The sequence below is a fragment of the Zingiber officinale genome, chromosome 2B (genome assembly GCF_018446385.1).
Source record: "Zingiber officinale cultivar Zhangliang chromosome 2B, Zo_v1.1, whole genome shotgun sequence".
Lineage (NCBI taxonomy): Eukaryota > Viridiplantae > Streptophyta > Magnoliopsida > Zingiberales > Zingiberaceae > Zingiber > Zingiber officinale.
The window spans coordinates 69,108,515-69,180,603 of record NC_055989.1 but is presented as its reverse complement, the minus strand read 5'-3'; the positions used below and the strand labels follow the sequence as shown (position 1 = coordinate 69,180,603).

Genomic DNA, 72,089 nt, shown 5'->3' with positions numbered 1-72,089 from the left:
TCGATGAAACCACCATTCAAGCATTTCTTTTTTGTGGTAATTTTTAATTTTCAGAGTTGATTAAAATCGATAAAATTGCCGCCTTCCGATCTGTTTTATCGCAATCAAAATTTTCTCTCGAAGCTGGTGCAACACCACTCGAGTTCGCATATTTAATTTTTTTTCTCGCACTACTAATCCAAGACCAAGTCTTTGAACAAGTTTTCTTGTTTTTGTGTGTGCTAGATCCTTAATGGCCCATCAAGAAGGCTACAACACAACCCACCTGCCTCTTTTCTCTGGCAAGGACTTTGGCTACCGGAAGAGCCGGATGGAATACCACCTCAAGATGCAAGTCGAGATGTGGATAATTATCCAAACTGGTCTCGAGCTTCCACTCGACGGTGTTGGAAAACTAGTGTCATGCTAGAACTGGGACTCCAACTTGATGAAGAAAATCGAGGCTGATGCCAAAACAACTTGCACCCTTCAATGCGGCCTAACCAAAGAAGAACTTAACCGAGTCGGTCCGTTTTCAAGTGAGAAAGGGTTGTGGGAAAAACTGATCGAGCTGCACGAGGGCACTTCCGATACTAAGGCAAGCAAGCATGATTTGATCTTAAATAAACTATATAACATAAAAATACAGGAAGGTGAGACGGCTAGCCAACTTTACGCGCGAATTTAGGATCTGCTGAATGATATCCATGGAATTGATCAAAAGGTAGAAAACTACGACATAATCAGATATACACTCAATGCTTTTCTGAGGAATACTTTGTGGGTATCCATGGTAGATGCTTACAAAGTATATAAGGATCTTTCATCAATTAAGTTAGATGAATTATTTTCCGAATTTGAATTGCACGAGCAGATAAATGCACATCTAGCCGAGAAAGGTATTGCTTTGATTGTAGATACGAGCAGAACCCGGGAACCAAAAGCAAAGTGCAGAACCGAACCTGAGTCCAAAGATGAATCAGACTCAGAAGATGACGACGATGATATCACAGCCGAGATTGTTAACCTAGTATGCAAACTCTACAAAAAGAAGAAAAGATTCACCAAGAAAGACATCAAAAAGGTGATTCAGTCTAAGAAGGTATAATAAAGTCCAAAAGTGAAGTTCGATGTAAGCTGCTATGGCTGCAACCAAAAGAGGCACATCAAAGCCAACTGTCCAAACCAAAAGGAAGCAAAGAAGCAAAGGAAGAAGAAAGCACTGCAAGCAACATGGGATGAGTCTTCTTCAGAAGACTCCAACGAAGAGCTCGAATAGATGAGCTTCCTCGCGCTTACGACCCGGGAACAACTCAAAGAATCAGAAACTGAGAGTGAATCGAAAATCGAGTTCGAGCGAAGCCACAGATCCGTATCTGTTTCTGAAGGGCCTAACCCCATTGTAAGAAATTCTTAATTAACTAAACTACATAATTTAGTCAATTATCTTATCCGTAAGTTAGCTAAATCTAACCTCTGAGTCAAGTCACTCCAAAAGAAAGTAACAATCCTTAAGGAGGAGACTAGATTGAATCCTTTGACTGAGCTAGTTCAATTTGGAAGTTCAACTCAAGTCCAACAACTTGAGGAAGAAAATTTTAATTTGAAAACTCAACTCAAAGAACTTAAAAACACGTTGAAACAATTCACTTTGGGTTCCAGCAACCTGGACCTAATTCTTGGAAAACAAAAAGTCGTTTACAACCAATCCGGACTTAGGTTTAAGGCTAAACAAAAGTATAGATCTTATTTATCACTTGTAAATAGAGCTAATAGAAACATAGTCCAAGCATGTGTCCCCAAGTCGAACTTGGTTAATCAAGTTGGATTTGGTCAATATTGGATCCCCAAGGATCATATCCATTACCTTGGTAGATCCTATCGAGGCTATGATCCAGGGGAAACCAATAGAAAGACTATCTTTATCGATAAATAAATTTGTTTGATGCTTGTTTTTACTACTTTATTATACATGCTTAGACTAGGCTAGATATAGACCTAGGCTTGATTTACACTTGTCCAGTTAGACCTAGGATTACTGTAAAGAAATTAAATATTCAATTTCTTTGAAAGACTTTGTCTAGAAGTGGTGAATAATCTCATACCTAAGAAGGCTCAGTGTCTCGCCACAGTTTGGAAGCCAATCTTTGAAATGAATATTTAATTGACTGATTATAAAACCTGAATCTAAGTCAAATGTAAATTAATCCTTAGATGATAATCTAAATTGAAGATTAAATTAGCCATCTTACAAAAACTATTAAGCATCCCTGATTGATAATTTAGAAAAGGGTGAGATGGACTTTGGTAAAATTTAAAATTAATTAACAAATCAATAAAATCTTAATTAATCATTTAATAAATCTTAATTAATACATCTATAAATCTTAATTAATTATTTAATAAATCTTAATTAATAAATCTATAAATCTTAATTAATAAATCTATAAATTTTAATTAATCTTTATTAATAAATTTTATTCAGTCTAATCAATTCATAACTTAATTAATTTCAAAATCTTAATTAATCTTAATTATAATTTCTAATAAATTTCAAAATGTTAATTACTTTCAAATCATAATTAAATTATAATTAATTTCAAAATTATAATTAATTTTAAAATCATAATTAATTCAAAAATTATAATTAATTTCAAAATCATAAGTAATTTTAAAATCATAATTAAATCCAAAATTATAATGAATTTTAAAATCATTAGTTACAAAATTATAATTTCAAGATCAAAATTAATTTTAATAAATTTCAAAAATCTTAATTATTTGATTATTAATTTTTAAATCATAATTAATATTTAAGTTTATAATTTCAAACTTAATTAATTTTCAATATATTTTCAAATCTTCAAAATTTTAGTTATTGTCAAATGTTTAAATCTAATTAAACTTATATTTTAAAATTTGAAATTCAAACTCATTGAAAATTTAAACTTATATTTTAAAATCTCAATTTCAATAGTTTTAAAATATTGATAAAATTAAAATAAACTTAACTTCGTCTCACACACACTCATAAGCTGAACATGATTGATAACCTAGAATGAGTGAGATGAAAAATCAGGAAAGTAAATAATGAATGAGTAAGACTCTAAAAAAATTTTGGCATTAATTAAGGGGGAGTGCAAAGAAGTTTAAGATATTATTTTTTATTTTGTTAAAGCAATGTTTTTCAAAGTTAAACTTTCCAAAAAGAGGAATTTCAATTTTTTTACTATTATTGAAAAGAAAAATAATTTTTTTAAAAAAAAAAAGACAGAAACTAAGTATTTGATAAAGTATATTTAAGTATTTAAAAAAAATCATTTACATAGCTAAGTATTTTTACAAGAAATTATTTTTAAAAGCTAAGTGTTTAAGCAAAATTATTTTTAAAAGCTAAGTGATTAAGAAAAATTATTTTTAAGCTAAGTGTTTAAGCAAAATTATTTTTAAAAGCTAAATGTTTAAGCAAAATTTTTTTTAAGCTATGTACTTAACTAAGCTTTTATCATATTTTTTTTTTGCTAAGTACTTAACTTAATTTTTATCAAATTTTTTTAAACTAAGTCTTTTTCAAAACCTTTATAAAGCTAAGTATTAAAGCTAAGTTCTTATCAACTTCTTTTGAAAGCTAAGTATTTGACAAAACAATTATTCTCAAAGCTAAAAATTAGCTAAGTTTTTTTTCGAAAAAGCTAAGTATTTTCAAAGTATTTCTAAATTAGCTAAATCTATTTCAAAGCACTTATTTTCAAAAGCTAATTTTAGCTAAGTTTTTTTAAAAAGGTTGACTCACTTTCAAATGCTTAAAAATTAGCTAAGTTTTTAAGTGCTACCTTTCAGGGGGAGCTTAAAGTTAAAAGAATAAATATTTTTTCTATCTTTGACATGTAAAATAAACTTCTCTCTACTAAGTATTATTTTTGATTTATATCAAGGGAGAGAGAAAAGTCAAAGTTAAGAATTTAAACATAATTTTTATGAAAGGGGTAGCATAAGGGAGTTTTTTTTCAAATCATTGTATTTACGCTCATGCTTAAATTCATTTATTATTTTGTTATGTTTTACTTAACTTTGAACCGTATTGTCATAATAAAAAAGGAGGAGATTGTTGACGCGAGAAACATCCAACGATCAAACATATGTTTTGATTATGTCAAAGGGTCCAAAGTTAAGTTGTCTTGTTTTCTAACAAGGTTCATTGAGCTTGCAGGAAAGTCCTAAGTTGTCTTAGGCAAAAGTCCTAGTAGATTCTAGGCAGGTGGAAAACCCTAGGGGGTGGTAAACCTAGGTCCTAGGGGCGGTAACCCTAGGTGATGGAAAGTCCTAACTGCGGTTAGGCAGGTGGAAAACCCTAGGGAGTGGTAACCCTAGGTCCTAGGGGGTGGTAACCCTAGGCTGAAGAAAACCCTAGGGGTGGTAACCTTAGGTTCTAGGGGGTGTCAACTGTAAAATACCTAAAAATGGAGAACAACGATAGGGGAATTTTTTGAAATTTTTAGGAATTTTCTGGGAATTTTTCGGAGCTCGTATGAACGAGTTAACAGGGACAAAAATGGGGTCCGGAAAAGCCTGTTTAGGCGACCCTGTTTTAATGAGGAAAAGTTTTAATTTATATTTCCTTTTCCCATTTTCTTTTCTTTTTCCCATTTTCTTTTCCTTCCGCGAGCCGACCCTTGCCCCAAAATCTTGCGGCGACTTCTCCTGAGCCCTAACCGGCGCCGAGCTCCTTCTCCCTCTCACTCTCATGGCGAGGAGCGCCTCTCCCCTCTACTGATCTCCTCTCCCCCTCATCCATGCCGAGCCGTGCGCCGATCACCGGCCACAGGAAGCCAGCACATCGCCTGTGCCCTAGCGCCTCCTGACGCCCTCTTTCTCTCCTCTGGCTGACGCGACGCCACGAGCTTCCGCCGGCCGAACCCTTCTTCCCTTCTGATTTCTTCTTCCGGCCACCGAGTAGAGCTGTCTTCTTTTTGCCCTAGCGCCGATGCCCTTGCCAAACAGTGTGCCCTAGATCTGTCCCTCACAGCCGCACCTCTGCACAGTGCTGCTGTCGAACGACCCAGCGACACCGATGCCTAATCGCTGTTGAGCACTATCTGTGGGACACCTCGAAGACACCACTGCTGATCCAGCCGGTCTACAGACGACACTACCCTCCCTGTCGTGAGCAGCCAACATTGAGGTAAGCCTCGTTGTGGATCACTGATGCAGTTTAGGGATACAATGGCTAATTGATGATGTTGGCATTAAAAGGGATTCATCTATAAAGAAGAAGGAAGAGGTTGAATTGGAGAACTGGATTTGGAAATCAAATTTTCGGCAGCGGGCTGATATAAAAGCAAACGGATTTAGGGTGCTGTGGGATTTCTTGGATCTGGCAGCTACTTCGATCCAGCAAGCTTTTTGGCTGTGAAGTGAGGACCTTGACGTGAGACGACATCTCGACGTCAGATTTGGACCAGATACGATCCTTCCTATTGAAGGCGGGTACCTCTTGACTTATCTTTTATGATATTGTCTTTGGATATGCATAGTATTTTATAACTACAAGCAATGAACATGTTTGTCTTTGGTATGTCACTGTTTGATATTCATAGCATGTTAGGTTTATCGCCTGTGATGTATCCGTGCTTATATCATGAGATTTATTGCCTTGAGTACTGTATTACCATGAGTATCTTAGTTTCTAGAATAAGTGACATACCATGTTTTACTGAGGTTAGTACTAGGTTCTGGACTTTTGGTTTCAGTCATGTGTATCGAGATTGTCTGATACTTAGGTTTTATGCCATGACTGGCTTGGGTACCTCTATTTGTATATCGTATATGGTTCGTGTACCTAGACCTTGGTTCTTGATATGTGCATATTGTTGGTACATATGTTATGGAAGGAGATATGTTTAGGATCTAGGTTGCTATACCATAGAGGACCTGTAAGCCCTAGATCCGTGGATTGACCTACTGATACTGTAGTACCCATATTATGTATATATGGATTTTTCTATGCTGATCAGGATATTCCATACTTATTATGTTCAGGACATAGGCTTTTGATATTCTATCTGACCTGTGTACTATAGATTTTGGTATGTGACCATCGCTTTTACAGTACCCATTTTGTATATATGGATATGGTTATGTTGATCAGTTATTGTTATGCATAGTGACATGCATCATGATTGCATGCTGTACGATTCTCGGCTCCACTATGGTTGAGCCCATCGCCAGTTGCATGTACTGCACACACCCCTACTCATGGTTTAGTGGTATATCAGGCAGGTGTGTGGCGGTTCTGCTGTTTGGCTCCGTTGGTCATATGACCCAGCGTGGTAGCCGGCAGTCAGTTCCACTCTGTTTGGCTCCGCTGGCATTTAGTGTAGCAGTTTGGCTCTGTTGGTCAGGTGACTCAGCGTGGTAGCCGGCAGAGATACCTCCCCGTCATCGTGTACCGGGAGTTGAGAGCATTGAGCTCCCCCATTTATGATTTGGGGTCACAGGACAGGAGTACTCCGACAGCATCCCGTCCACTCGGTCACTCATCAGGAGCAGTGACGACAGAGTGCACGGTTGTCATAGCCCTACCCACTCGGTCTCGTCATTTGTGTGTGAGAGGACTGACTGGCATCAGGGGTGACCAGGATGCATCATTAGCATCATATGCATTGATGTATTTATATTATTGTGATTGTGTTTGCTGCATTTGGTTGCTGCATTTTGGTTGGATGCATACCTTTGACCTGCATACAGGATTATTGACACTTTCGGTTTGACGACCCTTTTGTCTGGATAGGAGTTCCTGGTGAGTACAGCTTCCTCAGTTACCTTTCAGTTTTACATATTCCCTATATATATGATTAGGAAGCTGTATTCCATGTTTGATGCTGTTAGATATATCTTACTACTCATGTCCATTGGTATTCGCTGAGTTATTGAACTCACCCCCGTTGACACTATCTTTTTCAGGTACCAGGTTATTTATGGTGTCGCTTGGAGCATCCTGTCTGCTGGTCCCCACGTCACATCAGAAGACTTATCGGTTTCACGTATGTTTTGTTTGTTTTATGTATCAGTTTGTTTAGCTCTGTACTCCGGTTTTATTTTTGGAGTGTTGATGTTGTTATGTGGTATTTTGTATTTGTTGTTGGTTGTGTAAGCCTAGCCGGCTAGCAGTTTTTGTGCTTTGGTTAGTATTGGGTTTCTGTCATTTTCGTTGTGTTGGTTTTGTTCCAGCCGTGTGAGCTGATGATATATATATAACTGCGTAGTTGTGTGTATGTTCCAGCCGCCTGTGGCTGATGTATATTATGTCTGTAGAAATGATTCAGATTGTCACCGGTACAGGGGAGGTGCTGTCGAAATTTCTTCGGGCAGAGACTCCTCTGGGGTGTGACAATTTAGTGGTATCAGAGCAGGTATACGATACTTGCTACGTGTTCTGGATTTTTGAGATTTATCTGATATCAATTTATTTGGTATCAGAGATCGACTTACGAGTCTTATTTTCCTGTGTTTCGGATTTCGTGTTTTGGTCTTCTCGATGTGACTTTTCGGGTTTTGGGACCTTGCAGCAGCAGGACATCTCCAAGCTATAGGAGGTATGTTGGTATATACTGTTGTCCTACCTCTCTGTTAGTATATGCCTATATTACAGTTTATCATCTGTATTAGCATTCTTTATTAGTATCTGTCTGGTTGATGTAGCACATATTATATGTGATGGGATAGCCACTAATCTTGATCGACCTTAATAGAGATTGAGGGATTATAATTTCTGGCGATTTTTCATATCATACACCAGTAGTTTTAGTTTCTGTTATTACTAGTTGGTTAGCAGATTGAGGCACATACCAGGCTCTGCTATTATTAGCTAGGTAGTGACTAGTAATTATATATTCTAGATGACCCAGCCAGTAGAATACAGATATACTTTAATTAGTTTTCGTCGGTATATGATTAATGTACTCTGGTTAGATCGGTCAATAGAAAACTGATTTACACATGTTGATTTAGTGGTCGTGAATGTATTTACCTTAAATGCTTATGGAGGATTAATGTAATCTTGATCAGTTGATAGGTGACCGATTTAGTTTTGTTGGACCGATCAGTAGAGGGCAATCATACCCTATTTTATGGAGATGCTGATCTTTGGGTTGTTTGTTCTTAGTTTGGTATCTAGAGCACATTTGAGTACATGTTTTATACTGATGTGGGAAAGGATTGAATTAGCCATATACTAATGACGACTTGGTCAGTCGATAGAGGATCGATGTATCCTATTCCATGAGTACTTTAATTTTGGACTGTATGTACCTAATTGGATAACTTAGAAGGTGGCGTAGGGTTTGTGTGGTAGATTGGATTTAAAATATGTTGATTATGCATATTTTTGTGGTGTGTAGATATGATTGTTATGAGTTGAAGGAGTTCTATGATGGATAGTTCATTTGCAGGTAGTGTGAGTATTCCTATCTAGATATGGTTATGGTAGGTTCCTTGTAGATTATAGCTATTTAGTTAGCTGTACGTGTCTGATTGACATATTGGAAGTATCTTGTCGTCTACATCGGTGTTGTGATATGTACATATGTGTTTTGTGTGGTATCTGAGGTATCTTGTTGATTATGTGTGATTTATGAGTGCATCTGGGTTTAGTATGCCTTATTGGAAGTTGATGTTGATTATATTCTTGGCATATGTATATATTTGTCATGTGAGTGTTGTTTGAGGGTATTGTTGATTTTACCTACGATAATATGTGCACACGGGTTTGGTATACATTGTTGGAGGTATCACGGTGATTTATACTTATGATGTGAGTATATTTGGTGTGTACTAATTGGAGGATGATAGAGTTGACTATGGATTTGATTTGCTTAACTGGGTGGTTATACCCTAAGCTACCCACAGTGATCTGTGGTAGAGAGATTTCGTGCAATCTCTAGCTAGATAGTTAGGTGCTTGGGGCACTTATGTATTGTTGTGGTAGAGCGTAGCTCCCACATGTTATGGATCGTTTGTGGTAGAGCGTAGCTCCCACATATTCTGGATTGTTGTGGTAGAGCGTAGCTCCCACATATTTAGGGATTGTTCTGTGGTGGAGCGTTGCTCCCACATATTGCGGATTGCTTGTAGCGGAGCATTGTTCCCATATTTATTGTAGATACATGTTACGGATTATTTATAGTGGAGTGTTACTTCCACATATGGAGGATTTCTTGTGGTAGAGCGTTGCTCCCACATATGTGGTATTTCGTGTGATAGAGCATTGCTCTCACACTGGAGGTTCTATTCTTTGGTGATTATATATCGTTGGTGATTAGATCTGTTTATTGTTGAGGATCTTATGGTTAGGAATGTCTGTGATACGGATATTATGTGTCTTGGTTTTACCATTAGTGCTTGCGGTGCCCTAGATATTATCATGGACTCGATGATTTGGGTATCCCTAGGATGTTTGGATTGGTTTCCATTGTCTTTGTTGACGATGTTGTGATCTATTTCGGATCCGCGGTGAGTCACGTACACCACCTTTGCTTAGATCTAGAGATGTTTCGACGAGAACATCTATATGTGATGATCAGTAGTGCTTATTTGGATTGTCTTATGTGATGATGATTGGGACACGCGGTCACCAGTAAGAGTATACCGTGGTTCCACAGGAGATCGAGGTTGTTACCGTTGGGAGTAGACGGAGTCGATATAAGAGGCTCGCAACTTCCTTTGTTTGGCTCGATATTTCCGGAGATACGTTGAGGGTTTCTCACGGATTGCTATGCTACTTACACGCCTGATCAGGAAAGGCGTGAAGTTCACTTGGACTGAGGTTTGCAAGACCAGCTTATAGGAGCTGAAGTGGAGTTTAGTGTCGGCTCCGATTTTTGGTTGTACCTTCTGGAGAGAACGAATTCGTGCTCTATACCGATGCATCTCTACTGGGTTTGGACGCTGTTTTGATGCAGCACGATAGAGTAGTCTCCTATGCTTCTCGTCGGTTGAAGAAGCATGAGAAGAACTACCCTGTACATGATCTGAAGCTTGTCGCCATTATTTTTGCCATGAAGATTTGGCGACATTATTTATATGACGTTACATTTGAGATTCTCACTGACCATAAGAGTCTCAAATATCTGTTTTACTTAGAAGGAACCTAATCTCAGACAGAGGAGGTGGATGAAGTTCCTGAAGGATTTTGATTGTACCATTAGCTATCACACATGGGGAAAAGCTAATGTGGTTGTCGATGCACTTAGCAGGAAGTCCAGAGGGACTTTAGCTTGCCACCGAGTTGTGGTCACAGACTTGATTCAAGGTTTCTCCAAGTTGGGCCTTGAGGGGTAAGGGACAGACAGAGCAGGGTATTATTGTTACCAGGGTTGCTCAGTCGTCGATCAGGACGAGGATCCGAGAGCCCTAGGCTGCTGATCAGTATTTATAGTTATTTGCAGCCGGATAGTTTCCGGGCAGCAGACCGAGTTCACACGAGACGAGGAGGGTGTTATACACTTCCGAGGCAGATTATGCGTACTTCAGTCTCATCCGGTCTTATAAGAGTTACTTCCGGAGGCTCATCGCTCATGATTTGCTGTCCACCCAATCGGTACCTGTGTGTACCAAGATTTGAGGTGTTTCTATTGGTGGAACGACATGAAGGAAGACATCGCGGATTTTGTAGCTAGATGTCTCGTCTGTCAGCAAGTGAAAGCCGAGCATTAGAGATCTGTCGGCTTACTTCAGCAGATTTCTATTCCTGAGTGGAAATGAGAACATATTACTAAGGACTTTGTGGTGAGTTTGTCGAGGACATGACGAGACCAAGACGTGATTTGGGTAATCGTTGATCAATTAACCAAATCCGCGCACTTTTTAGCGATCCGGAAGACTGATTTCCTGGATCGATTGGTAGATCTATTTTGCCGGGAGATCATCAGATCACATGGTGTCCCGTTGACTATTATTTCGGATAGAGGCACCTGTTTCACGTCTCGTTTCTGGCAGAGTCTGCGACATGCCTTGGGCACTCAGGTCTGATTTAGTACAGTTTCCATCCGCAAACAGATGGACAGTCAGAGCGGACCTTTCAGACTCTAGAGGACTTGCTGAGATTGTGTGTATTGGATTTTGGAGGTAGTTGGGAGGACCATCTGCCATTGGTAGAGTTTGCCTACAACAACAGCTTATATTCGCCTGTCAGATGACACCGCTTGAAGCGTTGTATGGTAGGTTTTATCGTACACCCACCCTTTGAGATGAGGTTGGGGAGGCCCAGTTGTTGGGACATCATAGAGCTCAGCAGAACGAAGAGTTGATCCGTATTATCAGACGGAGAATGTTAGAGGCGCAGGATCGCGAGAAGTGTTATGTTGGTCGGAGACGCAGACCCCTAGCGTTCTCTATTGGCGATCATGTATTTCTGCGAGATTCCTCCACGAAAGGAGTAAAGAGATTTGGCCCCGAGATAAGCTAGCTCCGCGATACATTGGACCTTTCCAGATCTTGGAGAGGATTGGAGCGGTAGCTTATCGTTTGATACTACCATCGTTCCTGTCAGGTGTTCACGATGTATTCCATGTGTGGTATATATCCGACTCGACAGATTTGTTGGCAGATATCTCAGTTCCTATTTAGCCTGACGTCACCTATGAGGAGGTTCCGGTACGGATTCTAGACCTGGAAGAGCGTCAGTTGCGGAACAAGACTATCCGACTGGTTAAAGTCGGATGACAGTATCATTTGGACGAGGAGGTTTCTTGGGAGCTCGAGGATACTATCCGAGCTCGATACCCCATTTTTCATTTGGGATATGTGATTTTATTTACCGTTCAGCATTTATACTCGTTACTTGTTGTTAGTATTTGCTGATGGTAGATAACGAAATTTGGGGACCAAATTTTTATTAGTGGGGGAGAATGTAAAATACCTAAAAATGGCGAACAACGATAGGGGAATTTTTCGAAATTTTTAGGAATTTTCTGGGAATTTTTCGGAGCTCGTATGAACGAGTTAACATGGACAAAACTGGGGTCCGGAAAAGCCTGTTTAGGCGACCCTGTTTTAATGAGGAAAAGTTTTAATTTATATTTCCTTTTCCCATTTTCTTTTCTTTTTCCCATTTTCTTTTCCTTCCGCGAGCCGACCCTTGCCCCAAAATCTTGCGGCGACTTCTCCCGAGCCCTAACCGGCGCCGAGCTCCTTCTCCCTCTCACTCTCATGGCGAGGAGCGCCTCTCCCCTCTACTGATCTCCTCTCCTCCTCATCCATGCCGAGCCTTGCGCCGATCACCGGCCACAGGAAGCTAGCACATCACCTGTGCCCTAGCGCCTCCTGACGCCCTCTTTCTCTCCTCTGGCTGACGCGACGCCACGAGCTTCCGCCGGCCGAACCCTTCTTCCCTTCTGATTTCTTCTTCCGGCCACCGAGTAGAGCTGTCTTCTTTTTGCCCTAGCGTCGATGCCCTTGCCAAACAGTGTGCCCTAGATCTGTCCCTCACAGCCGCACCTCTGCACAGTGCTGCTGTCGAACGACCCAGCGACACCGATGCCTAATCGCTGTTGAGCACTATCTGAGGGACACCTCGAAGACACCACTGCTGATCCAGCCGGTCTACAGACGACACTACCCTCCCTGTCGTGAGCAGCCAACATTGAGGTAAGCCTCGTTGTGGATCACTGATGCAGTTTAGGGATACATTGGCTAATTGATGATGTTGGCATTAAAAGGGATTCATCTATAAAGAAGAAGGAAGAGGTTGAATTGGAGAACTGGATTTGGAAATCAAATTTTCGGCAGCGGGCTGATATAAAAGCAAACGGATTTAGGGTGCTGTGGGATTTCTTGGATCTGGCAGCTACTTCCATTCAGCAAGCTTTTTGGCTGTGAAGTGAGGACCTTGACGTGAGACGACATCTCGACGTCAGATTTGGACCAGATACGATCCTTCCTATTGAAGGCGGGTACCTCTTGACTTATCTTTTATGATATTGTCTTTGGATATGCATAGTATTTTATAACTACAAGCAATGAACATGTTTGTCTTTGGTATGTCACTGTTTGATATCCATAGCATGTTAGGTTTATCGCCTGTGACGTATCCGTGCTTATATCATGTGATTTATTGCCATGAGTACTGTATTACCATGAGTATCTTAGTTTCTAGAATAAGTGACATACCATGTTTTACTGAGGTTAGTACTAGGTTCTGGACTTTTTGGTTTCAGTCATGTGTATCGAGATTGTCTGATACTTAGGTTTTATGCCATGACTGGCTTGGGTACCTCTATTTGTATATCGTATATGGTTCGTGTACCTAGACCTTGGTTCTTGATATGTGCATATTGTTGGTACATATGTTATGGAAGGAGATATGTTTAGGATCTAGGTTGCTATACCATAGAGGACCTGTAAGCCCTAGATCCGTGGATTGACCTACTGATACTGTAGTACCCATATTATGTATATATGGATTTTTCTATGCTGATCAGGATATTCCATACTTATTATGTTCAGGACATAGGTTTTTGATATTCTATCTGACCTGTGTACTATAGATTTTGGTATGTGACCATCGCTTTTACAGTACCCATTTTGTATATATGGATATGGTTATGTTGATCAGTTATTGTTATGCATAGTGACATGCATAATGATTGCATCTTTGCGATTCTCGGCTCCACTATGGTTGAGCCCATCGCCATGTCTGCACACACCCCACTCATGGTTTAGTGGTATATCGGGCGTGTGTGGCTCTGTTTGGCTCCGTTGGTCATATGACCCAGCGTGGTAGCCGGCAGGCTGTTTCCGCTGGCATTTAGTGTAGCAGAGTAGTAGCCGGCAGACGGTGGACTCTGTTTGGCTCCGTTGGTCGTTGACTGGTAGCCGGCAGAGATACCTCCCGTCATCGTGTCGGGAGTTGAGAGCATTAAGCTCCCCATTTATGATTTGGGGTCACAGGGCAGGAGTACTCCGACAGCATCCCGTCCACTCGGTCACTCATCAGACGGCAGAGTGCACGGTTGTCATAGCCCTACCCACTTGGTCTCGCCATTTGTGTGTGAGAGGACTGACTAACGTCAGGGGTGACCAGGACGCATCATTAGCATCATATGCATTGATGTATTTATATTATTGTGATTGTGTTTGTTGCATTTGGTTGCTGCATTTTGGTTGGATGCATACCTTTGACCTGCATACAGGATTATTGACACTTTCGGTTTGACGACCCTTTTGTCTGGATAGGAGTTCCTGGTGAGTACAGCTTCCTCAGTTACCTTTCAGTTTTGCATATTCCCTATATATGATTAGGAAGCTGTATTCCATGTTTGTTGCTGTTAGATATATCTTACTACTCATGTCCATTGGTATTCGCTGAGTTGTTGAACTCACCCCCGTTGACACTATCTTTTTCAGGTACCAGGTTATTTATGGTGTCGCTTGGAGCATCCTGTCTGCTGGTCCCCACGTCACATCAGAAGACTTATCGGTTTCACGTATGTTTTGTTTGTTTTATGTATCAGTTTGTTTAGCTCTGTACTCCGGTTTTATTTTTGGAGTGTTGATGTTGTTATGTGGTATTTTGTATTTGTTGTTGGTTGTGTAAGCCTAGCCGGCTAGCAGTTTTTGTGCTTTGGTTAGTATTGGGTTTCTGTCATTTTCGTTGTGTTGGTTTTGTTCCAACCGTGTGAGCTGATGATATATATATAACTGCGTAGTTGTGTGTATGTTCCAGCCGCCTGTGGCTGATGTATATTATGTCTGTAGAAATGATTCAGATTGTCACCGGTACAGGGGAGGTGCTGTCAAAATTTCTTCGGACAGAGACTCCTCTGGGGCGTGACATCAACCCTAGGCTGAGGAAAACCCTAGGGGGTGGTAACCCTAGGTCCTAGGGAGTGGTAACCCTAGGCTGAGGAAAACTCTAGGTGGTGGTAACCCTAGGCTGAGGAAAATCCTAGGGGTTGGTAACCCTAGGTCCTAGGGGGCGGTAACCCTAACCAAAAAGTCCAGTCGGTCCGGAGGATCGATTTGACAACAGGTAAACTCTCCTGAGAGGAGTAGGTGAGGATGAGTTTCCCGGTGAGGGAACAGTAGACGTCGGTTTGGCCTAGGATTTCCGGAGATGAAATCCGAAGTCAAAATCGGGCAGTCTAGAGATTGTCAAAATAACTTTCTATTTATCTTATTTTATTGTGGTAACTTGTTTTGTAGGGTATACTTTGTTTGTAGACTAACATGCTTTGCATGATGGAAATTGCACAAGAAAAGCCTCAGATGAACAATCTCGAGGCTCCCTCCATGAAGCTTGGAGGCGCCTCAGGTGACTTGATCTATAGCCCCGCAGCAAGGCGCGAGGGTGCCCTCCATGGAGCTTGGAGGCGCCCTCAGGCGGATAAGCAGCGAGCGTTACGGAGCTTATCCAGGCGGCTGACTCGGCGGGTTTGGAGGCTCCCTCTATGCGGTTGGAGGCGCCCTCAACGGACTATTTAAGCCTGGTTCGAGCAGCAGCTAAGCAACAACTTGAAATTGCAACTCTTCTTTCGTGTGCTGCTCAAAGAACGATCCGACAAAGCTGTAACTCGACTCCGACGACAAGAAGCATTAAAATTCCCTATTTTTCGTTGTCGGTATAATTGTCATTATTGCTTTATATTGTACTTCAAAGTTGTAATTTTCTGAATTGATAGTGATTGTTCAAAGTAAACACTCAACGAGTGTGGGCCTTGGAGTAGGAGTCGCCACAGGCTCCGAACCAAGTAAAAACCTTGGTGTTAGTATTGTTTTTATCTTTTCACTACGTATTACTCGATTGTTTTAAAACGAACGTGAAAGCCACGAGTGTGATTCACCCCCACCCCCCTCTAGCACTTTCCATCGTACATATTGGGCTTGGACCAAATATGATCAAATGACTAGATTTATTCTATTGGGTTAGATTTGATCAAAAACAAAAATTAAATTTGTTCTAATGGGTCAGATTAATCCAAAGGACATTGGGTTGATCAAATGGACCTTAGTTTGATCAATAAGTCAGAGGTGAGCTTAAATGGCTTAGATCAAATAATAATAGAACATAGGTAAGAAATCTCTATCCAATTAGATTAGTTCTAATGAGTATAATGGACTAAGTTCAGGATCTTGTTTCCTAATTGACCGGTCTAATGTGTCAATTGACTTAGACTCCTGAAAATTGAGAAAATTTATTTTTATTAATTAATAATGTTGGTTCTATGTCTATATAAATCAAATTAAGCCAGTTTTGTACTAGTAAGTTGGTTTTGTACTGACTTATTTAATTTATAGATGTCACAGACTATTACGACCTTGACTCGTCGTGAAGTGCAACGGGACCGGCTGAGGGGGGGAATTCAGGAGATTGAATATAACCCAGTTTATGGAGCCAACAGGCACATTGAGAGGCTTGATTGATTGTTTTGGAAACTCGAGCGAGAAGAGTTTCTAGTCTTGGACAATTATAGTATCTAGGCTTTGATGTGTTCATTGCCAGAGTATCCCAAGGTGGAAGCAGACTATGTATGGGGCGAATCTCATATTCACAGTTATGCGTGGAGCTACTTCATCATGTGGATCAAGAGGGTCCCGAAGAATTTGAGGAGAATCCATAAGAGGATCCGAATGTATATCCAATAGAGAATTCTGAAGTTGGTCTACCAGAGATTGCCTCAAATGAGTCCAGGTTCAAGGGGATTGAGTTGACCACTGCATTGACATTTGTCCTAGTGGGAGTGGTATTGACCTATCTAGTTTATTAGAGTTCTTTTATTACTACTGTCATTATGTAGGGATAGTATTAGTCCATTTAGTTTTTGAGTCATCTAATAATTTCTGTCGTTATATACGAACAAAGTTATTCTATAAAAAGTTATGTTATGTGTTAACAAATTTAATCATGATTAGTTCATGTTCAATTCAATGATTAGTTCATTTCATGATTAGTTCATGTTTACTTTAATGATTTGTTCATTCGATAATTAGTTCATTTGGTAGGATGTATGTAATAGTATTGATCAATGTTGATTTGATTGGACTATACAAATGATGAGTGGAAACATAATTATTACTTGATTTTGTAAACCAACTCAAATTAACATTAAGTCAATCATAAAGTGCATGCATATGAATTACACTGAATACTAAATAATATGTTTATTTATGTCAGATCATGACAAATAAGAACATCATAGCTAGACTCAATAACAGAGAGAAATTATATAAGGATAGCTACAAAATCTGGCAGCTCAAGATACAATATGTTCTTGAGGAAAAAGAAGTTCTTGAGGCTATAAAATATATTATGGAAGAACCTGTAGATAGTCCCACTACACAAAATAGACGAGATCTTGATGCCTATAAGGCATGGAAGAAGAATGACTCCACTGCTAAGGGAATATTGATTAGTTCAATAGTGGATAACCTAGTTTTTGAATATGAGTAGTATTTTACGGCTCATGTAGTCTAGGCAACCCTTAAGGAGAAATACAGTAGAGTAAGTCTGAGTAAGCTTCGATAGCTAACGATTAAGTTTGACAACTACAAGAAGTGTCCGAATCTTTCAATGGTTCAACACCTCAGTGAGATGTCAAAAATGATTCGGGAGCTTAAAACTGCTGGTCATGAGTTAACCAATGAACAACAGGTTCAAGTATTTATTCGTTCTCTTTCAGATTCTTAGGAAATCATGAAGCAGATCCTAACTCACAGTGAAAGGATTAAGTTTTTCATTGACATCTCACGTCATATAAAATTGGAGGTGGAGAGAGTTGGATTCGTAAGGATTTCTAGACTAGCCTATGTCGCGATTGGTTATGTTGGATCATCTGGATCCAAAAAAAGAGAAATGGTTCAAGAAGGGGAAGGGAAAGAAGAAAGAAGTTGCTACTGTGGGATAAGGCCCAATTAAGAAGAAAGGAAAGAAGACCAGATTGAAATAATGCAAGTGTGTCTTCTTTTCTTGAGCATTTGATTGCGAGTTCAGTATTGTTAGCTAATTCTTATCCTTTATAGATTATAGATTTGAGAGCAACCAACCATGTATCTTGGGAGTGAGTTATATTTGTAGAGTATCGACAGTACCAACTGGTAATAAATGGATCTATGTAGGAAACAATGCAAGAGTTGAAGTCAAAGGAGTCGGCACTTGCAAACTCAACCTCCGTGGTGGTAGTGTTTTGTTTCTACATGATGTCTTGTATGCTCCTGAAATTTGACATAATCTATTTCTGTTACAAGTCTTCTTGATTTAAAGTATTGTATTAATTTTGATAGCTGAAGTGTTGAACTTAAGATTGACTCAGTATCAATCAGATATGATTTTTTATCAAATGGTTTTATGGTTCTTGAGGTAGAACCAGATGTCAATTGTGCTATTGAGAGTTATTTTTCAAATATTGCTCTAACTAGTGATGTAGATATAACTAATGAGGTTTGACATGCTAGATAAGGACACATAGGACAAGAACGTATGAATCAGTTGGCTAAAGAGGATTTATTGGGCACTTGGGCTAAGATTCACTTGTCTATATATGAGCATTGTCTTGCTAGAAAAACAACTAGGAAACCATTTGGTAAGGCTATAAGAGTTGAATCATCATTACAATTAATTCATTGGGATATTTGTGGTCCAATGAATATGAAGGCTAGACATGAAGCTTCTTATTTCATTACATTTATTGATGATTTCTCTCGTTTTGGTTATGTGTATTTGATTTCTCATAAATCAGAAGTATTAGATTGCTTTAATCGTTATTTGAATGAAGTTGAGAATCAAACAAAATATAAAGTTAAGACTTTATGCACTTACCATGGAAGAAAATATTTGTCTGATATGTTTAAGATAATATATAATTATAGAGGGATTATTAGACAATTAACAATCCCAGGAACTTCACAGTTAAATAAGGCTGCTGAAAGAAGAAATATAACTCTTCTAAATATGGTTAGGTCTATGATGGCGGAGGGTAATTTGGCAATCTTCTATTAGGGAGATGCAGTGTTAGTTGTGGTCTATATACTTACAAAGTACATTCAAAGTCAATTCCATCTACCCCATATGAATGTTGGACAAGTTTGAAAATCATATTAAGTAATCTGAGACCCTGGGGGTCACTTGCTTATGTTCATAATAGTTCTCACAAGTATGAAAAATTGAACCTAGGGGTAAGAAATGTATCTTTATTAGAAATCATGAGACATCTAAAAGTTATGTTTTCATAGATGAGCAACTAGATGGAACCATCTTCAAAATAAATTCGAGAGATGTGACTTTTCTCGAAATAGAGTTCTCAACTAGAGGTGATGTAGATAAAAGTGTGCCTTTTTTTTTTTTGAGGATGGGATATTATCAACAAGAGAGGTGTCAAAAGAGATGTCTGAGTTTAGTCAACCTAGTGGAAGTGATTTGCCAAGTCATAAGTTGATTTCTCAACAACCCAACTTACGAAGAAGTGTTCATAAGATTAAACCTCAAAAATGGCTTAATATTGAGAATAATGCATCAATAACACTCTCAGTTGACGCAATGAACCTCAAAACATTGAGGAAGTATTAAGATGCTCAGTTAAAGAAAAAAAAAGGTAAGTTGCAATGGATGAGGAAATGGAGTCAATGATAAAGTATCAAGTTTAGTATTTAGTCGATCTTCCTCTGTGCCAAAGGGCTATTAGGAATAAGTTGATTCTCAAAATCAAGAGAAAATAGATGGATTGATTAATCGATACAAAGCTTAATTAGTTGCAAAAGGATATATCCAAATGAAGGATATTATTTTAGAAGAGAAGTTGAGTTCATCTTAGGAGTGAAGATCATGAAAGATTGATCAAAAAGACTTTTGGGTTTGTCTCAACAGGCTTATATCACTAAGATGTCACAATACTTCAATATGTAAGATTGTAACATTGAAAATGTAGGGATCGTGGGCTGGCTAGAAGGGGGGGGGGTTGAATAGCCCTTCACAAAATCAAAATAAACCCTTCTCAGATTTAAAAGAACACTTGCATAAAATAATTAAATAAACTAAAAAAGCAGAGGCTCAGAGGATTTACTTGGTTACAACCTGGGAGGTTGTTAATCCAAGGAATGGAGTAGCACTAAATTCTCCTTCAAGTGAAGAAGCCTCTTTATAGAAGTGTAAGCACTGAAAATGAGAAGCTAAATGAAAACTAAGATGCGTACAAGTGTTGATGCAAGAATGCTTGTTGTTATTTAGCTTCTGGACCAAGGTTGTATTTATACCCTTGGTCAGGGCACTGGAAGAGTTCCAGGTGCCTGGAGTTGGATAAAATTATATCGTCGACGCGTCGATCAAAGTCCATGTCGATCATGATAAATTTTGGGTTCCTAGTGTCTGAAAGGGTCCCGGGCCCTCTGCTCCGGCTCTGCTCGCCTCGGTCCGGATCTTTCACTTCGGCTCCGCCTGCTTGGGTGATTTCGGCCATCCAGAATAGAACTCACCCGAACCCAACTTTCGGCCTTTTAGTAAACTTTCGCTCTAGCTTCTCGTCCCTCAGAGACGTCGTGTGCCTCCTTCTTGTCCACCCACGTACTCTTCCAAGCACCTCATCCCTCAAATGCACCGAGCCCGTCGGCCCTCTCCCATGTCGTCCTTCTCGCTAGCTGCGTCTTTTGCTCGACTTCTTGTGCTCCTAAGCTCCTGCACACTTAGACACAAGGTTAAACACAACAGGACTTGATTTAACTTGTTTGATCACATCAAAACAACCTTAAGGTACCAACAATCTCTCCTTTTTTTATGTGAGCAACCTAGGTTAAGTTAGGATAAACAAATATAAAATAAAAGTAATAAATTTGCAATTCAAGTGCAAAAATCTAAAAATCCACTTCCCCCTAGACTTAATTTTCCCTTCTCCCCTTTTGATCACATGAAAAATGAGGTACCAAAAAAAAATCTAAGGGTAACTTTTATAAAACTCCGATTTTCAAATAATTTTGACAAATTTATCAAGATTTTGAAAATATTGAAAATAATTTTGATAGCAGTAACAATGTAATAATTTTAGAAAAAATTTCTAAGTAAAAAATTTGAGAAACAATCAATAATTTCTGCAGTTAAACAAATTTTTAAAAAAAAATTTGTAGAAATTTTGGTAAAGTAAATCTGATACTAAAAAAAACTTTAAGTCTTTAAAAATTTCTAAGTAAGAAAATTTTAAGCAGAATTTTTTTTCTAAGTTTAAAGATAAAAAAAATTGTGTAACTTATAAAATAAATTTTGGTAAAGCAAAGTTTATAAAATAACTTAAAAACTTTAAGCTAAACAAAAAAATGAGAAATTTTTCTAAGTTAAACAAATTTGTAGCGAAAATTTGAGAATTTTCCAAGTAAAAAAAAAAATTGAGAAACTATTTAAAGCATTATCTAATTTCAATTTTAATGCTCTATCAGTTAGTCAATTAAACATTTTATTTCAATATTTGACTTTCAGGATGTGGTGAGACACTATGCCTTCTTGGTTATTGGATCATCAACCACTTTCTAGACAAAGCCTCATAAGGAAATTAAACGTCTAATTTTCTCACTGAAAGCGCTAAGTCTAATTAAAGTTCAAGTTAAACAAGACTTTGGAGCCCAATATAGGTTCCAGCTAACTGGATTAATTAAGAATTTTTTAGGAACATATTTCTTTGAAAATTTTCTAAGTTGTCCTTTATGATATTTAAAGTACCAGTTCAAATTATATCTTTTAATACTTGTAAAAGAAATAAAAAACTTGAAAAATCATACATGTTTTGCCACATGTATGATTTTTCAAGTTTTTTTTATTTATTTTTGTAAATTGTCATTTTCTAGCTTTAATTTATCAAAATCTTCTAATGGACAAGATTTTGCTAGAATTAATTTTAATTCTTTAATTTCTTTTTCTAATTTACAACAATCTTTTGATAATAATTTAACGTTCTTAAACATTTTATCGAGAGGAAGAGATCATATCTGACATACCTTGTCGATCTCGTTGTCCGTGGCTCCCCCTGAACTGCTGCTTTCTTCCGATGTTGCTCCCCCTTTATCCATGCTCTCGATACTTATTTCGGAAGAGCTTTCTTCGTGTTCATCTTGATGACTTGCCATCAACACAAGCCCGGAGAAAGCCTCAACTTCCAATTCATACGACGTTTCATCCCATGTCACCTTTAAAATCTTGTACTTGTTCGTTTGGATAGGCTTCTAATTCCTTTGTGCTTATTCTTGTTCCTTAACTTAGGCCAGTTGTCCTTAACATTCCCTTCTTCATTGTAGTGGTAGCATCTGATTGTCCTTTTCTTTCTACCCTGCGGATGGTTAGTTTTTTTTATTTAAATAATTTTTTAAAACACCTTACCATCATTACCATTTCATCGTTGTCAAGAGAGGATTCTGACTCATGTTCATCTCTCGTTGCCTTGAAGGCGATGTTGTGCTTTGGCTCCTTCGTACCTGCACATCTTGATTCATGTACTTCAAAAGTTGAAAAAATTCTTCTAAGGTAATAGATTCTAAGTCCTTAGAGATATAGAAGGAATCTACTAGTGACGCCAATTTTGTATTTTTAGGGAATGCATTAAGAGCGTACCTTAGCGAATTTCAGTTGCTTACCTTTTCTTCGAAATTCAAAAGTTTGGTGATGAGCTCCTTAATCCTTGAGTGAAGTTGTGCAATTGTTTCATCTTCTTCAAATCGTAGGTTGGTGAGCTGGTTGCGAAGTAAATCCCTTCTCGCGAGCTTGGCTTCGGACGTCCCTTCGTGTAGCTCAAGGAATTTCTCCCAAAGCTCCTTTGCTAAGTCATAGGTGCTAATCCGGTTGACTTCTTGTGGAAGAAGGACGCTGAGCAGATGGAACTCTACTTTGTCGTTTACCATGTAGTCGGCCTGCTCCTTCTTCGTCCACTGGTATTCTTCCTTACCCTCGGGTGTTACAAAATCGAACTTTATTATTAATAGTAATTCAAAGTCGGGTTTAAAGAATACCTGCATTCGCTTTTTCCATCTAGTGAACTCCCCATCGAACTTCGGTGGGTATATGCTCAGTCCGACCATTGATTCGGTGCTTCGATCGACGGTTAGTCCTCCTGAAGTGTCCTGGCTCTGATACCACTTGTAGAGACTGTTGGCCGACTAGAAGGGGGGTTAAATAGCCGTGCACAAAGTCAAAACAAACCCTTCTCGGACTTAAAAGAACACTTGCATAAAACAATTAAATAAACTGAAAAAGTATATGCTCAGAGGATTTACTTGGTTACAACCGGGAAGGTTGTTAATCTAAGGAATGGAGTAGCACTAAATTCTCCTTCAGGCGGAGAAGTATCTTTACAGTAGTGTAAGCACAGAAAATGAGAAGCTAAATGAAAACTAAGATGCGTACAAGTGTTGATGCAAGAATGTTTGTTGTTATTTAGCTTCTGGATCAAGGATGTATTTATAGCCTTGGTCGGGGTGCCTGGAGTGGAATAAAATTCTATCCCCGATGTGTCGGTCAAAATCCACGTCGATCATGATAAATTTTGGGTTCCAGGCGCCCGGAAGGGTTCTGGGTGCCCAGACTCCGGGCGCCCGAACCCTAAAAGTCAACATGGATGACTTTTTCGATCCGGGCCCTTTTCTCTGGTTCTGCTCACCTCGATCCGGGTCTTTCACTCCGGCTCCTCTCGCTTGAGTGATTTCAGCCATCCGGAATAGGGCTCACCCGAATCTAACTTTCGGCCTTCGAGTAAACTTCTGCTCCGGCCTCTCGTCCCTCGGAAATGTCACATGCCTCCTTCTCATCTGCCCACACACTCTTCCACAGCACCTCGTCCCTCAAACGCACTGAGCCCGTCAGCTCTCTCCCGTGTCGTCCTTCTCGCTAGCTGCGTCTTTTGCTCGACTTTTTGTGCTCCTAAGCTCTTGCACACTTAGACACAAGGTTAAACACAACATGACCTAACTTAACTTGTTTGATTACATCAAAACACATTGGGGTACCAACAGAAAAGACACTTATAGTGAGAGGTACTATTTTGAGCAAAAGTAGGTATCCCTAGACCCCTGAATAAATAGTTGAAATGAAGGAAAAATCATATGTTAGTGTTATTGGTAGTTTAATGTACACTATATTATGTACTCGTCTTGAAATAAGTTATGTTGTTGGCTTATTTAGTCATTTCCAGTTAAACACAGGATCGAAATACTAGAAAACAGTGAAAAGGATATTAAAATACTTCAAAAAGGACAACAGATTATTGTATTTGTTTCTAAGGATCTATGATGAGCCTGAAGGGCTGTACAGATGTAGATTGGGCATGAGACCTTGATGACAGAAAATTCACATCTGGATATACCTTCTTGCTAAATGGTGGCGTCATCTTATGGAATAGTAAGAAGTAGGTTTATGTAGCATTGTCGACAATGGAAGTTGCAAGTGGTTTGACTTGTGTAGCCTTGTCGATAATAGAAGCTATATGGCTAGGCTTGTGTAGCCTTGTCGATAATGGAAGCTATGTGGCTTGTGCATTAGTTGTGCAACAATTTGTCTGGTTGAAAATGTTCCTAAAGCATTTGAAGATTGTTGAGGATAGTGAGAGTCTTATTATAGTGTACTGTAACAGTCAAGCTGAGGATCCCAAATATCATAGCAAAGGCAAGCATATAAAAATTAAGTATAATTTTGTAAGGAATATTGTGGGAAAGAAAATAATAATTCTTGAGTATATCCATACCCATACTATGTTTGCAGATCCTTTTACTAAGCCATTGACTAAAGAGTCATTTCAAGGATATGAGAAGTCTTTGTGACTTGGAAAAATGTAATATATTGTAAAATGTCATGATCTATTCAGTGTATATATTGTTACATTTTGGATTAAAGTCTCAATGAGCATGTTAGTAGGTTGAGATTGGTCCACTCACATGGACAATCATCTCTATTTGTTAAGTATAAATAGAGGTAAGATCATTACTTATAAGACAACTTATGTAGTTGTGAATAGAGACATAACTATAAGTTAAGCTCGTCTTGATAATTATGTCGAGATGAGATTATTTATGTAATGATCGAAGTAAATGCACCCACCATTTACTGGATCTGTTTAAGACTATATTAGAATTCATATGTTAAATTCAGGATTATACATTAGGTATGTCTAGATCAAAATCTATATGATGTTAAAATTTGAGAAAACTATGCGCTCTTTTTAGTAAAGAGAATAACATCATAGCATGTGATTCATATCACATGTGCTATGGCGATAAGAAGGGTAGTAGGAGAAATGGAGAATGGATCCCTATTTCTCTACTATGTGAGACCCTTGACATTATAAGTTAATCTTAATTTTACCTTAAGCGACTATTTAGCTATCTACTTGAAGTTATAATCAGTGTCTGCTACTTTAGCATATTTCCTATTGGCTATGGATGATTCGGTCAATGGAGTATAACTAGGAAAGTGACTGATTAGAATAAATAGATTCTAGCTAAAAAGGAAGATTAAATAGATTTGCATCTTTTGATGTTATTCACTGCTCGACCCATTTCTGTTATGTATAGAAATTATTGTGAATATTGAATATGAAACATGCTCTTGACATAATAGTTATTATAAGGGATTAGAGATGTTCATATTGATGTAAATGAAGATTATTTAATCTAGGTAAATAGCAAGACATGGATATCTACAAGATAATGGTTGTGTGCCACTGGGAGATTAGATGTTTCCTAGATAACAGATATGTACCGCCAGGAGAGAGGCTATGTGCCATTATGAAAATGTCTCTGATTCGTTCTATAGAGCAACTATGTAAGGTGCAACAATCTTCTTAGCAATAATTGCTCAGTGTGTTTGTTGTCGCACAAACCATTTTCCCTAAAGTATGATTGGATGTTCTTATTTAGTCTTTGTGACTAATTAGTATTTTGCTCTAGTTTTTGTGGCTTGATTACAATATAGTCTATGTGACTTACATGACCTTTGTGACTAGATGAGGAGTGAGAGATGTTAGAGTTAAGAAGATGAAAGGACACCCCTTCCCCTTCATCTTCTAGCCCATTCAATTCCTCCATTAATAGAAGGAGAGGAAGAGTCATCTTCCTCTAATATATATACGTCCAAGCCAAAGAAGAAAAGGGGGGTTTGTTATGTGCGAGGTTTGTGCAAAGTCAGAGAGAAAGGGTTCATCCCATACATGAAAGGTTTTTGTGCAAGGTTCGTCCGTGTGCACAAGATTATAAGAGGAGAACATCCATTAGAGTGGGATTTGGCTCGTCGAATCTTGAAGAGCTTTCCGATTTGTTCATGATCATTCTTCCGACGATAAATTATTCTTCGATATATTCTCTGATCTTCTTCTCCGAGCATCACTATGAGTTTTTTTTTTGTTTTGTACAAAAAGTGAAGATCAAGATCTACTACGGGAGATCACTGTGAGTTTTATAGTTTTTGTATTTATATATTTTTCATGTTTTAGAACTATCAATAAAAACTATATGGATGGCGAAACACACATGAGTTAGATTCAACATTACTATCAGACAACACAAGATTAATTGCTAATTTAGTAAAAGATTTTTTTAGACAAACTGCTATTGTTTAACTAAATTTTATCAAATTTTACTTTTTTTGAGTATTAGGTTGCCATTGAATAACATCGTTAAGTAACAACAGCATTGACCATACCAAATTTGAAATTGTACGATGCAAGGACTATGAATTAAGAGTATTGGTACTAGTCTCTAAATCAATTAAGAACCCAGGAAGACTATATTATGGATGTAAGCAGTATGTATGGTTAAAGTGAATGAGGTATGATACTAGACTAAATGAAGACACTAGTTATATATATTGTAAGATGTTACCAAGAGTGGAGTCAAGGGCAGAAAGTGAACACATTGCTTATCCTAGACATAATATGAGAAATTAAAATATACCGCTCATGGTCTAGATATTAGTGATAGTGAACTTAATTCTTTTGGATGTATATTTGTTTTGTTTTTTTGTTGTTATGGATAAGTAGTGATAGTGTTGTAATGTGATAAACAAATGTAATTATGGATGATGTCGACATTTGGTTTTTTTTATTTATGGATGGATAAAAGTTTTGTATCATTATTTCGATTAATGAATTCAATTCTCGACATTATTCTAGTTTTCAATTTTTGTAATCTTCGTTGTTATAATTGTTGGATGAATTTAATTTTGTGGCATCCCTCTTGCTAGTAATTTCTAGATGAAAATTTATTCTACCTTTATCGAGAGAGATTATGTTGGTAGTTATCTTTATATGCCAGCAAATGATGTCAACATTTTTCAGTGATGAGATTTATTCCATATATGATATGTAACAATCTCTATTAGTTGTTTCAGGTGATGCCTTCTAATGAAAGATTAAACAGAATGTCAATGCGGAGATATAAATGGATGTTACTTATCTTTCAACTATTGTTATGATATTATCTACATCAGTATTTTTATCATATATACTTTGAAATGTAGAAAATCAATATCAAAATGTTTGATATTAAACAGTACACCAATAGAATTCAAAATGGTAGTTCTCACCAACTACTATGACAAATTATTTGTTTTAATAATCTTTTATATTACATAAATTCATTTTTGGAAATGTTTTAATGAACAGTTCTATTTGTTACTGCAATATCTAATTATCATTACTTTATATCATAAATACCTAATCAAGGTTTATTGTCTGCAAATTAAAATCTAAACATTTGAGCTCATGGGTTTGAGCTTATGGTGACCTTTATGCGTTTTTTTTTAAGTTTCAAGTAAAATAATGACATGAACAGCTACCATATAATCACACCAATTATCTAAATGAATGTCTCTTAAGGAAAGATTTTAATGCAAACAGATCCAAGTCTAATAAAATTAGAAATAATTTCATAAAAAATATGTAGCTGGTACAAGTTTCATAGAACCCTCACTAAATAAATGTTGAAATTAGAAAGTTCATAGAATATCTCTTAGACAGATGTACAAAAGCTGCATAAAAAAATAGAGTATCACAATAGCAGCATAAAATATGGTAACCACAAAAGTTTTCTTAATAATATTCTAATTTATCTGGAATCAACCACACATTATAAGAGGTTGTGAGTCTTTGAACAAGTACTTTAGAAGGTATCAAAGAGGGCGGAGATGAAGAAGTTCTTGGCTTAGTAGTCAAAGAAGTATGTATATTTGAGTTTTGAGGAGCTTGCTTCATTACATATCTACCGGCATTCCATTATAGCTTGCTTCATTACCTATATTGACATCAATCACTCTGTGGTGTCCTTTGGTTGATGCGTATTCCATTGTAGCAACATCCACATAATTGATGTCCTTGGAGAAAAAAAATGATGTTAACAAGTATACTAATACAACAAATCAGATCTTAGGAGAAATGGTTAACAATATTAAAGTGAACTTGGAACAATTGTGTTGATAAAGTGGTGGAAATTGAGTTTCGGTCATACTCAAACCTTCAACACAACTATGATTTGTAGGCTAAAACAATAAAATATAGTTTTAGATAGTGATAACATAATTATTTTAGTTTAACATACTAAAATAGTCCTTAACTTGATTGATCATCCGTTGATATTCTACACTTGGACAATTGGATGTACTTTCATAAGGCTCTTCTATAGTATGTTATACAAACAAATAGAATGATTTAATTCTATATGCTTTCTCAAATGTAACGACAAAAAATAAATTCAAATATACAATACTTTAGTAAGAATGGGGGCGAAACCTTAACAATTGTTGAAGTTTGGTTGATTTTCCTCGCTGCTTTCCTTTTCCATGAAATCTCCTTTCAACCTCTTACGGGAAATTGTTTTCTTCTTTGTTTTAATTCTTTTTACTTCAAAAGAGTTTGCTTCGCCAATTTTGAACTCTCTTTCAATTGAGTGTTGGACAGTTGGTTCATTAACTTGTAACCTCTCATCTACAATCTTAAACATACTCAATAAACCATCTTTAACAACCTTGTAAGTGTCTTCCCTCACCGCTTCCTTGGTAACCAATTGCACATACAATTCACTCAATTCTTTATATTGTATATTGTTAAGTATTTTTGGATCCAAACTACCTTTGTTCGCAATTGAATCAATAACTCCAAAGTATCCACCTTTTGCTTTTCGTGTCCACCTTTTTAATATATACTCACTTGGGATCTTCATGATATTTTTCATTGTAAATATTTTTAAAATATGAGAACACAAAATCCCAGCAAATTCATATTTACTACAGCTACATTTAATTTTTTGACCCGATGAATCAACTGTAACTATATGATGGTAACTCTTTTTTGTGAGAACTTTATATTTTGTATGTAGCCAACATCCTCACAAATTTCTACACTAGAATCATGAGATTTGTATCATTCTTATTCAAAACACTTGTATGTCTCAGGAGTATCATCAAGTAGTCTTTTGAAGTGATTTGAAAAAGTCTAAAAACTTATGTTGATAAGCGACACACATTTTCACAATACTATTCATGCTCTCACTTCTTTGGGTTGTAGTCATATCCAGGTTTGAAATGTCGTTTCGTGCCTCCCAGTACGGACGATTTTTATCGTTCCGTCGGGCAGCTGAAACCGGCATGGGAAGCGTCCCAGTCTCGGCGACGCCGGAGGAGACACGGGACGCCTCCGTCGGTGTCAGAGGAGACGCGGGAAGCTTCCGGCAGCGTCCCGCGACGCCTTCGGCACCGAAGGCGTCATGCGCGACGCCTTCTGCAGCGCCGAAGGCGTCGTGCGCGATGGCTTCTCTGGCACCGGAAGCGTCCGGTAGGGTCGCCGGACGCTTCCGGCGCCGCTGGCCGCCCCTTGCGGGATTGCCCACGATCATCGCGGTGCAATCTCGCGTACAGTCACGATTTTTTTTTTTTCTGTTTTTAATAATTATTTATTTTATTTAATTAATTTAAAGAATTCCCAAGGAGGATGTGTGATATTTCGAAGAAACTTTTATAAACCCTAATAAATATATAAAAAATATATTTAAAATTAAAATAAATTAAATAAATTTTATTTATTAATATTCTGAAAAAAAATAATATTGTAAATTTCATTTAAAATTTTTAAAAAATATATAATAATTCTTATTTATATTCTAATATATTTTTTTTATTATTTTAAATTTCATTTAAATTTTTTTAAAAAAATTAAAAATTCTAATAAATTATATTTATATTCTGATATTTTTTATTTTTTTAAATTTTTTTACTTGATATTTTTTACTATTTAAAATATATATTATTTAATTAATAATTAATTAAATGAATAAATAGTTCATTTATATAATTATTATTAATATAAAGTAATATCTTGTATTAATTTATATACTTATTATTATTATTATTATTATTATTATTATTATTATTATAGATACTTCCATTTTAATTTGAATTATTAATCTATCAATTCTATTTAAATAAAATTATTTTTAATTATTTTTTCTAACAATATTAAATTATTCAATAATTAAGAACTTATAATAAATCAATATACAACTTATTTTTATATACACAATAAACATATTTATCTTATAATTACTATATAAATAAAAAATATCGAAACTGTATCGGCACGGCACGATACGATACCGAAATCGTATCGTTCCAATCTGAGACCTCGACATAGGCCAAAATTTTAAACCTTGGTTATATCCATACAAAACATTTGTTGTCCATATACTAAAGCCTATTTTTCCTTTATGCGAAACAAACATCTCAACTAGTCATTATCTTCAAGTGCATACTTGATCAACATCATGTTCCAAGCTAAAATAAAATCTTCCTCTTCATCAAAATCATATATATATGAGGCAAAATCTTTAGTAAACTCTTTGAATTGAAAAAAAAATCCCACTCAAATGTATTGCGGTATTTTGATAAATGTGTCAAATACACAAATGATGATGTGTTTGAAGCCATCTGGAAACTAAATCCTTTGTCATTGCTACATCTTGATCTACAAGAATAGTTGTTGATTTTTTCTCATATATAGCTTTAGTAAATATATCAAACAACTACTCAAACGTCAAAGATATTTTATCATATAATAAAGTTCATCAAAAATTATGAATCGCTTATGATGATTAACACCTACAAATAATGTAATTGAACGACCTTCATTGTTCTTCCTATAGGTTATGTCAAAGCAAACAACATCTTCAAAATTATCATAATCAGCTCTCATCTTAGCATCATACCAAAAAAATATTAGTTATCAAATCATTTTCATCAACTTGAATAACATAAAAAAAAATTAAGATCATCAAACTACATTTTCTGCAAATATTCCAATAGACTTCTTGTATCCCCAACTCTCATATTTCTTGTTCTTTTAGATTGCAAGTAGGTTTTGTAATCTTGATGAATAAAACCTAAATTCTCTCTCCCACTTATTTGTCTCACAATAAGATCATGAGATATTTTTGGAGGGATTCCCACATCACTTGTCATCTCAATCTATATTGCCGCAGAAGAAGATATATTCCTATGACATCTGTGGAAGTGAATTTTGTTTAGACTTGAAAGATAATGATTATGCACTTTAACAAATTGCTCCACACTCAAGTTGCCATTTTTTCGACAACTAACCTTCATTTTAGCCTCACAACCAAACCTTGTTTCAGGACGACTTGATTTCATATAAACATCTCATTTTTTTCTTTCCCCTTTTACCTAGCGCACTACACTAAAAAAATCCTATCAACTAATTTACCCGATTTATCATTGTGACTTTTACTCCTTATGACAAATCCAACTTGTTTAGCATATTTAAAAAAAAAATCATAGGCATCCTCTTCTGTCTTAAATTTCATTCCCATTTTTTGCATCAATTTTTCTGTGATAGATGACTAAGAACTCATCAATAACATGGTAGACTCCATACTTGATTTATCTTTTTCATTGTTATTACCCTCATCAATAATATCAAACTCATCATCTCAACACTCTTCGTTTGCACCAAAATTTAACCAACGACAACTCGTAGTTTCAATCAACGACAACTCCATGATAATTACTTTGATCCTGAAAAAAATAACTAAAAAATGTATATTCATAATATTAGGTGTAAAAAGAACTTATGCAGCAGCAAGAAAATGGAATTGGAGCAACCACTAAAGCAAGAACATATCATAAACTCCAATTCCTCTCATTAACTATAGATGTCTTAGTCAAAGAAGACATACTTTAGGTCATTGAAGAGTTCAAGTAGCCCTGTTTTTGTCTGAGATCTAGATATTAGGCAAAAGTAACACAATAAAAATTTGTCAAGAAAACAATTACATAAGAAAATTAACAATCCCAATACATGATATTGTATGTTCATAATATGCTAGGTTTTCATTTTTTTTAGAAATTTGAGTGTTCTCCTATTTGGAAAGGAGCACATATTCAATAGAACTTACTTCTAGAATAGTTAAATTCTTAAATTTGAGGCATAGCCCATTCTATTGATCCTTCTAAGTTCTAACTTATCCTAAATAAAAACCCTAAAATGCTGCCCCAAAACAATCTCATTCCTGTTGGTTGTTGCAATAGAGTTGCAACAACGGTTGACCTCAGAGACGTGATGGTGGTCGTCGGAGCTACAACGATGCTATCATCACTGTAGCTCCGATGGTGGAGGACCACAATGGAGATGGCGGAGCTGGAGTTGCTAGAAATCTTCGACGAAGGGAGGGGACGAAGCTGGAGTTGTTGTCGTCGACAAAGGGAGGGGACGAAGCTGGGGCTGCTAGCAATCGTTGATGGAGGGAATCGTCAGTTTTGGAAGGAAAGATTTTAGGGCAAAGCACGAACTTTTGGGAGGGTAAAGCATGGGTTTTGTTTTCGTCTAGCGTCACACATTTTGAACTTGTTTTACTGTTTATTTTTTTATCGTTTAGGGAATGAGATACGAGGACAGAAGCTTTTTGGGACAGGAGATCTGAACTAGTATAAATTGTACTTTAAATTTATCCGATAAATGATTTAGAGGAAAGATTATTTATCTTCAGAATGAATCAAGTAAAATCCAACCCCTAAGAATAAGTCATGGGATCAATTCTCAGTGTTGGACGAAGCCTATCATGATTTATCTTTCTTTCAAATTGCACGAAGGAGTCATAGAAGAGTCCCAGGTGAGAATTATTATCTTTTTAATGTGAAGTCTAAATTAGAAAAAAGAAATTAATTACTTGATCCTCAAAATTATATTGTCAAGGGGGAGCAATGTGAGTATATCTTCATCTCAATGCATCAAAGCAACTATATAAAGCTAAGTAAGAATCAACTTCTATCCTGCCACTGGCTTGCCACTGCAATAAGCATCAATGGCACAATTTATTCTTGAAAAGAGAACCTTATATTTTTCTTCTTAGATAAATAAAAAACCCTGACAGATTTGGACATGCTTCCTCTTGTAAAAAACCCTGCGATAAGCATCAATAGCACATGAGAAACTATCTTGTTTCTGCAAAATATATATTTTTTTTAAATAATTATCCCTCTGCAGATTTGGACATGCTTCCTCTGCCCGCTGCCATGTGAAAAACAGTTAGCATTTGCAGATTGACAAACTGCATGGATATGGAGAAAGTCAAACAACTATTTAATGCAATCATGCAAGAGAGAATCCAAGATAATAACCATTTACCATATTTAGATTGGATCCAGAATCTATACAACACAATTTTACCATTTCCCTCATCCCAGAAGCAGCTGAAGAAGAAGAACAAGAACCAGAAGGCTATGAAAACATCTCATGTTTGGTATGTGTTTTTCCTCCAAATTCTAGTGATAATGTTCAGTAAATGAATAACTGCACAAAGGACTTGGGTCTGCTTATAAATATAGATTTCTTTCTGAAGTTTCTTGTATGAATTCTTCCTGAGAGAAGTTCCATTTGTTGGATAATCTAATTCTGAATAGTAATATTTCTCCTGCAGATGTGCTTGGTCTAAATCAAAACAGAAAAAAAAAACAGCATTGTTTCTTAGAATTCATTGGAGTAAGCAATCAAACATGAACTCAGCTGCAGTGAGTACAAAGCAAAAGAAGCAGCAACACCAGCGAATCATAGATCTCCTGCGTGCCTAATTCACAGAATCTTCTCCTGCAGGTACTGCTGGAATGAGTTCCTCAGCTCCCAAGCCTACAAAGCACATGGTTTGGACTGATCATGTGTTTGTTCCCCTACGCTTATGCTACATTGCTTAGTGGCTCTTCCATGATTTTGCAATGCACTCATTGGGAATTCAAGCTCATTCATCAGTGCATCGAGGTATGTTGGGGATGGATGGGCAGTCATGGCCGCAAAATTGAGGTGAGAGTCTTGATTGTGCCAAGTTCAATCTCTGTTGAAGATGATGAGGTGGAGCTTTAGCCCAATTGAGGATTCAAGTTTTGAGCCAAATTAACGGGAGATTAAATTTGGTAACTTCAGTTGATCAATAAGGTTTTGATTTTACTTTAAGCTTGCATTTATCTTTGATGAACCATTCTTCATATTTAATATAGGCTCATCTACTCCACTTACATACACAATAGCAATAGTAAGCTGTGATGAGTTTTGGTGATGGTTTAAACTTTAAACCCTGAACTAGAAAAGAGCTAGTAGCTGAGAATATGGGACGACTATTGTGTCAATCAAACCAACTGGTCACTTTCTTAATTAGTCATGACACGGGAAATTTGACGATCATAGTACTTGATCAACTAATTCTAGCAAAACACATGGAAGGAGATATTGGGGATATACTCATTGTACTAGAATTAGTATTCTCTATGACAAGATATTGGGGTAACCATATGGTAGGTTTACATAATTGATTAGGTATGTACTTCACTAGTAATTTGTATTATTTTGAAAGATAAATCTTCAAATATGTGCAATGCATTTCAGCACTAAAAGAATATGAAACATCAGATCGATCATCTTCTCTTATCCACTGAGTGACAAATACCTTGAAGAATACAATGAAGCACTAAATATTATGTATGACTTGAAGCAGTATGATTGATAATGTCACTTGCTTTCGCTGCTTAAGGCGAATACTAAGATGTGCAAAGAAGTAGAAGGATGTAGGCAAAACAAAGGCTTATGTGCAGAAACAACTATAATATGCATCTCATTTCTCATAAATAGTAATTTTAACATATAATTGATCAATATGTAATTGTCGAGGCAACACAATAGCATGCGATGTATTAAGAGACAAGAACTAACCTATTGAGGTCATAACTCGAAGCGATGATAATTCATAGAATACTTTGTATTATATTACAATCATACATAGGGAGATAAAAAAAATTGTTGCATTAATGAAATTAAAAATGAGATCATAATTGTTCTTAACTTCTATGTGTGTGTTTTCTTGTGATATTGTAATAGATTGTTAGGCAGTTTACAGACATCTAACTTGGGCCGACAAGTATGCAACTTGAGACCGAAAATTTTAACAATTAGTGCCTCAACAATTATGACTTATCAAACAACTAATCAAATGTACACTTCAGAACTTGATCTATAATTCTCCATGAGAATAATTTGAGAAGGAATCATCAGGGAATTTCATATTGTTTGCTTTTCTTTAAAAAAAAAGAGAAAATTAATTTTAAGTTCTGCCAGATCGACAAGAATCTACCTTTTGGAGCAATGAACATACCCAACTTCTTTACAGATATAGAGATTGAACTTGGTTGGTGTAGTGGAGCTCAATTATTCGATCCAATGAATTCTTTTTTTGGATGGAAATCAATCCTCAATTATTGCTGAAAATAATAGTTGGAAAGCACAAGAAATTGCTGATTCGTCACGAAAAAGCAAGGCAATAATTTATAAAATGATAAATTTTAAAAAAGAGAGAATAATATATGAAAAATGAAAAGATGCAAAGGAGGAATGTTTCTTTAAACCAATATGATGCTCTAATTTTTTAGCTAAACAAGATGTAAATGGAGATATCAATCAACTTTTTCATCTAAAATTTGAGTGGATAAGTCTTCTTTTTTTTTTTGGTCCAGGAAATAAGAAAAGATAATGCTTATCCCCAAGTTCAGTTCAAAACAGGAAGGTGGTGGTCAAACAATCACATGACTCCTAAGCCATATAACTCATAAGCCACGCTATTGATTAAATACTCAAGAACCGAACGTCATTGAGCCCACAAAAAGAATAGAATTTAATTGAATCATGGACTGAGAAGAAGACAAGTCACGAGCAACAAATTACAAAAGCAAGGTAGACATAGAAATGAACAGTGCAATAGTGCATGAATATAAAGCAAGTGTTTGTTTGACAAATCCTTTTCAAGTGTTCATGCATTGGGTTCTAACTACTTTCAAGAGAATATTTGGTAGTTCTGTTTAAAAAAATTCTAAAGGAAGATCAAACATCTTTAGTGTAAAATATACTACCGTTCTTGCAACAAATCTTTTGCAAATGTTAGCTTTCTCCTTTTTTCCCAATATTAAAGTAAAATATGGCGTATAGGTCAAAAAAAGGTGAGGTGGAAAGTTGCGAACCGTCATTTTGGGTGCACAAGTTATTTAAAAACAAAAAACAAAAGAAAAACTCTTTTAAAGCCCAACACAGAACATCGAATTGCCCACTCCTCCCCTTAATCACTTTCCGTGAACAATTAAAAATCAAAAATAAAATTGCAATTAACCAAACGACCCATTTACAGTTGCGGAATTCTCAAAGACAGCTAACTTTCTAAAAGACATGCTTATTTCCCATTTTATCTCTCCCGTCAACTATAGTGCTTCATTTAAAGAACAGCACAGCATCATTATGGTGCTAAATTTTAAAGAACTGAAATTTCAAACACTGTAGTGGTTGAAATTAACACCACTTAGTACTGAAATACAGCACTATTATGGTATTATTTTTTAAAATATAACGCCATAATGATACTGTTCTTTAAAATTCAATGCCACAATGATATTATTATTTGAATGCAGCACCAAGTGATTAATGGGAGAGACAATAAAATGAGAAAAGCATGTCCTTTAAAAAAAAAGTTGAATACGTCTTTTGAATTCCATAATTTTAAATACGTCATTTGTCTATTGCTGAAAATAAAATATACAAAGAAAGGGGCACATATACCTATGATCAAACACCGGTTTCTCATTTAGTTATGAAATCCAAAGGAAATTATTAACAGAGAGACCCCTCTTAATTTCTTCTAGGCTCTCTCACACATGGATGCAATTAATGTACATTTTGGCCAGGCCATGGCATGTGATCTGCGAGTCCCGCAGTACTACCCTACCTACTTGTCCCCCGTACCATACTGATTCCCAATGAATAAAGGGCCCCATGAAGCCTCAACCACAGCACTCAGTCTCAATATCAGTGTCTTTCAGAAAGCAAAATTTCATTTTTGGACTTTGTCGTTTAACCCTTTGCAAAGTGTCGCCTAGTGCATTAAAATCCTATAAAAATCTCAAACAGTCATTATTTTCTCCAATTATCACAAGAATCTCAATTCATATAATGAAACAATAATGCAGCAAATATACTATGTATTTGCAATGCCACCCTTTTCTTTTGTCAAGTGATGGTGTTAGAGAATAGGGGGAGAAAGGTCAAAGGGTAAGAGTCCTAAGTTTTAAGGGTATTTTTGCTTATTTAAAATGTTTAAGTCGCGTTTAAAAAAAGGAAATAGGCTACATGAGTTAAAAATAAGATTGGTTCAAAGAATTAAATTGAAAAATAAAGCACAATCCAAATGGATAAATAGATAGGCTATGATTGGATTAGATTTTATGAATGATTAATATCAAATCAAATCCAATGACATAAGAAGGAAATGGGACCGTGTTTGGGTTAGGTACAACCCGAGCTCATGGCAATGCATAAGGAGTCATGTTAAGTTGGGCTCGACTTACTGATTCAAGTTGTGCTAGACATGCCCCTAATTAACTTAGGGTCTTGCCAAACACAAGCTCGACTCGGCTAGAGCTAAGTCAGGTCCTTTTAGACCTCCTTTGTTTTTTTTAAAAAAAATAATGTTTCAATTTTGTAAATGGCTTAAATTAATAAAAATCTTTAAAAATCAAAATCATTACATTTGAATAATTTATAAAATAAAACATTAAGCTCGACTTAGTTAACGAGCAATGCCAGGCTTGACTCAACCTACAAACAATGTCAAGCTTTTTTTCATTCATGTGTCCAGAAATAAATGTTTATTTTTGATGACGTATCATATCTAAGTTAATATCCAAGGGGAATATTACATGTGTGCATACCCTCATACATACTACAGAACCTCATGGATACCCTCCTGACAACTAATGGATCATTGTCAACTAACCCAACTAAATACAGCAAAATAAACATGTGTCAATCCCGATGCAAGTAGGGTGTCATCCGTCATCCGATATATTTGTGTCACTAGAAGTAATCCTCCCGGGAACCATGTATGTCTCCCACAACCAAGCTATTACCATTCAATATGTCATTGTATCGTAGTCTATTGGGTCCTCATCATGTGGTGTGTGCCTCCAGCTAGTCCTTTAATAGCATAGGTCCATGCATCCGATCACCATTAGTCTGGATAAATGTACACCCGTTTGCATTCATCCGAACTGGACATGACTAAAACCATGCCAAGTAGGGTCAAGTCCAGCACGATGCAAATCGTGCCATGCTGGTCTAATCACAAGACCCAATCGACACATTTAGATCTAAGAGGTTGATCATGACTAAGTAGTCAAAGACTTTTTTTTTTTGTAATAATAATTTAGATGTCCAGACTTCACCTAACTAATTCTAGAGATACATGACCTTCCTCTTGGTTCGCTTACCGAATAAATTCGAAGTACAACTTATGCACACTTAGAATTCGACCTTCATAATATTCCTCCAGTTTAGGATTCAAACCCTACTTCTCTTATTATTTCTCTAAATGCTTTACCACTACACTATACCCATGGAGAATAGTCAAACCACAATATATCATGAGCATATCAATACTTCCAAAGCCATCCTAGACAAGCTCAAGTAACCCAAAAACCTATCTGAGACTATGGTGTGATGGTAAGAGGTGAAATGAGCTCCCTAGGGAATAATGGTTCAAATCTCATCCAGGCACATTACATCTGGGAAGTTTGAAAAACTTATAATGCTGGGTCGTCCATTAAGATTTATTTGTATTTTCTAATTTTCCTTGATGACTAGTGAGAAGCTTCCGTGAGGTTAGACTGATCACCTAGAATTAAGTAAAAATTAAATATCTAAATTAAAAAAAAAATAATCAAAAAATCTAAAGCCAACTCAGCATGGTTGTGTGGTGAAATTCCAGTTGAATCAACCGGCTTATTTGAGAAACCAGGCCTGAAACAAAAAGTCACACAAACCTATACAGACAACAAAGAGAAAACTGAAGGAGGCAAGCACCTTTGCGTGCCGATTAGCTGGCGTACAGTTGTATTGGACAGTTGTTTTCTCAGCCCACAGCTATGCATTATTATTAACACAGAAAACGACCTACCTCCACCCTCTTTCCCATATTCCCTCCCCAGAACTAGCGATTTGGCCTCCTAATTAATCCACTAGCCACTGGCAAGCATGCATGGCTTGAGGAGGACGACAAGGCATGAATGAGATAGGGTGTGCAGGTGGGGCCACACGCTTGGCTGGCATTGGAGCAACAAGTCAAAGTTCATGGTGGCCACCATCTAAGGTTTTATGTATATTTATCATCCAACATCAAAGCATTCAGTGCATGGTCCCAAGGCGTATTAGAAGGATATCTACACAGTCTTTTGGCATTTGGCTGAGGCATATGATCGAACAGGCAGGCTATCAAAACACATACACCCCTGATTTTTGAATTTTTCAGAACTTCATTTTACTAAATCGCGTACGTATGTTTCAGTATTACTCACTCATGTACTCAACTTTTATAATACCTAAATCACAAACTATATTTCCGAAATACTCCATCAGTTTAAATTAACTAATTAATCTAGAAAACTCCAAATCACTTCAAACTAAAATCAATATATTCCTGAAAACATCCATCATGTATTTATGTCATCATCTAAATTTGATAACAAATAGGGAAATCATCCCAGCGCCCCCGTCAATCCGTCCTATGATAAATACGGAGGAGGTAAATTACTGATGACTACTAGCTCTTGGCATGAGGAAGGTATTTATCTTGACTACGTTCAAATTCGAATCCAGATTTTAAGTTGGTAATACCTCATGTACTAACCACTTAATCGTCCCGAGAGGACTTAAAACATTACGCAGAAGGGGGTGGGACGGTCCAGTCCCGCGCCTGCAAATTTTGGCCCTGTCAATTTTAACAGACAACTACTTCAATATACAATGGAAAAAAAAAATCTAGTAGGTAAAATAATATTTTCATCCTGAACTGTACCTTGGTTTTTCTCCTCTGATCCCAACGACTATATACTTATGTATGCTCCACGAGGTGGAGGCCTCCAGTACATTAGCTCTAATGCGGCTGGCATTTTGAGAAGAACAAATTAGCAGACAGGAAAAAAAAAGTGAATAAATAATAGATTAAATAGAAGATTATCAGACAGTGACACAGAAGCCACAGAACGGCTAGTTCTGCTGACGTGGGCCCCGTCGCCACGTCATTCTAATGGCCAACTGCTACGTGTCTGACACCAGAAATAAATAGGTTTTCTGTTAGATACTGCAACTTGTATTACTTACAAAAATATAGATGGGAACTGGTAATTACTGATGGAGTTGCGCAATAAAGAAGTATGTTGTATTCACACCCTTGGATTGTGCAACATAATGGTTCTTCCTTTTTGGGTCATCATTGCTTTCTGGTAGCAGAGCGGCACATTGTTGTTGGAACTTACTGATGTTTAAGGCAATTTGCTGGCACTTGCTGGATCTGAATCATCTGATAAGATTAGGATGGGTGGTTGGGTTGCATCAGCTACAGGGGCATAAGAGAGCCCCAAATGGTTGGCTAGCTGAAGCTTGCAACAAAGAGCAAGTTGTCATATATGTGACATAACCAAGGGTTGGCTGAGCATCAGTTATCATTGAACGGTCTTTCCACACTGAGAAAGCACAATTAGTGCAACCTTACATAAATCATAGTACCTCTGCTTTAATTAATGCATTCAATTCTTATAACTACAGCTTATCTAACAAAGATTCCATTCTATGAGCTCCATCGAGGTATGTGAATGTGACAAAAGATTACAACAATTAAAAAAGATAAAGGATTTCGATCACATCTCCAATAAATTAACCCCTCTTTCTCTCCATCTCTCAGCTTCCAATAAAATCCCAGCTCTCGTGCTCACCTTCCAACACCTAGGCCTTCCTTTTCCAACTCTCTCAAGAAACATAAGAGAAAGGGAGTGTTGCCTATTTAATGAGATTACCTACTGAAACAAGCAGTGACAGCTAAAGGAAGATATGGGTTCTTCTTCTTCTTGGACATCACTCTTCCTCCTCATCCTCTTGCTTGGTTCAGCTCTGTACATTTGCAATGCAACTAGTGGTCTCCCAGAGCTGCCCAACCTCACCACCCTCTCCTTTGAGGAAGGCTACACACAGCTATTTGGAGACTCCAACCTAAGGCTTCATGGCGATGGAAGAAATATTCACATCTCTCTAGACCAGAGAACTGGTGCTTACTGTTTATTCTTCCTTTATATTCCTGCCTATGCCTCATTAGTTTCTTTGAATTTTCTTATTACTTTCAAGATGCACGGATTTTGAAGCTGAACAGTTGATGGCTGCTTTAGGTGCTGGATTCGCGTCACAAGATCTTTATCTCCATGGATTCTTCAGTGGTTCCATCAAATTACCTTCAGATTATGCTGCAGGAGTTGTCGTGGCCTTCTATGTATGCTCTACCCCCTTAATAAAGCTCGTGATTCTTTCCACTGCAAAAGTGCTGTCATTTGTTATGTTATTTTTCTATGAAATAAAGGTCCTGTTCTATTTCTTGAAGAACAGTGTATGCCACTATTTCTCGAAGAAAGAATTTAATTCATTTCTCTGTTTGTTTGTCACATTGACCTGCGAACCCTCTCTTCTTCCTGATCTCTGTTGTCCTATCATCTTATCCTAGAAATTTAACAAAGTTTACCCTTGCCCAAATTCTTCTTATTGGAACATCCATGCCTCCTTACCGAACTCACAACAGCTTGTCTCTAGTAAAACTAGTTCCATTACTACAAGTTTATCATAAATTTTATCGTTGAAGTTTCAGTGTACCTAAATGCTTCTGAATTAAATGCAGATGTCAAATGGAGATATATTTGAGAAGACACACGATGAATTGGACTTCGAATTCCTAGGGAACATAAGAGGGAGGGAATGGAGAGTCCAGACCAATATTTATGGGAACGGAAGCATATCTACAGGAAGGGAAGAGAGATATGAACTCTGGTTTGATCCCACAGAGGACTACCATCAGTATTCCATCCTCTGGAGCAGTCAAAGGATCATGTAAGGCCATATGCATACTTTAACCACTCTGCTTGATAAATTGAGTATCTAATATTATGATTTGTTCCTAGAGTAATTCCTTTTTCTTTCTCTTTTTGCATAAATTATCTTATAAGTGGAGAAGCTAGTCTGGATCATAATAAACCCTTTATTTCCAAATCTAGTGATCTGTTCTTCTGGTCATGTTCCTTTCTTTATCTTTTAATTTTTATTTATATAGGAAAGTGAATACTTTATAAGCTAGCTGTACCACTTACAAGCAATATTGTAGCTGCTTAGTTCCTGAAACTGTCCTTAACCTGGCTTTCTTTTGCAAGAAAATAGAAAAATAACTAGAGGATTTGCATCGGAGTCATCCACTTGATTCTAGAATGATTTCCTAGGGATTAACATTATAGATTAAAAGGACAGACACACTCTTATATTGAAATGAGCTTAATGCATCTACTGTTTGCAGATTTACAGATCTAAGCAATCAATTTCACTCTGTTCTTCATGCAGATTCTACATAGACAACATTCCCATAAGGGAATTGGTGAAGAGCCAAATCATGGGTGGGGATTACCCAGCGAAGCCCATGTCCCTCTATGCTACCATATGGGATGGGTCCACCTGGGCCACATCTGGAGGTCGCTATAAGGTCAACTACAAATTTGCTCCTTACACAGCTGAATTTGCTGACCTTATGCTACATGGCTGCGCTGCAAATCCTAATGACCATAAAACAATCTGCATGGGCAATGATGATGTCTACAATGGCATCACCATGTCAGCAGATCAAAGGCTGTTAATGGAGAAGTTCCGAAAGAAGCGTATAACATACTCTTACTGTCATGACCGTATACGTTACCCTACACCCCCGCCGGAGTGTATTCTTGGTCCAGAGGCTGAGGGCTTCCTTGCATCAGGTGAAGCAAAGTTCAGTTTTCGCCGCCGGCGTGGAAGGCACTATACCCGGAGCTCAGTGGGCGTGTCCTTTTGAGTTTGATTCATTTCATATTGAACAAGTCCAGGTGGTCTAGAGAAGATTTTTTTTTTGTTGGTTGTTGTTTTGTGTGTGTGTAAAATGTATTCTATAACTCTATTGTACTGTTGTATAGCAAATTTGCCCTGAGGGTTCATGTCAGGTAGATATTGAATTGTTTAGTTTCTGCCAGTGGAGTTCTTCCCTGATCCAGCATTACTTTCCAATTTCAACTCTTGCATATTAACTAGCATAGTTGGTCATTTTACTCCTAAATATAAGCAAGATTATTATTGGAAGTATAATCTAAATGATACTGTCCATAGTACAAGGGTTTCTACTGCAGGCTGGAAAAACCAAATGAAATAACACCAGAAAAAAAAAGGAGAATAGAAGACTTATCCTCCAATGTAAGTGTCAACAGTCCAGTGAATCAGACAAAATGGAATAAAGATCAATGCAAGTATGTTTCAGAAACCTAAACTAAAAGTCAAACAAATACATAATCACAGACAACATCAGCCAAAAAAGTGTGAACCAACTATAAAGATTGCAGCAAAATTGACTAGATAGATTAAAACAAGAGATGGGAACACCCTCTCTCTCTCTCTCTCTCTCTCTCTCTCTCTCTCTCTCATGTATTAACTATTTTGTGTTGTTTCTTCTGTACAACAATCTCATACATAAAATAATGTTGATTAAATTTTAAATCTGTGATGCATATGACAATCACATAAAGCTCCAAAACGCCTTTACCTAATGATCAATCAAAGATATTAAAAACTTAGCTTTTCTTATAGTTCCTAAAGTTATATTTCATAGATTTTGCGTTAGTTCTGTTTAACACTAATGTTTTAATTTCTATAGTGCACTTCCATTACTCAAATTATTAATTTATTACCACTAAAATATCCTTTATTAGTACAATATTGTTAACAAATAACATGTTAAATAAAATTTTTCATATGGATAACATTAGAAAGTTCATCTAGGATAGATGTTATAAAAAGAAAATAAAGTAATTTTACAAACAAAATATAATACCTAGAGGTTTTATAAAATTCTAACTGTAAGTGAAGTTACTATTTAGTATATGTTGAGTAGTTTATACAAATAATCCCTTCATCTTTCTCAAATTCTATTCCCAAGAGGAGTTTTTTTTTTAATCTCTGACCACTCTATATTGAACATTAGTTAAAATTTCATCAGAAAAAGCATAAGATTAATAGCATTGAAAATATCACAATACTAGATTTATAATTCATCATATTTTGTATTTTAAACTATTACCAACTGTGGGCTATGATAATAAACAAATTTATTGCAAGGATGCTTAATAATGTCATATGTGAGAAGTTAAATATTTTCATGGCTGTGGAAGGTTTAAATATTTGCACAAAGCGAGATGCTTATGTCTGGGGCTTCAGTATGATTCCATCCCAAAATCAATTTCTGAAAGCTAATATCATGTCAGATATGTTCCAAGTCATTAACAAAAGGGCTGTTGGGGATGCATATTCATACTTAAAGACTCTTCTCCAAAGGTAGAGTCACTTGACTAAATTGCTGTTACTTCTGCTGTGAATGTGCCATATCATATTCTAGTACCTTAGTTGGGCATGAATGAGATTGGTGAATAGGTGCATGTGATACAACTGATATGTAACTAGAGAAAGCCATAACCTTAGATTTATGAGGTGGAGAGGCAACTTACACAAACAGCTAATGGTGTACTCTTGTATTAACAAGAGGGATCAATCCCGATTGCTGGACATCTGTTTATAACTTATAAATACCCTCTAAGGTCCACAGCATACTGACTGCTAGGTGAAAAGACCATGATGAGCCACCTTCCTTTGACAGAAAGATGGCCATACTGATATCCACAAACTTGTGTCAATTTCTGCAAAGTAGAGAAGTATGTCAGATAATTGACATAGCCACATCACCTTCAGCAAAATCATGAAATGACCTCACTCTGGAAATGAAATATAGAAACATAAATTGCTGCTTAATTTTTTTCCCTTCAGTAAGCCCCCTCAGTATCTTATTTTCTCCTCGCTTTTATCCTAGTATCAGTTTTCACAAGCTTCATGATCTAGCTGGGATTTAATCTTGGGTGTCATCACATATTCAGTGTCTGAGATTAATTCTCGGCGAATCTACAACTGGAAATTAACCCTTCAACTTTTTTTAAGGTCCCCATCACGTATGTTTTGTTCCTATTCCTGTATAATTTGTTAATCCTTTCTTGTATGCATCGTACATATAGTTTCTATAATCAATAAGTTCAATAAAAAGAAACGGATTACAAAGAGTAAAGACTTCAATGACTGCCCCCAAAATGAACTCGACAGGTGTAGAAGATACTCATGTAGCTATCCAGGAATCGTATTCAGTATTGGCTAAACAAATGGCGATTTTTAATGACAGAACTTAAGAATTCAATGCAACCATCGAAATCTTCCCAATACGAAAGCGTACCTCGCGACCATGGTTATACGGAAAAGTGCCTCGATGATCTCTAAAATCGTCCCTCTTCTGTTGCAGCAATCGGATATCGAAAAATCCCTAGAATGTCGAATAATAATAATATAAAAAAAAGAGGATCGCAAGCAGAGATCGAGAGAAGAGAACACTAGGAGGAAATCCATCCATATTCTTTGCTACTTGCACTATCAAGACCAAGACCAAGACGTGTATAGTACTTGGGATGGATGCTTAGCGAAATTCATTATGATCATCGACAACGGCGATCGGCTTTGTTCGCAGCACTCGCCATGTACATCGAAGCCGCCCCGGCGGCTCCCGGCGGACGCCGAACCACCGTCAGGACACGAGGCAGCCACCGACTGGACTGATCGCAGCAATGCGCACGTGATAATCGCATTTTACCAAAATGGCCTCTAAACTTTATTGAGTACCCTTTTTCTCAAATGACCTCTATAAACCGGTCATAGAGTTTAAAAAGGTAAAATCGGCGGTGCCCGATGAGAATAAATCAGAAAATTAAAACTAACCATTATCTTTACCGAGATTTGACCTTACTTAATTTTACTAACCTAGCAACATTCTCTAACTAGTACATATTTTTTTGTTTGTAAGATTCCGACCAAAGCATTCATTTCAATATCTTCGTATACTACGTTTTTTTGCATGAATATGAATTAGGGTTAATAAACACTTTTTGAATTTTAAAAAATAAAAAATTTGATTAAAAAAAAAGAGATTAGATAATGCCATTTTTGATGATAAAAAATATAAAATTATATAAAAAGAGCAGAATTCCTTTAATTTTTACCTATTTTCTATCATCTGATTAAATATTTTTGTCACTAAAAGGTTTATTTCCTCACTTCTAATTTTAGATTTATAAATTCTTTACGTTTTTTTGTGTTATTCTTTAGTTATTATGGAATTTTTAATTTGAAGATACTCAAATTGAATATTTCAAAATTTCAAAAATTTATGCTTTTATCATAAATTAAAATCGCGACGACTGGGAGCCGCGTCGGGCCACGTGTCCCGCGGTGCGCGTCGGTCCGAAAACGTGGCTGACCTCCGAACCACAAAACTTCGCATCCAAATCGGGCACTTCGTTAGTCACTACCCCCGAAATCGACCAACTCACGATCCCTCGGGGCCACCCCAACAATCCATTAACTGCGGTCTACGCTTCGTGGGCCGATGTACCCGTGTCCTCGATACGACGTCTATAACAGGGCTAACGGACAGCGGCTAAGAGCCTACGCATCCTCCCGCCGTCTCGTTGGTTCGTCTCTTTCCTTGTTGCCATTTGAATTGGAATCCTGAAGAAATTAGCAGAGTCGCCGTCTTGAATCTGTCGAGGGAAGGCTCGATCTGGATCGTCTCCTCCGTTCCATCTTTTTTCTTCATCGCATTTCGCTGTTTCGCGATCCGATCCCTTCGAGAACCAAATCTGGATCGAGGTAAAGGCGGAGGTAATGGCGCATCCGGCGATGCTGACGTCCGGCGCGAGCGGCCGTGTAGGTTCCCTCTTGTTCCTCAGTGCGCCCAGGGGCTTGCTGCTCCTCTTTCGAGGTGTTGCCCTGCTTCTGCTCCTCCCGTTCCGGTGGCGGTGGGTCCGTGCGTCGAAAGTTGAGGGTCGGGCGGAGTCGAGTAAGAAGGGCGGCCGAGTCGGGGTGGTGGTGAGAGTGCCTGCGGCGATGTTGCCGCGGAGACAGAGGGAGCAAGATTCGGCGTGGCGTAGGGCGCTGGCGATCCAGCGGGTCGTGGAGGCAAGGCAGCAGGGGGGGCTGGAGAGAGAGGTCGCTCTGTTCACGACGGCAAGAGGAGACACTCTTTTCACACAGTCCTGGACTCCTTTAAACACGAAGACGAGGTAGGCCGTGATTCATATATATATAGACGAGGTAGGCCGTGATTCATAAATTTCCTGATATATATATATATATATATATATTCTTTTATGTGGATGGCCTGTTTCAATTCTAAATTTACCCTTTTTATATAGTTTTATCCGGATTTCACTCTTGTGCCTCTGTTTGTGCTTTTCAAATAATTTTGTCAATTTGTGAATAATATTTTCATCTCTGGGAGAAGATACACGGTTGTTTTCTTCCTCCTTGATATTGACATGGAATTATGTAATAGCGAGTACCATAGGTGAAGTTAGTGCTCTAAGGGAGTATTGATTTATTTGTAATTGAACATGCATTCACGTAAGCATAATGAATTTGGTCTTCAATTTTTTTAACTGGACCAATATAAGAAAGTAATGCCCTTTCTAGAAAATTAGTTCTAATATCTAGGTTTCTAGTGCCCGATTATTCAGCAAAATGGATTGCAATCATTTAAGATATAGTTGAAATTAATTATAATGATTTATTCTCTTTAGTGTTGACATGGATCCTTGCTAAGATGTCTTTTTGACTGAATTACACCGATTTTATGTGAAAATCTGAAAAGCTTTGACATATTGTAGAGGGATTGAAGGTGCATTTTTCTTTAAATCCTCCTAATATCCATTTTTTGAAAGATCCAAGACTAGATTAATTGCTTTTAATATGATATGGATGTTGCTTGTTATCCTAATATTGACTGATTATTGTGCAGGGGTTTGGTGGTTTTGTTGCATGGACTGAACGAACACAGGTAAGTATCAATTATCTAAAGTATCAAAGTTGTTTGAAATACCATACGTCTTGTTGAGAATGGAAGTGATCATTTTCTAATATTTCTGAATTATTTTTGTTTTAGTGGTAGATATGACCACTTCTCAAAGAAGCTCAACGATAATGGTTTTAAAGTATATGCAATGGATTGGATAGGTAATTGCTTTCTCCAGCCTTTTTACGGTTTTATACTTTTTTTTTTTTTTGCAGTTGTTTCAGTTATTCAATTGCACAAGTCAAACCATACTATGTATACACACTAAGCGAGCTGTCTTTTGAGGGGATATTTTCTGATGGTATGAGCTTGGTGTCATAGGTTGGGAATTCTGTTGGTTGTACGCATGATGGTCTAGGCAATTCGTTTATACTAAATTTGGTCTTGGTGTTATCAAAGCAATATCGGTACTGTTAATATTCGATTGGTTGTAAAAGGGGAAGTGCAAATTTTTACTCTAGAAGTTAATGTGCTATATTGTAGGCAAGATAGTGAAGATAGAGATCCAACCTAGGAACCAAAAGAGGTTCATACAAGTTTTTTTAAACATCAGCATTCTAATATCTTGAAACATAAACAAATATATGAAAAATAAAATACAATTTTAAAGTGTTCCAGCATTATGTAAAACAACATGTTTAAGATGAATGATAAACATAACATGGATGATAATAATGATAATAATTAAAAATGATTCTTCTAATTAGGAGTTAAAATAAATCTTATAATATAATCAAAGACATTCTTAAATGGTTTGCTATAAATCTTATAATATAAATATCTTATGAACCTTGTTGAGACTGAGATACTGCATGGGAAGGAGGACGGATCCTCTGGTCCGCAAATTGAGGATTAGAGGATGATCCACTTTTTTAGACCCTTGATTTGGATGGACCCATCTATTTAAAGGTGGAGTTTATCCAAATCAAGGGTCCTCATGCAAGGGACCATCCCCTGGTCCATAATTTGCGGACCAGAGGATCCCTACTGCATGGGAAGGGAAGCACACACTAGGCATTGGGCGTTAGCCATTAGTCATTAGAGTCAAATTGTTTTATATGAGCCTATCCGAATCTATTGGGTTATAAGATTGTAATATCCTAAGGTTCAGCTAACAATTTAAACTACCATGATTGTAGGCACTAAGTTATGTTGTGCCATTGTATTCTTTGAAACCAAGTGGTCTACGTTGTCATTTGAGGCACTAGAATACATCATCAGTATCTATTATACTAGGATGTTGTTATTGAAATAGATTATCACTAATGCTCAAAATTCACTCTGGAATTTGTTCTATTATTCTATTCAATTGTTTTTAGGTAACCAAGTGAAAACATATGCTAATTTGAAGTAAAAGGAAAAAAGCATTCAAATGTCCTAATTGACCATTCAACTATCTGATACTTTGGTACAATCGAGGATATTAAGATCAAATGGTATAGCCACAAGCACCGGAAGTTCCTAGATAATCAGTTACACTAGTTGTATAGAACTATTGTTTGGTTTGAACTGTTGTTTAGTAAACCAAGTGAACTTCTTGGAATAGAACAAATAAAAGGAAATGAAGTATTTTAACTGCATGGTTGATGGTTGTCTTAATATCTGTTGTGTCTAAAAAATTATTTTTTATCACAATGCCAAATCCCTAATCTACCATCTACAATGAAAATTTGCCATCCAATGATCTTGTAATGAGATACCAGAAATTGGAGATCTGCGGAGTTTAAAGGAGATGATTTTTTTTTTTGTGAAAAAGCCATTGTGGTAGTATTTGTTTTTTGAGTTACATGGTAATTCTGCTAGTGAGTATACTTCCTAGTTCGAATCTCTACTATAAAAATGCAAGGGAAGCAAGGTTCAAGTATAAGTCTAGATTTTGAATATGAATACACAAATAAACAAAATTATAGTGTATGTCTTTATTTGACATAAGCTTTGCTTATTTGTAATTCTTCTCTTGTTGTCTACTAGTTAATTTGAAGGTTTTGCTGACTGTAATCTTTCAAGTTTTGTTGAAGTTGCATTTTGACTTGATCTAAGAAATTTTGCAAAAATTCCCTTTACCTATTTGTATGAATTAATATATTATACTTTGTACAGTTGCATACATAATCAAATAGATTCTAATCTGTTCCAGTGTATTTAGTGAAACTAGACTATTGTTTCAGATGTTATGTTAGTTTTTCCGTAGTGCTAAATTTGGTTTTTCAGGTTGCAAAAAGTACCATCCTTTGACTTGGCTCAAATTGGCTTTAATCTTGGTTGAGACAAGTCAGGTTAGCTAGTTCTTAGATATTGGTTGAGTAATCTTGATCAAATAAGCATGGTTTCCTATGAATGTACTTCAGCTAACAAAACAGCGTTTTCATGATGCACTGCACCATTTTATAAATACAAGTTCTAGCAGCATGCATATCAAGCTAATAAAAAGCATGAGATTTCAACTTGACACATTTTGGTCATGCCTGCATCTCTCAACATTTAGATTTGACTTTATGTTAGTATTCATTTTTTGTATTGCAAAATTTTCTAATAATTAGAGAGTGGCTATGCCTGGACATTTTGAAGCTGCACATAAGACAACTTCGAAGATGAAATATTTAACTGAAAAAGACAGATTAATCAGGATATATTTACTAAAATAGGAAGAGGTATCACCTTACACATAAAGGCTTTAATTGTTAACGCTGTTTTTATTTGTACCTGTTGTAAATGTCGCTCAGGGCATGGGGGAAGTGATGGATTGCATGGATATGTTGATTCCCTTGATTATGCAATCAGTGATTTGGTATGAACTCTTACCTATTGTTGCCACTGCCTTTAGTTTGTGGCAAGATTATATATACACTCATCATTTCTATTTTTGTGTCAAAAGAAAGCATTTCTGCAAAAGGTTTTGGCAGAGAATCCTAGGCTACCTTGCTTTTGCTTCGGCCATTCAACCGGTGGAGCTATTGTTCTGAAGGTATGATATCTCACATGTTGGCCATGTATACATTTAAAGCACCTTTATTTGTTGATTACCATGGAACCTATACATTTATCGTGGTTGTTTCTGTCATGCATGTTTGAAGGCGATTTGTGATCCAAAGATAGAAGGCTGGATTAGTGGTATCGCATTGACATCACCGGCTGTCTATGTTCACCCTTCACATCCGATAATAACGGTTAGTTGTGGTTGAAGATGAAACTGTCATTACTAACTTTGAATGATCTGAATGAGCTCAATCTTCTTTATGAAGGAGGTTTTCTTAATCATAAATTCTAAAAAAAGTTCTAGTAAACCATATGAACTGGAACAAGAATTATGCACAAGATCTAGTTAACATCGAAAATTACAACATAAATTAAATTAAGTGAAATAGATGACGAACCTTAATATAGCGGAATGGTCAGCGTCGTACTCTCCTCACCAATGGAAAGCCGAGAGATCTCAAAATTATCCAATCCTATGGGGATCATGACCTATATATAGTAGTAGACCTAATTCTATTATCCACCATCAATAATAATAAAATACAGGTTAACGGGTATTGTACATATAAATCCACATCTAATACCACAAAACCGCAATTAATATTGATTAGATCACTTACTGAGTTCGTCCGTAATGACATGAATCTGTATGTTACAAAATAGCACGTAAGCCCACTGAATAACAAGATTAAATCCAACACTTTATACAAGCAAATTTCACACCAGTTTTCTGCATAGCTAAGATAGTCCATTTGTTTTGATATGGCTTTGTGTCTATTTGGGCAATAGAAACATTATCATGATAGTCGTAAAATGAGTTGGTGAAAATGATACTAAATTCATGTGGCAAAAGCCTGATCATTATATCATGTTATTTGGCAGACAATAGTAGCTCCAGTTTTCTGTCTTCTAGCCCCGAAGTACCAATTTAGCAGCGCAAGTAATAGCACATCACCAGTTTCCCGCGATCCTGAAGCCCTCAAGCACAAGTACACCGACCCGCTGGTGTTCACTGGCTCTGTCCGAGTCAAGACTGGTTATGAGATCTTGCGCTCATCAGCCTACCTGAAGCAGAATCTGTACAGAGTTACTGTCCCTTTCCTAGTGCTCCATGGGACTTCCGACGATCTGACCGACCCCAAAGGTTCTCAAAGATTGTTCGATGAAGCTTCCTCGACCGACAAGTCCATCAAACTATACCCAGGGCTTCTACATGATCTTCTTATCGAACCTGAACGCGTTGAGATTATGGCAGACATTATCGACTGGTTCAGCTGCAGAGTTCATCAGTCTGACTGTGTTTGGGCAAGTGAATAACTCTGATTAACATCAAGGCGACTAGTTCATTGAGCCGACCTCTGTTTTTTTCTTCTTGGTTGGCCAGTTTTTAGTCTAAAAAGATAAACAACAACCGATGTAGCCAGCCAGTAGCTGACAATTATATATATAGTTACATGGTCACTACAAGAAAATTTCCAATATGAAGATATATATATATATATATATATATATATATATATATATATATATGAAGAGATTGAATCTGGAAATCATCAGATTTCTCTTCTTGGATGGCAATGCACCAAGCAGGATTATGTTTAACTATGAATGTCATTTCCTGGACCATAGGAAGAATGATCTGTATGGTTTCATGTGAACCTTTCTAAGTACTTAAGAACATTGTATTTTAATTAACTGAACCTTTTCCAAATAGCAGAGGCTTATTAGTTGACGTTTCATTGTGTTCTTACTAATTAACTTGTTAAACAGGTTGTCATGTTAGAGGATCAAACTACAGTAGTTGCACTCTGTTTGCCTTCTCTTTCTTCCTCATCCACCTCAATCTTGTTTTTGCAAATGGCTTTTGTTCGATCGTATACTCTCAGTTAAGAGATTGAGTGATCCAGAGCGGACCTAATATAGTCGGCGCCGGAGCCAGATCGATTTCACCCTCTTTCTATCCCAAGATCTACTGCACAGGAGATGTCGTCCCTATTGTCTAAGGTTTCATACGCATAATCTGTGAAGCCGGCGTCGCCGCAGGTGGCGAAGAAAAGTTTCGATGAAGTGGGGAGGACTACAAATGAGCCACAACTTACAATAAAAAACCTGCAATATTCTACACGGATGAAGAGATTTCTGGTATGTCTAATGCCTTCCGTTTTGCTCTTATTGGAAAATTTTTGGGGTCGAGACCAAATCAGGCAACGATTATTCAATCCTCTGCGAATCTGGGCCTACCAGTTTCTACAATATTAGGTTTTTGAGGTTTGGGCATGTTTTCATCTACCTATCATCAATTGAGGATATGACTAGGATTTGGACTAGGGGGATTTGGAATATAGGGGGCATTCTTATGAAGATCTTTAAGTAGTCGCCGAAGTTCACCTATGAGGCTAAATCCTCTGTGGTTCTAGTCTGGATCTAGCTCCCCGATTTTCTCATACATATGTTCTACAAAAAGAGATTGTTTGCAGCTGCGAATATTGTTGGAAGGACTCTGAAAGTTGATGAAGCTACAGTTGATGTCTCTAGGCTAACAATGGCGAGAGTTTGTGTAGAGATCAATCTTTTGAAACCAAAGATTGAAGATTTTTGGATTGGTATTAGAGAGGTCAGGAGATTACAAAAGGTGATCTATGAACGCCAACCTAAATACTGTCTACACTGCCAGCATTTAGGACATTCAGTTGAGGAATGTTATGGTAAAGGTTATCATCCAAACCTAGCTTGGGGTGTTGGGAAATAGAACTCTTCTACTATGGGGGAAGATCCCAGGGGTTTGAAGGAGGACAAACATTTGGAAGGTATACCTAAAGAGGGTGCAGAAGCTCACCTAGGGGATTCTGAGGTAGTGTCTTTGAAAGCTGGAGCAGGGAAGCAAGCATGGATTCCAAAGAAAAAATAAAATCTATTTTAGATCCATAGGTTGAGTTTGTGGAGGATTTTGCCGTTGAAAACTTTTTCCAGATTTTGAAAAATTTGGAGGAGAATGTGCTGGATCTACATAATCTCAATATCAGAGATAGAGAAGAGGAATTAATTGTGAATCAGAAGATGGTACATTAGGAGGTTGGGGTTGATATTTCTTATGCAATAAAGGCATATAGGGGGAAGGGTGTAGCTGTGGCTGAAATCTCAAAAAAGACAAGGTTGGATGATATGCCACAGAGAAAGGGTAAAGCACAGGGAAAAAAATTGTTATAGGAACATAGCTTTTTGTCTATTGATGATTTTGTTCTGGGGGTGATCACTACTTCTTCGGAAGAGGAGGAGGATGTGGGGAGTTTTGATATTTCTAAATCTTTTGTTGAAATGGAGGATTTGGATTTGGATAATCTTGTGATCAAGAAAGGCAGATCCTCTCTAAATGATGAGTCTAGTGGTGGTGCAGTTAGACAGGGGCCAGATTGGGATCCAGGAATACATAATATGATGACTAGACGTAAAACTCACATGGCACGAATGTCCAGCTCTGTTGATTTTTAATGACTAGTTTAATCTGGAATATTAGAGGAATAGGGAATGATGCATCTATGAGAAGGGTTCATTTTTTAAAAGAAATTTAATATTTAAATTTCATGGGCATTCTGGAACTATTTATTGAGTTGGATGAGGCTTTAATGACCAGAGGATTAGGATTGGAATCAGCTATATCTAATTACTCTGGTAAAATTTGGTTTTTTCATGATGTTAATATCGTTTGTGATATTTTAGCTGATCATGAACAGTTATGCATCTCAAAATAAGCTCTCAATTGCTTCCTAGTAGTATTTTTATCTCGATGGTGTATGCCAAATGTAATAGTGGTGAAAGGTTGTTGGATGTTAAACCTATTGATGATGTTTGCTGGTTGGTGGGAGGAGATTTCAATGTGATCTCCAGTATTGATGAACAATCAAATGGCGTTCTGTCAAGGCTGACAGCTATTAAAGAATTGAATGATTTCTTGATGCTATCAATTTTGTTGGATCTTGGGTTTGTTGGTGATAGATTTACTTGGACCAATAAGAGAATATGGAAGAGGTTAGATAGGATTTTAATTTCTCCTTCTTGGAATGATAAAGATTTGGTGGTGCGGGTGGAGCATTTGAGCAGAGCAACTTTTGATCATTGCCCTTTATTGACTAATATTTCAGTTTCTTCTCCTCCTAGAGCCTCCATTAGGTTTTAGAAGATGTGGATCAAACATTATAATTTTTCCCTTACTATGAAACTGAATTGGATGTTACCCTATTATAAACATGGTCAAAAATTGCAGATCAAATTAAGAAGACTTAAGGACCATTTGAAATGGTGGAATGAAGATGTATTTGATAATATTCATGACAAAGTAAAGTTGGAGGAAGAGAGGTATGTTACAGTTGAGAAAAAATTTGATGTTGATCCTTCTGTGGTGAACACAATTTAGATGGGAGAACCACAAGCTTCTTTGTTTAAAACTCTACACATGGAGGAAATGTTTTGGAAACAAAAAGCAACTACCAAATGGATGGGAGAAGGGGAAAGAAACACAAAGTTATTCCACAATTTGATTCAAAAAAGGAGGGTATCAAGGAGAATTTTTAGAATCTGGGAGGGAGGCTCATGTTTGGAAAAAGCTGAGCTTATACAAACTTCTAGGGTTTCTTTCTTTGAGAACTTGTTAGCTAATGAGGTAGAGGTTCTACATATTGATGGTATGGAACATATTCTAGCATTGACATTGATGAAAATATTGCTTTGTCAAAAAAATCCAATTATGGAGGAGGTTAAGCAATTGGTTTGGGATATGCATGAGGATAGGGTAGTTGGAATAGATGGGTCTGTGTTGCTTTTTATAAGGAGTGTTGGGAGACTATCAAGGAAGATGTGCTTGAGGCACTTTTGGACTTCTTCAATGGTGGGACATTCTGAAGGGGTATGACTCCTACAACTCTTGTTTTAATTCAAAAGTATAATAATATGCAACAATGGAAATATTTTAGACCTATTAGCTTATGTAATGTATCTAACAAAATTGTTTCAAAAATGATTACTAATAGGCTAAATTCAGTAATGTGCAAGCTGATTTCTCCATCTTAGAGTGGTTTTGTCAAAGGAAGGCTAATCTCTGACAATATTCATCTTGCACAAGAGCTTAATCATAAGCTAAATTATAGGGTCTGTGGTGGGAATATGATATTGAAGCTGGATATGGCTAAAGCCAATGATAGGGTGCAGTGGGTTTTTCTGCTTAATGTGATGAAGGCTTTCGGGTTTTCTGATCGTTTCATGGATATAATCAAAAGATGCATAGCTAATTGTTGGTTTTCTGTAAGTATTAATGGGACTTTATCAGGTTTCTTTCATTCTAAAAGAGATCTAAGACAAGGGGACCTTATTTCTCCTCTATTCATTATCTTGGCAGAATTTTTATCAAGAGGTTTAGATCAGCTCTTCAATGGCTCACCTCAACTATATTTTGCCACCGGATGTGAGTATAGGATTTCTCATTTAGCCTATGCGAATGATATCATGATCCTAATGAATGGTTCCCTTAATCATGTCAAATGTGTCAAGAAGTTCTTGAATTTCTATATGGCATGTTCTAGGCAAGAAGTGAATGCTTCTAAGAGTTGTTTCTTTCCTTCTAAAAATATTTCAATGGATAGGAGACATAAAATAGCTATCCTAATTAGATTTTCAGAAGATGTTGCTCCTATAACATACTTGGGTGTTCCAATAGTGGCAGGAATGAGAAAATCAGCATCCTATCAGCTATTGTTTGAGAAAGAAAGAAACTCCTTGGTTGGAATATTGCTAGACTTTCTTTTGGCGAAAGGCTTGTTTTAATACAAAGCATTTTGTCATCCATTCCTATATATGTGCTTCCGGTTTACTCCCTCCATTGTGTCTTCTCCATCAACTAGAAATGATATTCGCCAACTTCTTTTGGGGGTCTACAGAATTGAAAAAAAGTATACACTCGATAACATGGAAAGATGTTTGCAAGCCAAAGTTGGAAGGGCGGCTTGGTGTGAGGAAACTCTTGGACGTTGCCTCTGCTGTAGCTTTAAGGCTTTGGTTTAGATTCAGAGAACATAACACACCTTGGGCATAGTATCTAATTAAGCAATATTGTGATAAGGAGTCTCCAGTTGTCGTTTCTATTAAAAGTAATACTTCTCTTGGTGGAAAGATTCATTAAAAGTAGAGTTGTAGTAGAAACTCTGATTGGATGGAGATTGGGTAAGGGGCAAGTGGATTTTTGGTATGACACATGGCATGATAGGGGGCCTCTTTTTCTAGGGATAAATAATGTAGATAGCAGAATGCTCACGGTTTCTAAGTTATTGGATGATAGAGGATGAGTTCAATGTGAGCTAGAGGCTGTGTTAGAAGTTGAGGTGGTAGCTAAAGTGATCGACACAACTTTATTACCAGATGAAGTTGATAAATTGATGTGAAAACTAGCTAGTAATGGTAAATTCACATTGAAATCTGCTTGGAATCAAGTAAGATATATAGAAGTATCACGCTCATGGAATCTGGGTGGCAGTCTGGAGTAGAATGTTATCTCCAACTATAGCAGTTTTTGTCTGAAGGTATTTAAAGAAACAATTACCTGTAGATGAAATGCTATAAAGAAGAGGAGTGAATCTGGTATCAAAGTGCCAATGCTGTGCTGAAGTTGAATCATGGGAGCACCTATTTTTTGATGGTCTAGTAGCTAAAGAAGTTTGGATTTTCTTTGCTAAGGTGTTTTGTGTGAGTAAATGGAGGTTTTTTAAAATTGGAAGAATGGTCGGGGCTGGTCTTTGGGCAAGTAAGGGAGAGTGTTCCTTTTTTTAATCATTTGGTTTTTATGGAAAGCTAGAAATGATGCTAAGTATAGAGATATCAAATCTGAGGCTCGGTTAATTAGTAAAAATGCTACTAGATACCCTTGTGCTGGAATGGTAGCAAGTACTATCCAAAACAAAAATTGGAAAGTGTTGGTACAATTTTTCTAGTAAATGTTGACCAAGTTGACTAAGCTCGAATTGACTGAGCTTGAGTTTCGATGTTTGACAATATGAGAGGAAGGAGTCAAATAGGTCATGACTGACCAGATATTTGACAATATGTGTTTCAGAGATTGTTGGTACAATTCTCTTATGGTCAAGAGTTGACCAATTTAATGTGTAGAAGAGTTAAGTAAGTCAAAGTTGACCGGATACTTGACTGAAAAGTCCTAACTGGAGATTAAGTAATGATAAGCCCAACGGGAAGGTTGATAGAAGAAGAAAATCTAAGTGGGTCAGTGTTGACCAGACACTTGGTATGGAAAATCCTAGTTAATGAAGCTAGGTGATGAAATCCCTATTAAGGAAAGCTAGGCAGATATGAAAAGTCTTGGTGAGTGAAGTTAGGTAGTTGGAAAGTCTTAGTGAGTGAAGTTAGGTAGTTGGAAAGTCCTAGCAAGTAAAGTCAGACAGTTGGAAAGTCCTAGTGAGTGAAGCTAAGTAGATTGGAAAGCCCTAGTGAGTGAAGCTAGGTAGATTGGAAAGTCCTAGTGAGTAAAGCTAGGTAGATTGGAAAGTCCTAGCGAGTGAAGCTAGGTAGATAGAAGTCCTGGTGAGTGAAGCTAAACATATTGAAAAGTCATAGTCTGTGAAGGTAGGCAGATTGGAAAGTCCTAGTGAGTTAAGCTAGACAATGACGAAATTCTACTAAGTGAAGTTAGGTAGTTGAAATCCAGGTGGATTAAGTTTGACCGGACATCTAGTGAGTGGAAGTCTAAGTGGATCATGGATGATGAAAAACACTTGGCACAAGATGAAAAGTCCAAGTGGGTCAAGAAGGATCAGATACTTGGCACAAGACGGTAAGTCCAAGTGGGTCAAAGGATTGATTGAACATTTGACACGAGGAGAAAAGTCCAAGTGATTCAAAGGACTGACCAGACACTTGGTGAAAAAGTCCTAGCAGGTCAAGGTTGATCGGATGCTAGGCAAAAAAGAGTCCTAATAGGTCACGGTTCGCCAGATGTTGGGTAAAGGAACCTTAGAATTAGGTTTGGAAGTTAGGGTTTGGTAATCAATTAGGCTAATTGATTACCATAGCTTAAGCGATTACCTTAATTACTTAAACTCATTGTCATGAGAAACAGAATGAAGTTGAATCGATTAGGGCAATCGATTCAGAAAGCCTTAATTGATTAGGTCAATCAATTAAGGTTATTTTTTTGTGGGAAATAGTAGCTACGGTAATCGAATAAGCAGGGAAGCTTAATTGCTTAGGGCCATTCTTGTGCAAATAGAAGCATGCCTAATTGATTAGTCATGTGTAATCAACTGGGTTAGTTGATTAAGCTTCAAAAATATAGTCGTTTGAAGTAAGTTGCTGATGTGATAATCACAGTAATCGCTTAAGAGTAAGCTTAAGCGATTACGGCGCCCGAAGAGCCCTAGAAAAGGGTTTTCGCATGCACTATTTCTAAAACTCTCTTGTCCACTGATCCTATCTGAAATCGTGAAGCTAGAAAACTGGGAGGTGGCAACTTCGCTGACTGGACATGGACTTCGCTTTGCGGTCATGTCCCACTGCTTGGCCGAACGGGGTAGTCGTGCTGCCAGGACTCCTCTGCTCTGTCGACTCTAGTGGCTCCCTATGCGATGGTTTTATAGCACTTGCCTTCTCCCCATTCGGACACTCGGTCTCCCTCGATGTCCTGTTGCTTTGTCTCTAGCGGCGACTGTTTTACGCATCATCCCGAGCCGAACGGGGGTCGGCTCGGACCCATCTCCTATCGGTCGGGGCCTGACCGCCCAACCGACCATTGACCTTGTCCTCCGTTCGTTCCTTTGACACCTGGGCGTTGACCACCTTGACTTTGACCACTACCTTGGCAGTTGACCTTGTACCGGGCAGTCCTCCCTCCATCACCGCACCACAAGTCTCCCCCTCAAGTCTAGTCGAAGGAGGCTGCAAGTCTAACTGACTAGACTAGTAGTCTGCAGTAGCTTCCACGCCTTCGTCGTTCGGCTTCGTGTTGCCCGACTGGTCATGTAGACACCGTTCGGCACAAGGCCTAAAGCCAACTGTGCTCGACCGTTCAGTAGCATGATAACCGCATGTCCACGCGCGGTTGGGCAATGAGCGAAAACACTTAGGAAAAAGTCTTTTTCTTGCTCTTTTTGGCCAAGCGCCATGACGTTATCCAGATTTCTCGGAAGTCATGCAAATCCCTGATCATTATGGCCGAGCACGCGACCATGCTTTTTAATGAAGCCTCATTAATGTCGTCTGGTGGCTGAGCGCCACGTGCCCCTCTTTCTGCCGTTACACGTTTGACGTGACAGGTGCATATCCGCTAGCGACGTGACAGGCGCCTTTTCAAATTCAATAACTGGATCTTCTCCTAGGTTTTCACAACCCTGGATTGGATGGCTCAAGTTAATCGGTTGCGAGGTTTATAAACCTTGCGTGCATCGCCTTCTTCCTTACTTCGGGCACCTTCGTCTTCGAGTTCTTCGGCAACATTTCATTTCTTCTGTCTCTCTAGCAATCTTCCAGTAAGCTTCCTCCCACTTTCAATCAGATCTTTTCATTGCGCTTCTTTAATCTCTGTTTTTGGATGGCAAGCTCCTCGCTATCCCCTGTCGCCGTCCCTGGGCTCTGGTATACTTCCACCGACTCTAGGTTCGAAGGTGGCGACACTGAGAGTTTGAGAGCCGCTTACAAAATTCCATTTTGTTAGGATCGGTTGAGCTAGAGGAGGGGGTGAATGGCTCACTTCGTTTTCTTGATCAATTTACTCTTTCGCAGCGGATACTTGAAGGCAATGCTAACTCTTGTATTTACTTGGTATCCACCTCCTCAAGGAGGTGACTAGTCCAAGGATTCACACCACTCACAACTCTTCCACTATCAAAACCCTCCTTCTCGGAATCACACCGAAGGTGGAGAAATCTTACAAGATTACAACTCTCCCTCTCCAAAGTAAAGATCACAAACACTATAGAGAAGAAGAGAAGAAGGATCACAAACTTTAACTGGCTTCTTCTTTGCAAGTGAGACTTCAGAAAGTGGCGGAGAGGAGAGCTTGAACACTTTTCAAATCTTGATCACTTGAAGGATTTCTGAAAACCTTTGAGAGCAATGGAACAATATTTTGTTTTTGGATAATCAGTTTTCTTTTGCTTCCATGCTTTTAAACGTCGAGAAAACTAGCCGTTTCTCACGTAGCTGTCGCCATGAATCGATTGGGCTTGTATTTCAATCGATTCAAAGGTATCCGTTGAGTGTTGTCACGTTAAGATCAACAACGTAGATCATCTGATTTGAACCTTAATCGATTGAGATTTTACCTTGATCGATTCAGACGTGCAGTGCTTCATCGCAGAATCACAGAGCCTATTTGAATCGATCGACCGATCGACTCAATACCTTGAATCGATCAACTGATCGATTCAGGAGGAATCTGTGCTTCGCACAGATCATTCACCGATCGATCGGCCGATCGATTCAATACCTTGAATCGATCGACTGATCGATTTAGGAGGAATCTGTGCTTCACACAGATCGTTCATCGATCGATTCAATACCTTGAATCGATCGGCTGATCGATTCAGGAGGAATCTGTGCTTCGCACATATCATTCACCGATCGATCGGCCGATCGATTCAATACATTAAATCGATTGGTTGATCGATTCAGGAGGAATCTGTGCTTCGCACAGATCGTTCACCGATCGATCGGCCGATCAATTCAATACCTTGAATCGATCGGTTGATCGACTCAGGACGATTCTGTGCTTTGCACAGAACCTTACTGATCAATTGGCCGATCGATTGACTTCCCTTCAATCGATCGACTGATCGATTCAGAGACATTCTGCCTCACAGTTATATCTGAATCGATTTACAAACACAGTGGGCTTAACACACATCCATTCTTCTGACTTACAGGAGCTTCTCTTGCCAAGAATCCGGTCCACGACCTTCTTGGACTTCTCTTGCCTTGCATCTGGTCTTCTGACCTGCAAGAACTTCCTTTTGCCAAGAATCCAGTCCTCCTCGACCTTCTTGGACTTCTCTTGCATCTGGTCTTCCGACCTGCAAGAAACTCCTCCTGCAAACTCACAATGCATGTTAAATCCAACGTATTAACCTAAACTTAAATAATTGTCAATACATTGAAACTTCCAGGGCATAATTGCCAAGAATCCGGTCCCCGATCGGAGCTTGAACACTTTTCTACTTGACCAACAATGTTGTTTTCAAGTGGCAAAGATTTATTTTTCTCACCATCACTTTCTTGATTTTCTTCTCCTTGATGATCTACTCCATCCAGTGTTAATTTCTCTAACTCAAAACGTATTTCTTCATCGTTTGTTCTTATAGAGTTCAAAGAAGGATTTTCTTCAAAGACAACATTTAGTGATTCTTCAACTAATTTTGATCTTTTGTTGTAAATTTGATACGCCTTGCTATAACTTGAGTAACCTACAAGGATCCCCTCATCCGCCTTAGCGGAAAACTTTCCCAAGTGATATTTGGTGTTTAGAATATAGACCTTACACCCAAACACTCTAAGATGCTTAATTGTAGGTGGTTTACCAAATCACAACTCATGAGGTGTTTTCCCTATAAACCTATGTATTAATGTTTGATTTTGCACATAACATGCTGTATTAATTACTTCGGCCCATAGGAAACTATGAAGTGAATATTCATTTAACATGCTCCGAGCGACCTCTTGCAAAACCCTATTTTTCCTCTCAACAACTCCATTTTGTTGAGGAGTCCTAGGGATGGAAAATTCATGTTTATAGCCTTTTTCTATACAGAAATTTGGGAATCTATCATTTTCAAACTCACCTCCATGATCACTTCTTATCTTGTTTATCTTATGATCCTTTTCATTTTCTACTCTATTACAAAAAGCAATCAAGGTATCTAGAGTTTGATCCTTATGTTTCAAGAAAAATACCCATGTATATCTAGTGTAATCATCCACAATCACAAAGCAATATCTACTACCATTTAAAGAAATATATCTACTACTATCAAATAAATTCATGTGAATGAGCTCCAAAGCATTTGAGGTACTTACAACATTTTTACCTTTATGAGTAGCTTTGGTTTGCTTACCCATTTGACATGCATCACATATTTTGTCTTTTTGAAACTTTAACTTTGGCAATCCTTGCACCAACTCCTTTGAAAGGTTTTTGATATTCCTCATGTTGGTGTGAGCAAGTCTCCGGTGCCAAAGTCACGTCTCCTCTTCTTTAGACATGAGACACTTAGCAAACACATTAGTAGCACCAAATAGTTCAACTTGATAAATATTTTCTCTTCTATGGCTTATGAAAATATTGGTGTTTAGTTCACTATGCTTGATTAGACATTGAGATGAGTTGAACTCAACTCCATAACCCGAATCACATAGTTGACTAACACTTAAAAGATTAAAGACCATGCCTTTCACTAATAACACATTTTTTATTACAAATTTTTCCGAAATTCTAATATCTCCAATTCCTATAACTTTTAATTCACCACTATTACCAAAAGAAATGGTACCTTTACTTTTGTGTCTAAAAGATGAGAATTTGAAGAATCCCCCGTCAGATGCTTAGAATATCCACTATCTACGAACCATGTTGTTGGATGCCCCCCTTGGCACATGCCTCATCATCACTAGATGATGACTCACTTGAAGACTCCACATCCTCTGCATGACTATCTTCATCTTCACTATCTTCAACATGACTTAAGGCCATGAGAGACATGTGCTTTGAGCTCTTCCTTTAATCTTCTTCCGATGAGCTTGATGATGAGTCATCCCAAGTGGCTTTCAAAGCCTTCTTCTTTTTCTTGATCTTTTCCTCTTGCTTCTTCAACTTTGGACACTCCGTTTGGTAGTGCCCCTTTTTCTTGTATTCATAGCAAATTACATCAGTCTTAGTCTTAGAATCCACAAGAGATTTACCTTTTTTCTTTTCATCATTGAAAATCTTCTTAACATCCTTTTTGTCAAACTTCCTTGAATGCCTCATCATTCTTCGAACAAAGTTCGCCATTTCACTAGAAGATAGCTCTTCATCACTGTCACTATCACTATCTTGCTCAGATTCTGAAGATGACTCCTTCTCCTTTTTCTTTTCCTTGTGCTTCTTTTTGCTCTTTTCACCTGCAACCAAGGCTATACCTTTCTCTTTGTGGCTTGTGTTAGCTTGCTCATGCAATTCAAGTTTACAAAATAATTCATCCAACCTTACTATTGACAAATCCCTTGATACCCTATAGGCATCCACCATGGATGACCATAATGAGTTTCTTGGGAAAGATTTCAGAGCATACCTTATGAGATCTCGATTCTCTACACTCTCTACAACTGAATGAAGACTGTTTAAGAGTTCCTTGAACCTCCCATGTAGTGAACTTACCGTTTCTCCATCCTTCATTGTGAAATTTTGAAGTTGATTTATCAAGAGGTCTCTCTTTGCAATTCTTGAATCCTTGGTGCCTTCATTTAGCTCAATGAGTTTGTCCCATAAATCCTTGGCACTCTTGAAAGGTCCAACCTTGTTGAGTTGTTTCAAGCTTAATCCACATTGAAGAGTCACAATCGCCTTTGCATTTGCTTGAGCCTTCATTTTTTGTTCAATGGTCCACCTTGATGATTCAAGCATTCTTCCATTTTCGGTTGGCGCCGTGAATCCCTCCGTGATTGAGAACCACATGTCAATTTCGGTCATGAGATAGTGTTCCATGCGGCTCTTCCAATAAGCAAAATTACTGCCTTCATAAAATGGTGGTCGTGAAGTACTATGTCCCTCCTTCAATGACATCTTGTAGCTCTTTAACTTGTGCTTTCTTGACGATGAATCCTCAAAAGCAAACCAATGCTCTGATACCACTTGTTAGGATCAGTTGAGCTAGAGGGGGGGGGGGGGGGGGGGAATGGCTCACTTCGTTTTCTTGATCAATTTACTCTTTCGCAGCGGACACTTGAAGGCAATGCTAACTCTTGTATTTACTTGGTATCCACCTCCTCAAGGAGGTGACTAGTCCAAGGATCTACACCACTCACCACTCTTCCACTATCAAAACCCTCATTCTCGGAATCACCCCGAAGGTGGAGAAACCTTACAAGATTACAACTCTCCCTCTCCAAAGTAAAGATCACAAACACTACATAGAAGAAGAGAAGAAGGATCACAAACTTTAACCGGTTTCTTCTTTGCAAGTGAGACTTCAGAAAGTGGCAGAGAGGAGAGCTTGAACACTTTTCAAATCTTGATCACTTGAAGGATTTCTGAAAACCTTTGGGAGCAATGGAACAGTATTTTGTTTTTGGATAATCAGATTTCTTTTGCTTCCACGCTTTTAAACGTCGAGAAAACTAGCCGTTTCTCACGTAGCCGTCGCCATGAATCGATTGGGCTTGTATTTCAATCGATTCAAAGGTATCCGTTGAGTGTTGTCACGTTAAGATCAACGACATAGATCATCTGATTTGAACCTTAATCGATTAGGATTTTACCTTGATCGATTCAGATGTGCAGTGCTTCATCGTAAAATCGCAGAGCCTATTTAAATCGATCGGCCGATCGACTCAATACCTTGAATCGATCGGCTGATCGATTCAGGAGGAATCTGTGCTTCGTACAGATTGTTCACCGATCGATCGGCTGATCGATTCAATACCTTGAATCGATCGGCTAATCGATTCAGGAGGAATCTGTTCTTCGCACAGATCGTTCACTGATCGATCGGCCGATCGATTCAATACCTTGAATCGATCGGCTGATTGATTCAGGAGGAATCTGTGCTTCGCACAGATTGTTCACCGATCGATTCAATACCTTGAATTGATCGGCTGATCGACTCAAGACGATTTTGTTCTTTTCACAGAACCTTACTGATCGATCGGCCGATCGATTGACTTCCCTTCAATCGATCGGCTGATCGATTCAGAGGCATTTTGCCTCACAATTATGTCTGAATCGATTTACAAACACAGTGGGCTTAACACACATCCATTCTTCTGACTTGCAGGAGCTTCTCTTGCCAAGAATCCGATCCCTGACCTTCTTGGAATTCTTTTTCCTTACATCTGGTCTTCTGACCTGCAAGAACTTCCTTTTGCCAAGAATCCAGTCCTCCTCGACCTTCCTGTACTTCTCTTGCATCTAGTCTTCCGACCTACAAGAATCTCCATATGCAAACTCACAATGTATGTTAAATCCAACATATTAACCTAAACTTAAATAATTGTCAATACATTGAAACTTCCAGAGCATGATTGCACCAACACATTTGACTATCAAATCGCTCTTCCTTATGCTTTTAACCTCCCAAACAAACCGACGCTGGATTTTTTTATGCTTCTTTAGGGACCAATTTACCGTTGGTCTGTAGTTCTCGATCCACCCTTTCTTTTCTGCTATTTGTAAATATTTTCACATTTCTCTCCATCAATTATTATCAAACTCCTTTCGGCTACTGTGCAGGGTCGTCATCCTGTTCCACCTACACGACATTCCTCTTAATCCTCGGCTCTTCCACTATTTCTATTATCCCAAATTATCTAAGCAGAGTACTTTTCTCTTCCAAGCCCGAGTGGGCCTAGTCTTCTTTAACAAGATGTCATCCTTCAACAAGCATTGGTAGGACTACTTCTTTATTCACTTTTCCGAGCGGTCGGACTTTCCGACCAATTGGTAATTAGAAGTGCCGAACCCTTCGGAACTCAAGAAATACAAGAGCCGATCGGACTACCTCCACATAGCTTCAAGCATGGCTGGTCAGAAGTACCACATCCATAAGCTGCTGCTGGAGGGCGTTCTCTACGTGTTCGGCCTGATCCCGATCCACACAAAGCTTCCGTCTAGCCTAGGTATGCTCTTTCTTTCTCCTAACCTTTGATTCTAACTGATTTTTCTTCCTTTTGTGCAGTTCGAATCTTGTTGCGAGCGTGACTGACTGGCAAGTGCAAGCTTATGGATGTAGACATCAACGCTGTGACCCTAGTTGAGCTGGAGAGCAGTGGTTTGCAATCGGTCAGATCCAAAGAGGATCTGCTTGGTGAAGAGGAGGGAACACATGTGTTGGGGAGCGAAGTTGGGAGAAGTTAGATAGTCGTGAGCGACGCAGCAGCTTCCACAATGGACCTTCCGCCTGCTCAGCCGTCGATGGTCCCTATCGCAGTTGACTCAGAGTTGGCTACCTCCAACGAGCCCCTACGACACCGCAAGAGACGTCGAGCGGAGGGGTCCACCCGATCTGCCACATCTACATTGCAGATCCCAACAACGGTCGTCTCCCGACCCTCCTCTGAGCGAGGTGAGACCTCGATTCCGCCTCCTGAGCAGGGGAACGCAGAACTCCTGCATCCATTTCATCTGACCAGACACCCTCACTGTCCAAGATTCCTCAAGGGATGATTTGCGCGCCGCCGATCACATTCATGCCATCGCCTTTGTCGGCGGTGCAGGTGCCCCACATTTGACTAGTTCCTGCATCTTGGTCCTTCAGTCGAGCAACTTCAGATCCGTTTGGCCCGAGTAGCTAGATGCAAATAATGACAATCATCCATTTACCGACGAACAAGTACTGCAGTCTGAATGACCCAACATCTCTCACCCTGAGCACCATATTAGAATTCAAGGACCGCTCGCACAAATCTAGGTTGATGCCTGAGCCCATGCGATGATTATTGCTCCAGGGGAACTTGTTAACAGTCACACCCAGATGTCCGCCGGGGTATGTATATCGTACCTTTCTTCTTGATTGCCCATTTGACTTATATAATTCTTTCATCATTGCAGTACTAGGTAGAGAGCCTAGTCATGTGCCATAGGCTCACCTACTTAGAACACGAATTCCAACAGCTACGCTTCCCGAGCGACCAAGAGGCGGCCTCACAAGCGCGTATAGAGCATATAAGCACCGAGATGGCCTAGCTGAAGGCTGATCTGAATAAGAGCTCCGAACTACTAGACGTGGAGAATAGAAAAAGTGCCAAGCAAGCTACTCAATTGGCCCGACTTAATAAACAAGCCAGCTCTTTCGAGTCCAAGATCCACTCTGTTAGGATCCTTGGTGGACATCTAAAGGGGGGGGGGGGGGGGGGGGAATAACCCCTGCACAAATCAAGACCAAAAAAGGCATTTCTCGGACTTATAACTTAAAATAACATTTGCATAAATATAGAATGAATAAAAGATAGAGGCACAACATGTTTAATTGGTTTCAACCGCGGAGGTTGTTAATCCAAGGTAGATGAAGTCACACTAATTTCTCTTTCAGGCGGAGAAGCCTCTTTATAGCAATGAAAGCTCAAAATGACAAAGCTAAATAGAAAAGGAAGTGTGTACAAGTGTTGCTTAGATCTTTCTTGTTGTTCTTAGCTTCTGGGAGCAGGACTACTTATATAACCTTGCTCGGGATGTCTGGAAGGATTCCAGGTGCCTGAAATGGGATAATATTTTATCCTCGATATAACGGTACGTGCCACGCCAAATTTGGCTAAGTTTTAGGTTCCGAGCACCCAGAAGGGTTCCGGGCGCCTCGAAGGTGAAAGTCAACCTTTTGTTGACTTTCTCTCCGAGCCTCCAGCTTCAGCTCTGCTTGCTTCGGTCTGGGTCTTCTGCTCCAGCTCTGCTCGTTTGGGTGATTTTGGTCATCCGGAATAGGGCTCACCCGAACCCAACTTCCGACTTTCTCGAGCAAGCTTCCACTTCGACTTCTCGTCCCTTGGAAATGTTGCGCGCCTCCTTCTCGTCCGCCCGTATACTCTTCCATAGTGTCTCGTCCCTCAGACGCATCGAGCCTGTTGGCTCTCTCCCGTGCTGTCCTTCTCGTTAGTTGCGTCTTTTGCTCGACGTCCTATGCTTCTAAGTTCTTGTACACTTAGACACAAGGTTAAACACAACAGGACCTAACTTAACTTGTTTGATCACATCAAAACTATCTTGGGGTATCAACAATCTACCCTTTTTGATGTGAGCAACTCAAGTTAAATTAGGGTAAACTAACATAAAGTAAAAGTAATAAATTTGTAATTAAAGTGCAAACATTTGAAAATAGTTAAGTTACCTCCCCCTAGACTTAATCTTCCCTTCTCCTTCTTTGATCACATAAAAAATGGGGTACCAAAAAAAATCTAAGGATAATTTTTCAAAAATAAAAAGTTTTTAGTTTAAAAAAAATAATTTTCCAACAATTTTGAAAAACTTATCAAGTTTTTTTTCTTTGAAACCTTTGAAAAATTTGAAAATAATTTTGATATCACCTAAAAAAAAATTTCAACGTAAATAATTTTTTAGAAACTTTAAGTTTTGTAAATTTTTTTTTTAAGTAATAAAAATGTTTGAGTAACTATTTAAAACATTAATTATAATTAAATACTTTATCAGTTAGTCAATTAAATATTTTATTTCATTAATTGGTTTCTAGGCTATGACAAGATACTAGGCCTTGTTGGTTATTAGAGCAACAACCACTTTCTAGATAAAGCCTTTTAAGAAAATCAAACATTTAATTTACTCTCTGAAAGCCCTAAGTCCAATTAAACTTTAATTTATACAAGTTTTTGGAACCCAATATAGGTTCCTTCGTACAGGATTAATCAGAAATTTTGGGGGTACATAACTTTTGGGTATTCTTCTAATTTGACCCTTGTGAAATCTAAGATACTAGCTTAGTCTTTTAAAATTTTGAATTTGAACAGTTGAACATATATGGTTTTTTAAGTTTTTTTACTTGTGTCTTTAATTTATCATTTTCTAATTTTAATTTTTCAAAATCTTCTAATAAATAGGATTTATCTAAAATTAATTCCTTATTTTCTTGCTCTAATGCACAACCGTTTTCGATAATAATTTAACAAATTTGAATAATTTATTAGGGGGAAGAGATAGTATCTGACTTACCTTGTCGATCCCGTTATCTGTAGCTCCCGTTGAACTGCTGCTTCCTTCTGATGTAGCTCTCTCTTCATCGATGCTCTCGATGCTCATTTCAGACGAGCTTGCTTCGTGTTCATCTTCTTGATCGCTTGCCATTAACGCAAGATCGGAGAAAGCCTCAATCTCTGATTCGGACGACGTTTTGTCCCACGTCGCCTTCAGGTTTTTGTGCTTGTTAGATTGGACAGGCTTTTTATTTTTTCCTTTATCCTTGATCTTTAACTTAGGGCAGTTGTCTTTAACATGTCCTTCTTCATTGCAGTTGTAGCATCTGTTTGTTCTTTTATTTCTACCCTGCAGATGGTTAGATTTTTTAGTTTTAAATAATTTTTTAAATTGTTTTACCATCAACGTTGTTTCATTGTCATCGAGAGAGGATTCAAAATCTAGTTCATCCATCTTCACCTTGAGGGCAATATTGTGCTTCAGCTCCTTCTAATCTGTGTATATCATTTCATGGACTTCAAATGTTGAAAACATTTCTTCTAATGTGACAGATTCTAAATCTTTAGATATATAATAAGCATCTACTAATGATGTCCACTCAGTGGTTCTAGGAAATGCATTAAACGTGTATCTTAGCGAATTTCGGTTGCTTTAATCAGCGATTAGTCCTTTTGAGGCGTCTTGGCTCTGATACCACTTGTTAGGTGTTGGAACCCCAAGGTTGTTTTGGTGTGATCAACAAGTTAAGTTAGGTCCTGTGTGTATTTAACCTTGTGTCTAAGTGTGCAGGAGCTTAGGAACACAGGTACTCTAGCGGAAGACGCAGCTAGCGAGAAGGATGACACGTTGTACGTCCAAGGGACGAAGTGCTGCGGAAGAGTACACCGGCGGACGAGAAGGAAGTGCGCGCGGTGGTTCCGAGGTACGAAAGCCAGAGCGGAAGATTGCTCGGGGAGCAAGAGACGCAGCTAGCGCGAAGGTCGGCACGGCGTGCGACCGAGGGACGAAGTCTGCGGATGAGTACGCTGGTGGACGAGAAGGGACACGCGGCAATTCCGAGGGATGAGAAGCCGAAGAGAAGCACGCTCGAGAAGACCGGAAGATGGGTTCGGGTGAGCCCTATTCCGGATGTCAGAGATCACCCAAGCAAGCGGAGCCGGAGCAGAAAGACCCGGACCAAAGGCGAGCTGAACCGGAGAAGAGAGCACGGACCAAAAGTCAATTGGGTTGACTTTTGGCTCTGGGGCGCCCGGAACTGTCCGGGGCACCCGGAGCTGTCCGGGGCGTCCGGAACCCTTCCGGGCGCCCGGAAGTGACTTTTTCACAGGATCGAGTTTTGACTCGATCCAACCGTTGGGGATAAATCTTATCCCCCCAGGGCGCCCGGAACCCTTCCAGGCGCCCCGACCAAGGCTATAAATATAGCCTTGGTCCAGAAGCTTCTCAACAATCACGATCATTCTATTTCCAAACACTTGTATACTTTAGTTGTAGTTAAGCTTCTGTTTCTGTGCCTAAACGCTGTAAGAGGCTTCTCCGCCTGAAGGAGTATTAGTGCGACAACTTCCTTGGATTAACAACCTCCCCGGTTGTAACCAAGTCAAAATCTGGTGCCTCGTTCTTTTCTGCTTTTTATTTACTACTTAGCTTTATTTATACAATTGTTAGCTTGATCGTACGAGAAGGGTTG

At 37.9% G+C, this 72,089-nt stretch overlaps 2 protein-coding genes and 1 long non-coding RNA gene across 5 annotated transcripts; 2 read left to right on the top strand and 1 right to left on the bottom strand.

The window, feature by feature from the left end:
* Positions 1-33,381: 33,381 nt before the first annotated feature.
* On the bottom strand, positions 33,382-41,098 carry LOC122045807. Of its 2 annotated transcripts, XR_006130122.1 has the most exons (6): positions 40,696-41,098; positions 40,530-40,612; positions 40,363-40,449; positions 40,182-40,275; positions 35,605-35,731; positions 33,382-34,314 (listed from the first exon to the last, which is right to left on the bottom strand). It is a non-coding gene; the product is annotated as an uncharacterized LOC122045807 (long non-coding RNA). The 2 variants fall into 2 exon arrangements; XR_006130121.1 differs by lacking the exon at positions 40,530-40,612 and having other exon boundaries at positions 40,668-41,098.
* A 151-nt stretch (positions 41,099-41,249) lies between these two features.
* Positions 41,250-43,560, top strand: LOC122045806 (probable xyloglucan endotransglucosylase/hydrolase protein 28). Its single transcript, XM_042606175.1, has 4 exons — positions 41,250-41,607; positions 41,726-41,826; positions 42,226-42,434; positions 42,936-43,560. Exons 1-4 carry the CDS (start codon positions 41,394-41,396, stop codon positions 43,414-43,416), a joined length of 1,005 nt encoding a protein of 334 aa, XP_042462109.1. The 5' UTR covers positions 41,250-41,393; the 3' UTR covers positions 43,417-43,560.
* A 3,580-nt stretch (positions 43,561-47,140) lies between these two features.
* On the top strand, positions 47,141-53,264 carry LOC122045805 (monoacylglycerol lipase-like). 2 transcript variants are annotated; one of them, XM_042606173.1, is made up of 7 exons: positions 47,141-47,761; positions 48,496-48,534; positions 48,640-48,710; positions 51,273-51,337; positions 51,425-51,514; positions 51,624-51,716; positions 52,408-53,264. In XM_042606173.1, exons 1-7 carry the CDS (start codon positions 47,364-47,366, stop codon positions 52,840-52,842), a joined length of 1,191 nt encoding a protein of 396 aa, XP_042462107.1. In that variant the 5' UTR covers positions 47,141-47,363; the 3' UTR covers positions 52,843-53,264. The 2 variants fall into 2 exon arrangements, 1 of the variants encoding a protein (XP_042462107.1); XR_006130120.1 differs by lacking the exons at positions 47,141-47,761; positions 48,496-48,534; positions 48,640-48,710 and adding an exon at positions 48,751-50,825.
* Positions 53,265-72,089: the final 18,825 nt, after the last annotated feature.

Coding starts and splice junctions, on each gene's coding strand:
- LOC122045806 (XM_042606175.1), top strand. CDS start 41,394: ATGGGTTCTTCTTCTTCTTGGACATCACTCTTCCTCCTCATCCTCTTG. Junction 41,608..41,725: donor CTCTCTAGACCAGAGAACTG/GTGCTTACTGTT, acceptor TGGCTGCTTTAG/GTGCTGGATTCGCGTCACAA. Junction 41,827..42,225: donor GAGTTGTCGTGGCCTTCTAT/GTATGCTCTACC, acceptor AATTAAATGCAG/ATGTCAAATGGAGATATATT.
- LOC122045805 (XM_042606173.1), top strand. CDS start 47,364: ATGGCGCATCCGGCGATGCTGACGTCCGGCGCGAGCGGCCGTGTAGGT. Junction 48,711..51,272: donor ATATGCAATGGATTGGATAG/GTAATTGCTTTC, acceptor AATGTCGCTCAG/GGCATGGGGGAAGTGATGGA. Junction 51,338..51,424: donor ATTATGCAATCAGTGATTTG/GTATGAACTCTT, acceptor TTGTGTCAAAAG/AAAGCATTTCTGCAAAAGGT.